The sequence below is a fragment of the Pleurodeles waltl genome, chromosome 5 (genome assembly GCF_031143425.1).
Source record: "Pleurodeles waltl isolate 20211129_DDA chromosome 5, aPleWal1.hap1.20221129, whole genome shotgun sequence".
NCBI lineage: Eukaryota > Metazoa > Chordata > Amphibia > Caudata > Salamandridae > Pleurodeles > Pleurodeles waltl.
Genome location: NC_090444.1, coordinates 399,443,145 through 399,515,233, shown reverse-complemented (window position 1 = coordinate 399,515,233; position 72,089 = coordinate 399,443,145).

Below are 72,089 nucleotides of genomic sequence, written 5' to 3'. Positions count from 1 at the left end.
GTCCTATGAGAATTAGCATGGGAAATGCAACTTTTTTGACCCCCTCCCTTTTTCTCAGGCTCCATTTGACAGATCACCTCGAACGTTCTGTGTGCAACCACAATCACCGGGGCACCTTTTTTGGAAAATTTCTTGAAGATTTGTCAAACGGTGTCAAAGATATAGGTAAGTAAAAAGATGCTTTTTCTATGGAAACATGTATATATATATATATACATATATATATATATATATATATATATATATATATATATATATATATATATATATATATATACTGGATCTTACCCCTTTCTCTCAGTTATACATGTCTCATACATGCAAAGACAAACAGAAGCAGGATTTGGTTCAATATATTTTATTGAAGCAATTGCATTCTATATAAAGAGGCACACATTACAAATATCAGGACAAGGAAACACAATACTATTATAGCAGTGACTAGATAGGTGAAACACAGGAAAAGTCCCACCATCCTGTCACAACAGTGATTCTAAAATCTCTACCTGTACCACTAATATTCTACATGAGAACAATGTTAGCCCCAATCTGCTCATCTAGTCTCTGGAAGGAAACCCATACTTGTTCTATAGATTGAGAAGAGGTCTGTTGGTCTGCTGGGAATCCCCACACTTGGACGAAGAGAAGAAGTCGAACTTCAGCAGGAACTGCAATGACAACATGCAGCATGAGATGGCTGACTGTCTGAAATGTTCCCTCTAAGATGGTGTGGGCAGTGTGGTGTTTCATAATAGCACATATGCTGTTGCTCTTCCTGACGAGACAGCACACATTTTCCTTTGTAGAGTAGACAACATACTCTTCGGATCTGCAATACCCAGTAAACTATAGTGTACAGCCTTGGGTTGAGCACAGGATGAAAATGTCATGCAAATTAATGAATAGCAAATTCTGTATGGAAGAACAACTGACAAAATAATAAAAACATCTCTACTGAAGTGAAGCTGTGCTAAAATATTTAAATGTAACTCGGTGAGAAGGCACAGGACTCAGGCCCAGAGCTAAATAATGTGCCTGTGTAAATGCTAAAATAACCTCACAACACACTCCTCATTGTCAGTTCAGTGGTGCAGAGGTCTATAATAAGCCCCTATGCTAAAATCACATTTCCTACATTAATAACTGAAAGCAAGCTAAAATAAACAAAAAGAAATAAAATGTCCATGTTGACAAGAAACATAGACCAAATATGAGCAAAATTAAAAGGCCAATTTAGAAAGCCTGGACACCAACTAAGGCCAAATGTCAGAAGATCAACAATAATTATGAACCTTTAAAAAATCACCAGTGTCATCAATTGTTACTGAATCCAGAAATGACTCCACTTTGGCAGATGTTAAAATAACCAGTTAGTTGACAAGGAAAGTGAAGGAGCACTCACATTTCCGTTACCTCAGCCACAGTTCCTGCCTAGATGGCAGCATCCCATGCAGTGCCAGGTATTGTAGCACCAAGAGCCACTTGATCTACAAAGGGTGGCTCATAGGAAGCCTCTCGTAGCAACCACAATCTCACAATGTGCACATCTGGTCATGAACCCTCATCGAGAACATCAACAGACTTGCATCCAAAGAAGGTACACACTGCATAGCAAGACACACTTCTGGTGCATGTTCGAATGAGCATCACAAACATTGAAAGATGGCTGACGCAATTTGGAACTGGTCTGAATGACAAAGACCAGTTGGACTGCAGTTCTTAATGGAGTGGTGCTCAAAAATACTGCACCACACATTCACAACACAGTTGAGCTGGTGGACGCACCATCAGTCCTCCTTGTTGGTATGAGGCAGCCATTGCAAAAGAAAAACAGCAACAGCAAAATGCTGCCTATTACTGCCAAAATAACAGAGAATCCCCCAAAGACTCTCTATAAAATAGAGTGTGTGGCTGATGGTATTATGCAAATATAGAGAAGAAGATACTGAAAAAAACAGAACTGACATCCTTAAATAAGTGTACAATCACAGCAGAGTTAGACACATTAAAAACATGACTTATAAGTTCACCGAAATGTTTTGGAAAGTTTGTACTTAAAAGGGACTGTAGCTCTGAGGATGACCTTGCCACTTGAAGAGCATATGTCTTGCAGGCATATGTGAGTGCCATGTGTTTTTGAAACCAAAGAGCCTTCAGTCTGCTCAGCTTGTCAAAATTTACATATAAAGTACCAGAATGAGGTCAAATGTCTGCTACTTCTATCTCTTGCATGGGTAAAAAGCACATTTCTGCTACAAGTCACAATTTGGGGGACTAAAACTATGTAGGCAATTCTGGCTCACAACTCACAACTGCTTACTTCCTTCAGCATCACATGATGACGCCCATTCAAGAGTACCTGGAATGCCGGATGAACCAAGGAGACAGGAACACCCTTCGGATAAAAAGCTAAATTTGCTGCTGAAGTGTTACATGCTCCATGCAAGGACAGCTGTTTGCAAATCATTGAGTGAGTCATGGAAGTCGTGCATTCGCTTCCGCTAAGTAGGACCTCATTCATGCCATTGAAACATTTGTATGTAAATAGTAGCTTCCACACCTCACGGATGTAGCTCTTTCCTTGTTTCTCAAATCTGCCTACAGGAATGTGCTTCAAACACAAGGTGCATTGAAGTGTTGAAAGAGGCAGATTATTAAACCTGTGGATTAACTAAACTGGAGATGGTTTTTTTGCCACAGTAAAAGGCAACTTTTTTAACTTTTCGATGATAAGCATAATATGAGTTGCTTCCTTCTAAGCCATTATCTGTTGTTTTCGGATCACTTTAAACGGGGAAAATAGGCCCCTGGAGCTTACATATTGCCAAGGCACACGGCCACTCTTCAGACCTTGTAGAGTCCAACCTAACTGCATAATGGACCTATGTTGATTCTGTCCATGTTGTAAAAATGCCATGTTGTTTTGTATGATGTCAGTTGCAGTTGAAACAATGTTGTTAAATGTTTATATGTGGTTAGACAAGGTGTTCATTCCATTATCTACAATGGCTAGAGCTTTCTGCAAGTTTTCCTCATTTATCTGCCTCAACCATGTGGCGGCTTCCATTTGGGACAATTTCCAAATTTCATTATGTATTGCATATAAGAACTGCCTTGTGCGTGGTTTCTGGGGCATAACAGAAAGTCTTGTAAGTCTGTATTTTCTGACAGGAGACAAAGGTGTTCTCTAATGGCTGTTAATTTGGCAGAGTTCAACCATTGTTGACACAGTTTGCCCATGCTATATGTGTTGATGATACCAGAGTGTTGTTGTGATATGTAACAAGGGTCAGGTGTGCTTGCTCTAAAAACTCCTGTGGTGTTTACAAAATGCATATGACAACCATTTGTGTCCACTGGCCAAAATAACCACCTGTTGGGACCTGAAAGTGTTGAATTAAATGTTCAATTTTCGACCCAACCATTGAGCTGTTCTTCAATGATATTTAACAAATTTTGCCATTTGTCAAATTTAGCTGGAAACGGAATACTGAGTGCAATCAATTACTTAGTATTTGCCAAGCCTAAACAACTTATTTCATTCAAAAATATAATTTGCATGCTCTAAGCAAAGCTTCCCTTCGTTGTATTTGCCAATCTCTAGTTCCCGACACACTTTTTAAGCCAATCAACTTCAACCAATATTCATTGCCTTTTATAGCCATCTGGGAAACAAAGGAATTAGAATAAATTATTTGGTATCTTTTAACAAGATATTTAGCAATTTCATCGGTGGTAGTTTAAAATAACTCAGCAGTTTTTTACATCATGCCCAGAAAAATAAAATATGCTAACTTTTCTACATACATTTTGGAACTCCCCACTGGTGGAGTCAAACAATGGCCCCATTGTGTAAATTTATTCAGTTCTTGGGTGCTGGCTCTATGTATAAAAGTATGTCCATAATGATGGTAACAGAACATTTCCCCATAATTTGCTGTTATTTGATGAAAATCTTCACTTTCAATTACAGTATAATATTCAAGCTCAGAAAGCATAGAATTAACTCTTTTCACATCCCAATCATCAGAAACAAACCCTGGTGTTACTGTATTATTCATAGAGACTTTGAATACATATGGAATTTGAATAATTTCCGTTGTTCAGAATATATTGAATGCTACTTTATCCCAAACAATTCCATCATGAATCTATATGGCTGAAATGTTCACTAGGGACAAGTCTCTTCAGACCTTATATGAGGCTTCAAAACCTCATCCACCAGTTCAACAGCTGAGGATTCAGGAAGATAATGACCATGTATCAGCAGAAAGAAATCAATGACAAAACCAATCCAGAGAAGAAAGGCAAGCAAATGTAACAGAATCCACTGATAGCTCCATGGGTGAATTAAATAGTTAATTGAATGGCTTACGTGCCCTTGACACAGGTGCAGTATAAAACGCTGTCAAATCCTAAAATGAGTCATTGATGTCGGCAAAATATCCAGAAGCAATTTGTGCAAATACTGGAGCCGGTGTCAGAGAAGGAGAACTGGCAGATGTGTCCCTTGGTAGTTCATAAAAAACAATTTCATCTGTTTGTGTTGAATTTGAGTAATATACCTCAGTACCTTGGACATTTATTGTCACAGATTTAGAGACAGTTAATAATGAAAGTTCATTTTCCACCATCCCCAAGCTTGGGAAAGTGTCATCTCCGTTGCTTAAAATTTGTAGAGGCACATCCTGATTGACAGTGAGAGGGGTTTGGGAACTAACCAGGAGTCCCTGTGGTCTACTGTGGATGACTGGCCACATGGTTTGCCTTGGCATTGCCAATTGAAACAAGGTGGGTTTCTTTAGAGCCAGGCAGCATTGGTAGAATGACAGTTCTGGTACAGTGTATTCTGAGGGCTAAAAACGGTCCTTTGTATGAAAGGCCACATTCCTTTTTTACAGCAGTCTTTTCTCAAAGTAAAACTTTTGGAAAACAGCAAGCTGGTGTTGTTGGTGCATCCCTCATTCCCAAGGTAGCAGATGAGTTTTCATCACAGAGCTGTTGTAATTCCTACGAGACAGTGTACATTCATGTATGTCAAAAGGTGTGTCTGCTGTCACCGTGCCAGAGCCCTCAAGATCCAGGACATACATAAGTATGCCAAGCAATACCTCATATGGGGTATGCCCTCCCAAAGACCTTTCTGGAAGATTGTGAAATGCTCTCTGGACTCCAAATAGGTGGTTTTTAGAAACGGGGTCTTTGGTTGGCAGTCAGGTTACCCCCTGTCCAAGCAAGGGCCCTCACTCTAGTCAGGGTAAAGGAGAATCACCCTTAGTTAACCCCTGTTCACCTCCTTTGTAGCTTGTTACAAGCAGGCAGGCTTAACCTCAGAAGCAAGGTAGGTTTAGAAAAATAGGTAATATTTATCTAATTAAAACAAGACCAAAATGACAAAATCCAACACACACAATCAAGTTATGAATTTTAAAAAGACAAAGGTGGTCATTCTAACCCTGGCGGTAAAAACCGCCAGGGCGACTGACCGCGGATGCACCGCCAACAGGCTGGCGGTGCACCGCTGGGCATTCTGACCGCGGCGGTTCAGCCGCGGTCAGAAGCGGAAAGTCGGCGGTGTACCGCCGACTTTCCGCTGCCCGTCAGAGTCCTCCATGAGGGCGGAGCGCGCTCCGCCGCCATGGGGATTCTGACACCCCCTACCGCCATCCTGTTCATGGCGGTTCGCCCGCCATGAACAGGATGGTGGTAGGGGGTGCCGGGCATGGGCACGGCAGGGGCCCCCGTAAGAGGGCCCCAAAAAGTATTTCAGTGTCTGCCTAGCAGACACTGAAATACGCGACGGGTGCAACTGCACCCGTCGCACCTTCCCACTCCGCTGGCTCAATTCTGAGCCGGCATCCTAGTGGGAAGGTTGATTTGCCCTGGGCTGGCGGGCGGTCTTTTGGCGGCCGCCCGCCAGCCCAGGGCAAATGTCAGAATCACCGCCGCGGTCTTTCGACCGCGGTGCGGTGTTCTGACGGCGGTACCACCGCCAAAGAGTCTTAATTCTTAGAAAACAATGAGAACGCTCTTATGTCACAAACGTACCTGGATAGCGTCAAAATAAAATAAAGGTGCATGGGCATGTGTGTGCTGAAAAAGGCCAGCGATACGTTGATTTCTCACCAGCAATCGAAAACGTGCGTCATTCCTCCTGCGGTCGGGTCAGCGTGCGTAGTCTCTTCTCTCCCACAAGAGAGCAATGCGTCAATCCCGGATGGGCCCATAGGGTCCGGCCAGACTTTGAGACAAATGTTTCAGCACCCATCGATGTTGTGTTGAAATCAAGTCGCACAGTGGCAAGAAACCACGCTGCGTGTGGGCTTGCATCATTAACAGCAGCTGCTACGGGTGTTGCGCGCCATTTCTCCAGCCGAGTTGTGTCAATCTCCCAGCCGCGATGCAGGTGGAGCATCGATTTTAGCCGCAAGACTGGCAGCGTGTCGTTTTTATCAGCCGCAAGACGGGTAGCGCGTCGAATGTTTCCCTGCACGGTGGTCTTTGTGTAGATTTCTGTCCTTTTCCACCAGCTTCACCTTTCAAGGACCCAGAGACAGGTTAGGGCACCACTTGGCAGGCAGGACTCTCAGTAGAAAGCCCAAATGCTGTCAGAGAGAAGTCTTTGATGTCCCTGAGACTTCAACAACAGCAGCAAGCTCCATTCAAGCCCTTGGAGATTCTTCACCAGGGGAAGTCACACAAAGGTCAATCTTTGTCCTCTCTGAGGCAGAAGCAGGTACTGCAGGCCAACACAGCAAAGCACAGTCACAGGCAAACCGGCAGTACTCCTCCTCTAGCTTCTGTAGCTCTTCTCCCGGGCAGGGGTTCCTCTTGGTTCCAGATGTAATCTGATTTTCAGGGGTTTTGGGTGCTCTTCTTATACTCCTTTCTGCCTTTGAAGTAGGCCTGCTTCAAAGAGAAGTCTCTGTTGTTTTCAAAATCCTGCTTTTCCCAGGCCAGGCCCCAGACACACACCAGGAGGTTGGAGACTGCATTGTGTGAGGGCAGGCAGGCCCTTCAGGTGTAAATGCCCACTCCTCCCCTCCTCTCAGCCCAGATGGCCCATCAGGATATGCAGGCTACACCTCAGCTCCCTTTGTGTCACTGTCTAGAGGAGGGTGCAAACAGCCCAACTGTCAAACTGATCCAGGCAGGGAATCCACAAACAACCAGAGGCACAGAATGGTTTAAGAAAGATAATGCCTACTTTCTAAAAGTGGCATTTTCAAGCACACAATCTAAAAACCTACTTCACCAAAAGATGTATTTTTAAACTGTGAGTTCAGAGACCCCAAACTCCACTTGTCTATCTGCTCCCAAAAGGAATCTGCACTTTAATAATGTTTAAAGGCAGCCCCCATGTTAACCTATGAGAGAGATAGGCCTTGCAACAGTAAAAACCTAATTTGGTAGCATTTCACTGTCAGGACATGTAAAACACATAAGGACATGTCCCACCTTTAACATAAACTGCACCCTGCCCATGGGGCTACCTAGGGCATACCTTAGGGGTGCCTTACAGGTATGAAAAGAGAAGATTTAGGCCTGGCAAGTGGGTACACGAGTTGGCAGTTTAAAACTGCACACACAAAGACTGAAGTGGCAGGTCTGTGTCAACACCAGGACAGTGCGCGCTCTACGGGCATCTAGAATGCAAAAACCCAACACTCGCAAGATAAAGTAATTTATGCATTGTGATGATATGTTATTGTTTAACCTTTTGCATTGCAGAATTCCATCCAAAAAATTCATTTTTAAGGTGCTTATAAATACTGTACATTTACAATGTGTTGCTGCAGACATTCAGAGTGTGTTAGGGTGTGGTCCCTTTCCAGGGCCTTCTGGAGACTTTCCCTGCAACATGCCTGGGCGTGGTTCTAGGCTGGGCCAAGACTCTATAAAAGAGAGTCAGCCCAACTTCCAGTGCTCACTATTCAGAGGTCCCGGTGCAGAGCAGCAGCTTCTTCCTGAGCTCCTGTCCCGGCGGCCTATTTGGATTTTCCAGTCTTCTGCACTCATCTCTCATTGGTGATCACTGTTTCCAGGCGGTAAGACAGTGTGTGGACATTTCCCAACACCGTAATTGAGAATCTTCATATTCTTGATTTTAATTCTTAAATGAATAACAGATTACTTGTGCGCTGCCATTTTTTGACATTTGTATGGTGGTTTGCAAATAGGGAGGACGCGCAATTTATTTCATAAAGATTTGACTTCGTTATTACATTATTGTTCATTGCGCGCTGATATTTCTTGACATTTACATGATGTTTTACGAGTTGGCAAGACGTGCAACTCGTTTCATGAGCATTTAACTTTGTTGTTCATTGCGCGCTACCTTTTCTTGACATTTACATGGTGGCATTCGACTCGGCGAAACGCGCGATTCACTTCTCGTGTGTAAATTATGCTGTTCATTGTGCGCTACCATTTTCTGACATTTACATGGTGGCATTTGAATCGGCAACACGCGCGATTCTTTCCTTGAGTGTTTTTTCATGTTATTCATTGTGCGCTACCATTTCTTGGCTTTTGTATGGTGGCATTTGAATCGGCAAGACGCGCAATTCTTTCCTCATGTATAAATGATGTAAGTTACTGTGCGCTACCATTCTAAGACATTTTCTTGGTAGCATTTCAAGTTGACACGTCGCGTGATTTATTCCTTGAATCTACGTTGTGTGATTTCATGGTGCACAAACCTTTATGGTGTTTAATACTCATATCAAAATCTGCAGTGTGCGCAATTTACTTCCCAATGTTTTTTCTGAGATGAACACAACACAATACCAGAGTTCTAGATGTAATTCTGTGTGTTCCTGATATGTATTCCTAAAAGGAGATTCATATGGTTGTTTAGAAATTGCTCAGAGTGTTTCCTGATTCTCATGCTAAAGAAAGTACTTGAATCTGAAAGTCCTATTTAACTTTTCCTGTTTCCTCCTCAGGTATTCGGTCATCTAAAGCCTAGTCAGTTTTAGGATTATTCTAGGGTTGTTCATGTTTTTCGGAAAAGACGAAGCTTAGAGTTGTAGCATGGTACTGATTTCATGAGATGTAATTTTGATGTTGTGATTTAACCTTTTGCTTCCTACAGGTCTCTTTCCCAGCTGTTCCCGTCCTAATCCCCTTTTCCCCACTTGGACTTTCTTAGACTCTGTGGTAAATCTAATCAGAGTATTGGAGCTGTCTTGTGGTGGAAGTGTTGGGAACGTGCACGGACCCTGAGGATCTGGTGACTCTGACAGAATAGTGAGCCCACGAATTATTATCCTCCTGGTTTGTGTATGTTCTCAGCATGGCCACACTGGACGAGCTAGTCAAGGCTATCACCCAGCTCCAGTCAGAAGTGGTATCATCAAAGGATTTGACAAATAGTCTAGCTGAGAGGGTGAGTCAGTTACAGAATAAGGTTGAGAAGAAAGAACAAAGTCCCACAGGTGTGTCTTGGCCAGGTACTTCTTCTCAGACTTCTGGAGGTAGTCCGACTAACATTTCCCTCAATGTTCCTTCAACCATTCCTTTAGCTCCCCCAGAACGCTTCTCAGGTGATCCCTTGAAAGCACAATCTTTTCTGGTTCAAGTGGAACTTCACTTCACCTGCAGACCACATACTTTCCCCGATGCCCAGTCTAAAGTAGCTTTCTTGTTGTCATATCTGTCTGGAGATGCAGCTACCTGGGCTATTCCTCTTGTGCGTAAAAATAGTCCCCTGTTGTACAACTGGAAAAAATTTGTTCGGGAATTTGAGAGAGTTTTCGATCGTAGAACTGTAACACAGTCAGCAGATTGTGAATTATTAGACTTACGCCAAGGGAATCAGGACTTAGTGTCATATTTAGCCAACTTTAATCGGCTGATCGCTGAGACATCCTGGCCTGAAGAAAAACAAGCGGCCTTGTTTTACAGGGGACTCAAAGAGGAGCTAAAAGACATCTTAGCGCAAATCGACCCACAACCTGCAAACTGTCAAGATTTAATAAACCTTGTCTTGAGGCTTGATCATCGTTTAAATGAACGAAAAGGAACGCGTAAAAAGACTGAAAAACCTTCTTGGCATGCTCATGATAACAAAGACTCAAGAACTCAGAGAGAAAGAACGGCGGAACCGATGGAAATTGGAACCATCAGGGGACCTTTGACCAAAGACGAAAAGGATCTACGCAGAAAAAATGGGCAATGTCTCTATTGTGGGCGGAAAGGTCATTTCGCCAAAGATTGTCCAATCAAAACAAAGAGCAAGCGAGGCCCAGTTCAGAAAGTTGCAACCAATGCATCAGTCGAGTCGGAAAATCTAAAGCACCCAAGTTGCAGAGAAGGGTTGCTCTTGGGTGTCACCGTGGATCCTTCACAATCCAAACATCTAAAATTGGGAATAAGAGTTCAGGTCAAGAAAAATACCTATTTCAAGAAGGCTCTAGTCGACTCTGGGGCTACCGGAAGCTTTGTTGACGTCCAATTGGTTCGTGCATGGGGGATCTCATGTATTGAAAAGAAGACTCCAGAAACCATCCAGGCAGTTGATGGAAAACTCTTGACTGGAGGTCCGATAACTCTTCAGACTGTTCCCTTGACAATAATTTGTGAAGGTAAAAATCAAAGAAAGAAACATAAAGAGGAACTCATCCTTGACGTGATCCATGCTCCCCAGTATGGGATCATCCTTGGCTTGCCATGGTTAACTCATCACAATCCAGAGATTAATTGGGCTGAACGAAAGATCGTGTTCTCATCAGTGCTATGTAAAGAACATTGTCTCCAAAGGACTCAAGAATCGGAAGTTCGCCATTCTTACATAGCTACCGCAGCAGAGAAAGAAGTTCAGTTGCCCAAACAGTATTCGTCTTATGAAGATGTATTTGATGAGAAGGAAGCAGAGAACTTACCTCCTCATAGATCTTATGACTGTCAAATTGATCTAGTCCCAGGGGGAATACTTCCCAACTGTCATGTGTATGCCCTGTCAGAACATGAAAATCAACATTTATGAAAATACTTGGATAAATTCTTAGAGAATGGTTTCATCCGCCCCTCTAAATCTCCCACAGCTTCTCCTTTGTTTTTTGTTCCAAAAGCGAACGGAGAGCTTCGAACTTGTATCGACTATAGGGGCTTGAATAAAATCACCATCAAGAACAAATATCCTTTGCCTCTAATTCCGGTCTTACTGGAACAAGTAAAGAAAGCAAAAATCTACACGAAGCTTGATCTTCGAGGTGCTTACCATTTGGTCAGAATGAGAGAGGGTGACGAATGGAAAACGGCATTCAAAACAAGATATGGCCTTTTTGAATACACCGTCATGCCTTTTGGTCTGTGCAATGCTCCAGCAGCATTTCAATTTTTCTTAAATGACGTTCTTAGAGAGTACCTTGATATCTTTGCCATAGTTTACATTGATGACATTTTGATCTACTCAGGCAATGAGAATGAACATGTTCAACATGTCAAGAAAATTTTGGCAGCCCTTCGTAAACACCATTTATATTGCAAGCTAACCAAGTGTGAGTTTCATGTTACCACAGTTGAGTTTTTAGGGGTTATCCTTACCCCTCAAGGTATGGTGATGGCAGAAAGGAAAGTAAAAGCTGTATCTGAATGGCCCATCCCAAAGTCTGTTCGTGATGTACAATGTTTCCTGGGCTTTGCAAATTTTTACCGGAGGTTCATCAATCATTTCTCCCAGACAGTGGCTCCAATTACTAAGTTATTAAGAAAGAAAGAAAAATTTGTATGGTCCCCAGAAGCAGACCAAGCCTTTTCAACTTTGAAAGAAGCTTTCTCCACTGCCCCAGTCTTGACTCATCCAGATGCGGCTCGACCTTTCATAGTGGAAGCTGATGCTTCAGATGTGGCGATAGGAGCAGTCTTGTCACAACGAAACAAAGACACTGGTCAGCTTCATCCTGTAGCTTACATGTCTCGGAAGTTGAACGAAGCCGAACAGAACTATGTCATTGCTGAAGAAGAGCTTCTGGCGATTCGTGACGCCTTTAAAGAATGGAGACATCATTTGTTGGGAGCTAAATATACTGTCACAGTATATACTGATCACCGCAATCTTCAATTCATGAGTTCTGCCAGACTTTTGACTCCTCAACAATTACGCTGGATGCTGTTTTTTGCTGAGTTTGAATTTGTGGTAACCTTTCGGCCTGGTAAAGATAATCGCAAAGCTGACGCCTTGTCCCGCCAAGAGTCTACCACATTGCCTGCAGTTCAAACCTCCAGAGCTATCATTGCTCCTGACAAGGTCCTATGTATCATAAAAACAGAAGATTTCTTTGAAGACATCCGCAATTCATTCACTGTTGAAAAATGGCAGGCGTAGGCCCAAGCAGATCCGAAAAGATCAATCAAGCAAGGATTACCCTTTTACGATGCTCGTTTGTATGTGCCCACTACCAAACTTCGCAAGATAGTGTTTCATTGGTTGCATGTTATACCTACAGCAGGTCACCCTGGTACTCCTAAAACTCTTGAATTAATCCAACGCTATTTTTGGTGGCCTACCTTAACAAAGGATGTAAAAACAATGGTAAACAACTGCGAAGTCTGTGCTCACACTAAAACAAGTCATTCAAAACCGAAAGGGTTGTTACACCCACTCCCAATCCCAAGTCGTCCGTGGGAACACATCTCTTTAGACTTTATTACAGGTCTGCCAGTGGTACAACAGCATTCAGTAATTCTGGTGGTAGTAGATAGTCTCACGAAATATGGACATTTCATTGCCTGTAAGAAATTACCCACCTCTAGTGAACTGGCAACTATCTTACTGAATAGAGTGGTTCGTTATCATGGACTGCCAAAAGTGATCCTCTCCGATCGGGGATCGCAATTTGCCTCCAACTTCTGGAAGACATGGTGTAAAACACTCCAAGTGACATCTACCCTATCTACTAGCCACCATCCTCAAACAGATGGTCAAACGGAGAGACTAAATCAGACTTTGAAGCAATACCTACGTGCTTACGCTGAAAAAGCACTTAATTCATGGACATCAATGCTCTGGTTAGCTGAGTTAGCCTACAACAACTCCTTCCACACTTCTACTGGCGTTACACCCTTCTTTGGTTTGTTTGGCTATCATCCTGACACCTTGCCCATCACAATTCCTCAAGAAAGCTCTCTCACTCCAGCTGTGTCAGAAATCATTCAACATTTGCATCAAACTCAGAAATCGATTCAACAACATTTAGAAAAAGCCAAACAAAAATACAAAAAGCATTATGACAAGAAACATTGTGAGGGACCGCAGTATCAACCTGGTGACAAAGTGTGGCTTTCCACAAAACATATAGACTTCAAGACGAAGCACATGTTCAACCCCAAATTTATAGGTCCTTACACTCTTCTTCAGCAAATCAATCCTGTGACCTATAAACTACAATTGCCAAAATCATTACGGATTCATCCAGTGTTCCATACTTCCCTCTTAAAAAAGGCAGTCCAAAAGGTCCGCCCTCATCCAGCTCCTGTTCTAGTACGGGGGAAGAAGAATATGAAGTCAAGAAAGTGTTGGACTCTAAACTGAGAGGGCGTAACCTATGGTACTTAATCTTATGGAAAGGTTATGGCCCTGAAAGTAATTCATGGGTTTCCGCATCTGATGTTCATGCTCCAGTACTTGTGAGACGCTTTCATCGTCTCAATCCAGATAAACCAGGCCCTAGAGCGCATCTGGGACAGGGGAGTACTGTCAACACCAGGACAGTGCGCGCTCTACGGGCATCTAGAATGCAAAAACCCAACACTCGCAAGATAAAGTAATTTATGCATTGTGATGATATGTTATTGTTTAACCTTTTGCATTGCAGAATTCCATCCAAAAGATTCATTTTTAAGGTGCTTATAAATACTGTACATTTACAATGTGTTGCTGCAGACATTCAGAGTGTGTTAGGGTGTGGTCCCTTTCCAGGGCCTCCTGGAGACTTTCCCTGCAACATGCCTGGGCGTGGTTCTAGGCTGGGCCAAGACTCTATGAAAGAGAGTCAGCCCAACTTCCAGTGCTCACTATTCAGAGGTCCCGGTGCAGAGCAACAGCTTCTTCCTGAGCTCCTGTCCCGGCGGCCTATTTGGATTTTCCAGTCTTCTGCACTCATCTCTCATTGGTGATCACTGTTTCCAGGCAGTAAGACGGTGTTTGGACATTTCCCAACACCGTAATTGAGAATCTTCATATTCTTGATTTTAATTCTTAAATGAATAACAGATTACTTGTGCGCTGCCATTTTTTGACATTTGTATGGTGGTTTGCAAATAGGGAGGACGCGCAATTTATTCCATAAAGATTTGACTTCGTTATTACATTATTGTTCATTGCGCGCTGATATTTCTTGACATTTACATGATGTTTTACGAGTTGGCAAGACGTGCAACTCGTTTCATGAGCATTTAACTTTGTTGTTCATTGCGCGCTACCTTTTCTTGACATTTACATGGTGGCATTCGACTCGGCGAAGCGCGCGATTCACTTCTCGTGTGTAAATTATGCTGTTCATTGTGCGCTACCATTTTCTGACATTTACATGGTGGCATTTGAATCGGCAACACGCGCGATTCTTTCCTTGAGTGTTTTTTCATGTTATTCATTGTGCGCTACCATTTCTTGGCTTTTGTATGGTGGCATTTGAATCGGCAAGACGCGCAATTCTTTCCTCATGTATAAATGGTGTAAGTTACTGTGCGCTACCATTCTAAGACAATTTCTTGGTAGCATTTCAAGTTGACACGTCGCGTGATTTATTCCTTGAATCTACGTTGTGTGATTTCATGGTGCACAAACCTTTATGGTGTTTAATACTCATATCAAAATCTGCAGTGTGCGCAATTTACTTCCCAATGTTTTTTCTGAGATGAACACAACACAATACCAGAGTTCTAGATGTAATTCTGTGTGTTCCTGATATGTATTCCTAAAAGGAGATTCATATGGTTGTTTAGAAATTGCTCAGAGTGTTTCCTGATTCTCATGCTAAAGAAAGTACTTGAATCTGAAAGTCCTATTTAACTTTTCCTGTTTCCTCCTCAGGTATTCGGTCATCTAAAGCCTAGTCAGTTTTAGGATTATTCTAGGGTTGTTCATGTTTTTCAGAAAAGACGAAGCTTAGAGTTGTAGCATGGTACTGATTTCATGAGATGTAATTTTGATGTTGTGATTTAACCTTTTGCTTCCTACAGGTCTCCTTCCCAGCTGTTCCCGTCCTAATCCCCTTTTCCCCACTTGGACTTTCTTAGACTCTGTGGTAAATCTAATCAGAGTATTGGAGCTGTCTTGTGGTGGAAGTGTTGGGAACGTGCACGGACCCTGAGGATCTGGTGACTCTGACAGAATAGTGAGCCCACAAATTATTATCCTCCTGGTTTGTGTATGTTCTCAGCATGGCCACACTGGACGAGCTAGTCAAGGCTATCACCCAGCTCCAGTCAGAAGTGGTATCATCAAAGGATTTGACAAATAGTCTAGCTGAGAGGGTGAGTCAGTTACAGAATAAGGTTGAGAAGAAAGAACAAAGTCCCACAGGTGTGTCTTGGCCAGGTACTTCTTCTCAGACTTCTGGAGGTAGTCCGACTAACATTTCCCTCAATGTTCCTTCAACCATTCCTTTAGCTCCCCCAGAACGCTTCTCAGGTGATCCCTTGAAAGCACAATCTTTTCTGGTTCAAGTGGAACTTCACTTCACCTGCAGACCACATACTTTCCCCGATGCCCAGTCTAAAGTAGCTTTCTTGTTGTCATATCTGTCTGGAGATGCAGCTACCTGGGCTATTCCTCTTGTGCGTAAAAATAGTCCCCTGTTGTACAACTGGAAAAATTTTGTTCGGGAATTTGAGAGAGTTTTCGATCGTAGAACTGTAACACAGTCAGCAGATTGTGAATTATTAGACTTACGCCAAGGGAATCAGGACTTAGTGTCATATTTAGCCAACTTTAATCGGCTGATCGCTGAGACATCCTGGCCTGAAGAAAAACAAGCGGCCTTGTTTTACAGGGGACTCAAAGAGGAGCTAAAAGACATCTTAGCGCGAATCGACCCACAACCTGCAAACTGTCAAGATTTAATAAACCTTGTCTTGAGGCTTGATCATCGTTTAAATGAACGAAAAGGAACGCGTAAAAAGACTGAAAAACCTTCTTGGCATGCTCATGATAACAAAGACTCAAGAACTCAGAGAGAAAGAACGTCGGAACCGATGGAAATTGGAACCATCAGGGGACCTTTGACCAAAGACGAAAAGGATCTACGCAGAAAAAATGGGCAATGTCTCTATTGTGGGCGGAAAGGTCATTTCGCCAAAGATTGTCCAATCAAAACAAAGAGCAAGCGAGGCCCAGTTCAGAAAGTTGCAACCAATGCATCAGTCGAGTCGGAAAATCTAAAGCACCCAAGTTGCAGAGAAGGGTTGCTCTTGGGTGTCACCGTGGATCCTTCACAATCCAAACATCTAAAATTGGAAATAAGAGTTCAGGTCAAGAAAAAGACCTATTTCAAGAAGGCTCTAGTCGACTCTGGGGCTACCGGAAGCTTTGTTGACGCCCAATTGGTTCGTGCATGGGGGATCTCATGTATTGAAAAGAAGACTCCAGAAACCATCCAGGCAGTTGATGGAAAACTCTTGACTGGAGGTCCGATAACTCTTCAGACTGTTCCCTTGACAATAATTTGTGAAGGTAAAAATCAAAGAAAGAAACATAAAGAGGAACTCATCCTTGACATGATCCATGCTCCCCAGTATGGGATCATCCTTGGCTTGCCATGGTTAACTCATCACAATCCAGAGATTAATTGGGCTGAACGAAAGATCGTGTTCTCATCAGTGCTATGTAAAGAACATTGTCTCCAAAGGACTCAAGAATCGGAAGTTCGCCATTCTTACATAGCTACCGCAGCAGAGAAAGAAGTTCAGTTGCCCAAACAGTATTCATCTTATGAAGATGTATTTGATGAGAAGGAAGCAGAGAACTTACCTCCTCATAGATCTTATGACTGTCAAATTGATCTAGTCCCAGGGGGAATACTTCCCAACTGTCATGTGTATGCCCTGTCAGAACATGAAAATCAACATTTATGAAAATACTTGGATAAATTCTCAGAGAATGGTTTCATCCACCCCTCTAAGTCTCCCACAGCTTCTCCTTTGTTTTTTGTTCCAAAAGCGAACGGAGAGCTTCGAGCTTGTATCGACTATAGGGGCTTGAATAAAATCACCATCAAGAACAAATATCCTTTGCCTCTAATTCCGGTCTTACTGGAACAAGTAAAGAAAGCAAAAATCTACACGAAGCTTGATCTTCGAGGTGCTTACCATTTGGTCAGAATGAGAGAGGGTGACGAATGGAAAACGGCATTCAAAACAAGATATGGCCTTTTTGAATACACCGTCATGCCTTTTGGTCTGTGCAATGCTCCAGCAGCATTTCAATTTTTCTTAAATGACGTTCTTAGAGAGTACCTTGATATCTTTGCCATAGTTTACATTGATGACATTTTGATCTACTCAGGCAATGAGAATGAACATGTTCAACATGTCAAGAAAATGTTGGCAGCCCTTCGTAAACACCATTTATATTGCAAGCTAACCAAGTGTGAGTTTCATGTTACCACAGTTGAGTTTTTAGGGGTTATCCTTACCCCTCAAGGTGTGGTGATGGCAGAAAGGAAAGTAAAAGCCGTATCTGAATGGCCCATCCCAAAGTCTGTTCGTGATGTACAATGTTTCCTGGGCTTTGCAAATTTTTACCGGAGGTTCATCAATCATTTCTCCCAAACAGTGGCTCCAATTACTAAGTTATTAAGAAAGAAAGAAAAATTTGTATGGTCCCCAGAAGCAGACCAAGCCTTTTCAACTTTGAAAGAAGCTTTCTCCACTGCCCCAGTCTTGACTCATCCAGATGCGGCTCGACCTTTCATAGTGGAAGCTGATGCTTCAGATGTGGCGATAGGAGCAGTCTTGTCACAACGAAACAAAGACACTGGTCAGCTTCATCCTGTAGCTTACATGTCTCGGAAGTTGAACGAAGCCGAACAGAACTATGTCATTGCTGAAGAAGAGCTTCTGGCGATTCGTGACGCCTTTAAAGAATGGAGACATCATTTGTTGGGAGCTAAATATACTGTCACAGTATATACTGATCACCGCAATCTTCAATTCATGAGTTCTGCCAGACTTTTGACTCCTCAGCAATTACGCTGGATGCTGTTTTTTGCTGAGTTTGATTTTGTGGTAACCTTTCGGCCTGGTAAAGATAATCGCAAAGCTGACGCCTTGTCCCGCCAAGAGTCTACCACATTGCCTGCAGTTCAAACCTCCAGAGCTATCATTGCTCCTGACAAGGTCCAAAGTATCATAAAAACAGAAGATTTCTTTGAAGACATCCGCAATTCATTCACTGTTGAAAAATGGCAGGCGTAGGCCCAAGCAGATCCGAAAAGATCAATCAAGCAAGGATTACCCTTTTACGATGCTCGTTTGTATGTGCCCACTACCAAACTTCGCAAGATAGTGTTTCATTGGTTGCATGTTATACCTACAGCAGGTCACCCTGGTACTCCTAAAACTCTTGAATTAATCCAACGCTATTTTTGGTGGCCTACCTTAACAAAGGATGTAAAAACAATGGTAAACAACTGCGAAGTCTGTGCTCACACTAAAACAAGTCATTCAAAACCGAAAGGGTTGTTACACCCACTCCCAATCCCAAGTCGTCCGTGGGAACACATCTCTTTAGACTTTATTACAGGTCTGCCAGTGGTACAACAGCATTCAGTAATTCTGGTGGTAGTAGATAGTCTCACGAAATATGGACATTTCATTGCCTGTAAGAAATTACCCACCTCTAGTGAACTGGCAACTATCTTACTGAATAGAGTGGTTCGTTACCATGGACTGCCAAAAGTGATCCTCTCCGATCGGGGATCGCAATTTGCCTCCAACTTCTGGAAGACATGGTGTAAAACACTCCAAGTGACATCTCCCCTATCTACTAGCCACCATCCTCAAACAGATGGTCAAACGGAGAGACTAAGGCCCTCATTCTGACCCTGGCGGTCGGTGATAAAGCGGCGGCCAACCCGCCAACAGGCCGGCGGTCCAAAATATGCAATTCTGACCCTGGCGGGAACCGCCAACACAGCCCGCCGCATTAACACTCCGCCCGCCACGGCGGAACAAACAAACAGCGCGGCGGTCCCCGCCAACAGCCAGGCGGCAGACAATGTACCACCCACCCTATCACGACCCACCAATCCGCCACCTTTTCCGGGGCGGGAGCACCGCCGATAAAAACACGGCGGAAACAGACTACGAACGGGAAAACGCTCACCTCCACATACTCCACGCGAGATTCCGGCAGTATGGAACCCGAGTTGCAGGTCATCCCCGCACTCCTATACCTGCTCCTGTACCAGGAGCACGCCCGGCGGCGCGGAAGACATCGGTGAGTACTGCACCTACGACACAGGGGAGGGAAAAGATTACCGGCACACACCCACCCACCCACACCCACTACAACACACACATCAATGCATTCCCACAGATCACTGTCACAACCCACAAACCCCCCCCTCCGAAATAATGCAAAGACCAAAAGAAGAGAACTTAAACGGGCAGATATATTGAAATATGGACAGCAGTAATCCCAATAAATAAATAAACTATGTACAAAATATATACAGCTACTAAATGTAGTCCAACCACTGTCCGTGGACCACAGGGGTCCTGAGCAAAGGGGCAAGGCCCAGTCCCACGACAAGAACTCCACGGAGAGAACACTGCAGGGGCATCAGAAAGAAAAAAGGACAGGCACCTCAGGGGGAAGGGAAGGGGGGCGGGCACCTCAGCCACTTGAGTACACGACGCCAGATCCACGAGGGGACTCCATGACCACTGGGCCATCCTGGGGAGAGCAAAGCCACAGTCCATACAGTCCATACAGTGGGTGGCCTGCCCACTGGGCCATCCTGGGGAGAGCAAAGCCACAGTCCATACAGTCCATACAGTGGGTGGCGTGCCCACTGGGCCATCCTGGGGAGAGCAAAGCCACAGTCCATACAGTCCATACAGTGGGTGGCCTGCCCACTGGGCCATCCTGGGGAGAGCAAAGCCACAGTCCATACAGTCCATACAGTGGGTGGCCTGCCCACTGGGCCTTCCTGGGGAGAGCAAAGCCACAGTCCATACAGTCCATAACAGACTCCACTGCCACTGGAGGAGGCATGTTGGCCAGAGGACATCCTGCAGCCCTGCCCGAGACAGATCCTGCCCTGCCACGTCTGCCAAAGGGCCAGCGGTTCTTGCCTTGAAGGGCCCAGTTCAGCGGTTCTTGCCTTGAAGGGCCCAGTTCAGCGGTTCTTGAGACGGCGGTCCCCAGCGGAGCGGTGCTGGAGACGGCGGGGCCCAGTTCAGCGGTTCTTGCCTTGAAGGGCCCAGTTCAGCGGTTCTTGAGACGGCGGTCCCCAGTGGAGCGGTGCTGGAGACGGCGGGGCCCAGTTCAGCGGTTCTTGCCTTGAAGGGCCCAGTTCAGCGGTTCTTGCCTTGAAGGGCCCAGTTCAGCGGTTCTTGAGACGGCGGTCCCCAGCGGAGCGGTGCTGGAGACGGCGGGGCCCAGTTCAGCGGTTCTTGCCTTGAAGGGCCCAGTTCAGCGGTTCTTGCCTTGAAGGGCCCAGTTCAGCGGTTCTTGAGACGGCGGTCCCCAGCGGAGCGGTGCTGGAGACGGCGGGGCCCAGTTCAGCGGTTCTTGCCTTGAAGGGCCCAGTTCAGCGGTTCTTGCCTTGAAGGGCCCAGTTCAGCGGTTCTTGAGACGGCGGTCCCCAGCGGAGCGGTGCTGGAGACGGCGGGGCCCAGTTCAGCGGTTCTTGCCTTGAAGGGCCCAGTTCAGCGGTTCTTGCCTTGAAGGGCCCAGTTCAGCGGTTCTTGAGACGGCGGTCCCCAGCGGAGCGGTGCTGGAGACGGCGGGGCCCAGTTCAGCGGTTCTTGCCTTGAAGGGCCCAGTTCAGCGGTTCTTGAGACGGCGGTCCCCAGCGGAGCGGTGCTGGAGACGGCGGGGCCCAGTTCAGCGGTTCTTGCCTTGAAGGGCCCAGTTCAGCGGTTCTTGCCTTGAAGGGCCCAGTTCAGCGGTTCTTGAGACGGCGGTACCCAGCGGAGCGGTGCTGGAGACGGCGGGGCCCAGTTCAGCGGTTCTTGCCTTGAAGGGCCCAGTTCAGCGCTTCTTGAGACGGCGGTCCCCAGCGGAGCGGTGCTGGAGACGGCGGGGCCCAGTTCAGCGGTTCTTGCCTTGAAGGGCCCAGTTCAGCGGTTCTTGCCTTGAAGGGCCCAGTTCAGCGGTTCTTGAGACGGCGGTCCCCAGCGGAGCGGTGCTGGAGACGGCGTGCCCAGTTCAGCGGTTCTTGCCTTGAAGGGCCCAGTTCAGCGGTTCTTGAGACGGCGGTCCCCAGCGGAGCGGTGCTGGAAACGGCGGACATTCTATGGCCAACTGCTCATTGCCTGGTGGTGCCCTCCTGGGCAGCGGGGATGGTGCTCCTTCAATGCCCACCTGGGCTGTGGGTGGTGGGGCCCTCCTGGCCAGCTGGGCTGGGTCCTCCCTGGGCAGCGGCTATGGGGGTGGTGGGCTCTCCCGGGGCAGCTGTGCCGGTTCCTCTCGGGGCAGCGGCTATGGGGGTTGCGGGCTCCTCCTGGGCAGCTGTGACGGGTCCTCCATGGGCAGCAGGCCTGCTGCCTGACTTCTCCGCCTTGCTGCCCTTGCCCTCCTTAGTCGGGAGTCTGTGGCCCTTTCCTCCCTTTGGAGCTGTGGCTGTTGACGGTGGCTGGCTAGTGTCCTGGGGGGAGATCGAATCCGGGCTCCGGCGGCGGCCCTTCCGCCTTCTGCTCCTCTTCCCAGGGGGTGGGCTGGCTGTCCCCTTGCTGCTGGGCGAAGATCCAGACCTGCGGGCTGGTGGGCTCCAATACCCCTGCACCCTTGTCAAGGGGGCTGCAGGGCTGGTGGTCGCTGAGGTGCTCTTTTTACCCCGACGAGAAGGAGGGGGGGGCTCAGGGTCAGGAAAGAAGGTAGCAGTAGAGAGATAGATTTTCTTGGGACAATGGAGAGTGGTAGGTACAGTGGGTATGGGAGTGGAGGGAGAGGATGTGGTTGTAGGCGAGACAAGTTTGCTGTATTTGGGTGCAGGTGCAGGAGCGGGAGGCTGTCGTGAGGTGGATGGCTGTTGGGTGGGTGGGTGGCTGCGTTTGTGTGGTGTGGAAGAGGGGGTGACAGACACAGTGGGAGAGGACACAGGGGACGTGTAAATGGCAGTGGGGGTGGTGACTGCACGTGTGCGGCTGTACTGGAGGGTGTGCTGGTGATGGAAACACTGGCTGATGGTGAGGTGAATGAAGGTGTGAGTGTAGACGTCACAGGGAGGGAGGAGGGAGACGAGGAGGTGGGAGTCACAGAGGTGGAAGTGACTGTTGGCATGTCTGCATCGGAATGTTGCTTGTGTGAATGTCTGCGTGATCTGTGGTGCTTGTGTTTGGATGAGCTGCTCTTGGGTGTTGAGGTGTGTGCAGGCTGGTCTGATGGTGTGGGTGGGACAGGCAGAGGAACAGGAGACTGGGAGGAGGGAGTTAGTAGAGGGAGGCAGGAGACAGGGACAATGGCTGCCGTCAGTGCTGAGGCCAGAGCCTGGAACGATCGCTGATGGGCAGCCTGACCCAAATGAATGCCCTCCAGGTACGCATTGCTGCGATGAACCTCCCTCTCCACCCCCTGGATGGCATTCAAAAGGGTAGTCTGCCCAACAATAAGCGTTCGGAGGAGGTCAATGACCTCCTCACTGAGGGCAGCGGGGGTAACAGGGGCAGGGCCTGAGGTGTCTGGGGCGAAGGAGATGCCCGGCTTCCTGGCAGAGCGGGCACGGGGCGAACGCTGAGGGGCTGCTGGGAGGGCGGAGATGGTGCGCTGGGTGGTGGCTGTACCTGTAATGGCGGGGGGCACGGATGGTGCCACCCCCGCAAGGGAGCTCCCTTCCGAGGACGTGTCCGTGTCGCTGCAGGGTCCAGTCGTCCCCGTAGTGGAGCTCCCCTCGCCCTCCGTCTCACTGGTCCAGTCAGACTCTGTGGCATGGCCCTCCTTGGCCATGTGAGATGCAGCTCCCTCCTGCCCCGATGCCACTTCTCCTCCGCCTGATGATGCTGATGCACACAAGCACAGAAAGACAAACAAAAAGGGGGGGGGAGAGAGAAATAAAGAGATTTTGAGTACATGGATCACCGGTACAGTTAGCGGACATGACAGACACAGATGCCCCCTGCACTAAGTTGCGCACTTGGGGTCCGCTACGCATTCCGTGGAACATGCCCTACACGCCTAGAGTTGACAACTGCACCCATGGATGACACGGCCCAGGGATGGCTGTACTGACACACTACTGAGGGTGGTGGCTGGGGACACAGGGGCTTACGGGGGTGCCCAGCCTACAGATATCGCCCTGGCCTAGTGGGACCCACAGCCCTCCTCCCCCACGCAGACACCTCCACTGCGCGACAACAGAGTAGATAATGCTTGTACTCACCCCCTTGTGTCTGCTGTGCTGCCCTCACGAGCCCATCCAAATCAGGGTAGGCCACCGCCAGGATCCGGAACATCAGGGGGGTCAGTTGATGGCAGGCACCCCGCCTACGTTGGGAGGCCATCCCCAGCAGAGACTCGGCGGTCTTCTTGGTCCCGCGGCGGATGTCCTCCCACCTCTTGCGGCAGTGGGTGCCCCGTCGATGGTGGACCCCCAGGGTCCGGACTTCCTTGGCGATGGCACGCCAAATCCCGATCTTCTCATGGGCGCGGACCTATGTGACACGTACAGGGAGGGAGAAATACCACGTTCAAGTTTGTCTGCATTTTCGTTGCCAGTGGCCCAACGCCCCCCATCCCCGCCAGGCCCCCCGCCATGCCCCCCGCCAGGCCCAACATGCCCCCCATCCCCGCCAGGCCCCCCGCCAGGCCCAACATGCCCCCCATCCCCGCCAGGCCCCCCGCCATGCCCCCGCCAGGCCCAACATGCCCCCCATCCCCGCCAGGCCCCCCGCCATGCCCCCCGCCAGGCCCAACATGCCAGCCAGTGGCCCCAAATCCATATTGAATTAAACTCACTTGTTGGTCTGGAGGACCGTAGAGTAGCGCATACTGGGGGAGGACCCCATCCACAAGTTTCTCCAACTCTTCTCCAGTGAAGGCAGGGGCCCTTTCCCCAGTCGCAGCAGCCATTGTCCCTTCCAGACCGAGGTCACAGCAACACTTGCAGTATAGGTCCTCTCCTGTGAAAGTTCAAGTCGCAAGTGGATAAGAAGATAGAAAATGGCGGTCACGCCCGCGGCGGTGCGTACCGCGGCGGTGCGTACCGCCACCGCCGGCGCCCTTCGCCATTGGCTCCTGAAACCCATAGGCTTCAATGTTAACCAATGCGGCTTCGCGCCGCGGTCTTCGACCGCCGACCGCCGCGGTGTGCCACGCCAGCGCATTGACCTCACATCCCATTGTCACACTTCACAGGTCAGGCAGCCGCCATTTCGAGGGTCCACATGGCTCAATTTCAACTGCGTCACACAGGCCTAGGCCTTGCATAGCCACGCCATTCACTGCATAGAGAATCGTTTACTGTGCAAGCTGTGAGTACGTACCTGTGGGTTGCTTGACTCTGTGCTCCATGTTGTCCTTCCTAGGCACCGTCCGCTGGGTTTGGCGAGGAGACGGATGAATCCTCGCGTGTACCGACCGCTGGTGGACCTGTCGACAATGGAAGAACGCCACATTATCCTGACCTACCGGCTTGACCGTGCCACTATACATGAACTGTGTGCCCAGCTGGAGCCCGACCTGATGTCCCCCATCCGCCAACCCACAGGGATTCCCCCTCTGGTGCAGGTCCTGTCAGTACTCCATTTCTTGGCAAGTGGGTCATTTCAGACAACAGTGGGAATTGCTTCTGGGATGTCTCAGCCCATGTTTTCGAAGGTGTTATCCAGAGTGTTTTCTGCCCTGATGAAATACATGAGGAGCTACATCATTTTCCCTGAGGTGGGCGAATTGGCTACAGTGAAGGGTGATTTCTACGCCCTTGGACATATTCCCAACGTCATTGGTGCCATTGATGGGACCCATGTGGCTTTGGTTCCCCCAAGAGACAGGGAGCAGGTGTACAGGAACAGAAAAAGTTACCATTCCATGAACATCCAGGTGGTGTGTTTGGCTGACCAGTACATCTCGCATGTAAATGCCAAGTTCCCTGGGTCAGTGCATGACGCCTACATCCTGAGGAATAGCAGCATCCCTTACGTGATGGAACAGCTAGAGAGACACCGTGTATGGCTATTGGGGGACTCTGGGTACCGCAACCTGTCGTGGCTACTGACCCCAGTAAGGAATCCCCGGACCAGGGCAGAGGAATGGTACAATGAGGCCCATGGGCGTACTAGGAGGGTGATCGAACGCACCTTTGGCCTCCTAAAGGCCAGGTTTAGGTGCCTGCATATGACAGGTGGATCCCTAATGTACTCACCTAAGAAGGTGTGTCACATCATCGTGGCCTGCTGCATGCTTCACAACCTGGCTTTGCGCCGCCAGGTGCCTTTCCTGCAGGAGGATGGTCGAGACGGTGGTGTAGTGGCAGCTGTGGAACCTGTGGAGAGTGACGAGGAGGAAGACGACGGGGCTGAAACAGACAACAGGGACAGAATCATTGAACAGTACTTCCAATAGGACACAGGTAACAATTCAAACATAATTTAGTAAATGTGAACTACTCTCCTGCATCTCTGCTGCCTGTCTATTTGCCCCAGTGTATGATGACTGAGTTGTGGCTTTTCCCTCCCTATTTCAGATCTGGGGTCCCCACTACGAGTCCTGTGCTTCGTTTCCCCATGGACTACAGCTTTGTGGCAGCTGTTTGTTGACTTCACTATGTACAAGGACATATTTGCACTGTCATGTCAATTACAATATTTTGATAATCACAGCCAGACTCCAGATAGTTTTGTGCTAAATGGGTGTTTATTTCAGTGCTCAAAATGGGATGGGTGGTTTCAAGTGGGTGGGGGCTATGGTGAAGGAATGTCCATGGCAGAGTCCAGAGTAACAGTCACACAGGTGCATTGTCCAGAGGCCTGTGGAGAGATGGAGCATGGGCAGTTCAAGGATGGACAGGGTGACAATGTGGGACAGTGGGATGACATCAGGTGGTATCCTTTGCTGGCGGGGGTCTTGACATCCTACTCTGTCTTCTTGCGAGATCTCAGGGCCCTCTTGCGGGGTGGTTCTTCTCCTGCAGGAGGTGGGGGTCTGGTGGGCTGCTGTTGTGCGGGGGCCTCCTGTCCACTAGCGCCGGCGGAGGTGGTTGGCTGTTCTTGGTCCAGGCTAGTGGCAGGGGCCCTTTGTTGTTGTTGAGTGTCCGTCCTGGTGTTGATGAGGTCCTGCAGCAGCCCTACCATGGTAACCAGGGTGGAGGTGAGGGCTCTGATGTCCTCCCTGTACCCCCGATAGTGTTCCTCCTGCAGTACCTGGATCTCCTGGAACCGGGCCAGTACCGTCGCCATCGTCTCCTGGGAGCGGTTGTATGCTCCCATGATGGTGGTGAGGGCCTCATGGAGAGTGGGTTCCCTGGGCCCGTCCCCCCCCTGTCGCACAGCTGCCCTCCGAGTTGCCCTGTTTCCCTGGGCCTCTGCCCCCTGGCCGGTGTGCCCACTACCACTGCCCCCAGGTCCCTGTTGTTGTTGGGGTGGTGGGTTATCCTGGGTGCCCTGTAGTGGTAGACACACCGCAGATTGACGCGCCCTGGAGACAGAGGCATGGGCCCGCTGGGTGGGAGCTGTGCTGGTGTTCCCAGAGGGGTTTGGGTCTGTAGTGGCCTGTGCCTGTGTGAGGGGAACCGACTGTCCAGAGGTCCCCGATGGTCCGGGCTGGTCATCGGTGTCCAGGTCGACAGAGCTGCTGTCATCGCATCGCGGGTGGGGGGTGTGGAGAATTCTGGGCCCTCCGTGGCGGTGTGTTGACGGTCGGGTCCTGCAGGGGTATAGAGGTATGGTTATAGTTTCAATGTGTGGCATATGGGTGTATCTGTGGGTTCCCGTGTCCCCAAGTGCTGGCATTCGTGTGTGGGGGCTTTGGTGAGGGTGGCTTGTGGGGGGGATGTGTATATGCATTGGGCATGCTTTGGTGATGGGTGTCCATGCTTAGTGGACGCATGCAGGCCTAGGTTTTGGGATGTGTGGGTTGTGATGGTGAGACATTGGCAGGGAATAGGTGTGCTGGGGGTGGGGGTGAGGATGGTGGTGGGGGTGAGGATGGTGGTGGGGGTGAGGGTGGGGGTGAGGATGGGGGTGGGGGTGAGGGTGGGGTTCGAGGATGGGGGTGAGGGTTGGGGTATGATTTGGCATGCAGGTGGGGGGGAAGCAGTAGTGAAGCTTCAACTTACCAGTATCCATTCCTCCGCCGACTCCTGCGAGGCCGTCAGGATGCAGGATGTTCAAGACTTCCTCCTCCCATGTTGTAAATTGTGGGGGTTGAGGTGGGGGTCCTCCGCCAGTCTTCTGCACGGTGATGTTGTGCCTGGATACCATGGAACGCACCTTCCCCCGTAGGTCGTTCCATCGCTTCCTGATGTCTTCCCGATTTCTGGGGTGCTGTCCCACAGCGTTGACCCTGTCGACAATCCTCTGCCATAGCTCCGTCCTCCGGGCAATGCTGGTGTATTGGACCTGTGTGCCGAAGAGCTGGGGCTCTACCCAAACGATTTCCTCCACCATGACCCTGAGTTCTTCGTCTGAGAAGCGGGGGTGTCTTTGGGGTGCCATGGAGTGGTGTGTATGATGTGTGGGGTGGAGTATGTGTAGTTAAGTGTGTTGAGTGTGGTGGTGTGTGTTGTTTTGTGTGTGGATATTGTGTGGGTGATGGTGTAGTGTGCCTCTGTGTGATGGTATTCTGTGATCGCTGCTGTGTCTCTCAGTGCTTCTTTCTGAATTTTTGGTCGTAGGGGTTTGTGGGTGATGTGGGTGTGTGTTTTATATTGTATTGTGTGTGTGGGAGTGGTGTGTGTATGTGTATCAGGTGTGTGGAATTCAAATCGGCCAATGTGGCTAAGTTTTGTTCGTTTGTGTGTATTCTGACCGCGGCGGTGTGTACCGCCAATGGAAAACCGCGTTTGAAAGACCGCCGCGTGGATTCGTGGGTCGTAATGGCATGGGCGTATTTCTGTTGGCGTGACAGTGGAGGTTTGGTCACCTCCACTTTTCCGCCGACCGCTGGTCTGGCGGTCTGTTGTGGCTGTCGGATTTTCAGAGGTTTGGCTGCTGCGGGTCAGAATGACCGTGGCGGGTTACCGCGACCGCGGCGGAATTATGGAGGATTTCTGACCGGCGGTAGGCGCCTTTTACCGCCGAGGTCAGAATGACCACCTAAATCAGACTTTGAAGCAATACCTACGTGCTTACGCTGAAAAAGCACTTAATTCATGGACATCAATGCTCTGGTTAGCTGAGTTAGCCTACAACAACTCCTTCCACACTTCTACTGGCGTTACACCCTTCTTTGGTTTGTTTGGCTATCATTCTGACACCTTGCCCATCACAATTCCTCAAGAAAGCTCTCTCACTCCAGCTGTGTCAGAAATCATTCAACATTTGCATCAAACTCAGAAATCGATTCAACAACATTTAGAAAAAGCCAAACAAAAATACAAAAAGCATTATGACAAGAAACATTGTGAGGGACCGCAGTATCAACCTGGTGACAAAGTGTGGCTTTCCACAAAACATATAGACTTCAAGACGAAGCACATGTTCAACCCCAAATTTATAGGTCCTTACACTCTTCTTCAGCAAATCAATCCTGTGACCTATAAACTACAATTGCCAAAATCATTACGGATTCATCCAGTGTTCCATACTTCCCTCTTAAAAAAGGCAGTCCAAAAGGTCCGCCCTCATCCAGCTCCTGTTCTAGTACGGGGGAAGAAGAATATGAAGTCAAGAAAGTGTTGGACTCTAAACTGAGAGGGCGTAACCTATGGTACTTAATCTCATGGAAAGGTTATGGCCCTGAAAGTAATTCATGGGTTTCCGCATCTGATGTTCATGCTCCAGTACTTGTGAGACGCTTTCATCGTCTCAATCCAGATAAACCAGGCCCTAGAGCGCGTCTGGGACAGGGGAGTACTGTCAACACCAGGACAGTGCGCGCTCTACGGGCATCTAGAATGCAAAAACCCAACACTCGCAAGATAAAGTAATTTATGCATTGTGATGATATGTTATTGTTTAACCTTTTGCATTGCAGAATTCCATCCAAAAGATTCATTTTTAAGGTGCTTATAAATACTGTACATTTACAATGTGTTGCTGCAGACATTCAGAGTGTGTTAGGGTGTGGTCCCTTTCCAGGGCCTTCTGGAGACTTTCCCTGCAACATGCCTGGGCGTGGTTCTAGGCTGGGCCAAGACTCTATAAAAGAGAGTCAGCCCAACTTCCAGTGCTCACTATTCAGAGGTCCCGGTGCAGAGCAACAGCTTCTTCCTGAGCTCCTGTCCCGGCGGCCTATTTGGATTTTCCAGTCTTCTGCACTCATCTCTCATTGGTGATCACTGTTTCCAGGCAGTAAGACGGTGATTGGACATTTCCCAACACCGTAATTGAGAATCTTCATATTCTTGATTTTAATTCTTAAATGAATTACAGATTACTTGTGCGCTGCCATTTTTTGACATTTGTATGGTGGTTTGCAAATAGGGAGGACGCGCAATTTATTCCATAAAGATTTGACTTCGTTATTACATTATTGTTCATTGCGCGCTGATATTTCTTGACATTTACATGATGTTTTACAAGTTGGCAAGACGTGCAACTCGTTTCATGAGCATTTAACTTTGTTGTTTATTGCGCGCTACCTTTTCTTGACATTTACATGGTGGCATTCGAATCGGCGAAACGCGCGATTCACTTCTCGTGTGTAATTCATGCTGTTCATTGTGCACTACCATTTTCTGGCATTTACATGGTGGCATTCGAATCGGCAACACGCGTGATTCTTTCCTTGAGTGTTTTTTCATGTTATTCATTGTGCACTACCATTTCTTGGCTTTTGTATGGTGGCATTTGAATCGGCAAGACGCGCAATTCTTTCCTCGTTTATAAATAATGTAAGTTACTGTGCGCTACCATTCTAAGACATTTTCTTGGTAGCATTTCAAGTTGACACGTCGCGTGATTTATTCCTTGAATCTACGTTGTGTGATTTCATGGTGCACAAACCTTTATGGTGTTTAATACTCATATACAAATCTGCAGTGTGCGCAGTTTACTTCCCATTGTTTTTTCTCAGATGAACACAACACAATACCAGAGTTCTAGATGTAATTCTGTGTGTTCCTGATATGTATTCCTAAAAGGAGATTCATATGTTTGTTTAGAAATTGCTCAGAGTGTTTCCTGATTCTCATGCTAAAGAAAGTACTTGAATCTGAAAGTAATATTTAGCTTTTCCTGTTTCCTCCTCAGGTATTCGGTCATCTAAAGCCTAGTCAGTTTTAGGATTATTCTAGGGTTGTTCATGTTTTTCGGAAAAGACGAAGCTTAGAGTTGTAGCATGATACTGATTTCATGAGATGTAATTTTGATGTTGTGATTTAACCTTTTGCTTCCTACAGGTCTCCTTCCCAGCTGTTCCCGTCCTAATCCCCTTTTCCCCACTTGGACTCTCTTAGACTCTGTGATAAATCTAATCAGAGTATTGGAGTTGTCTTGTGGTGGAAGTGTTGGGAACGTGCACGGACCCCGAGTATCTGGTGACTCTGACAGTCTGAGCCATGTTACAGGGCTACTAAAGTGGATGGCACAACCAGTGCTGAAGGTCCACTAGTAGCATTTGATTTACAGGCCCCAGGCACCTCTAGTACACTTTACTAGAGACTTACTAGTAAATCAAATATGCCAATCATGGATAAGCAAATGTATACACATAATTAATACAGGGAACACTTACACTTTAGGTCTGGTCAGCAGTGGTAAAATGTCCAGAGAAAACAAAAACAGCAACAACAGAGTCCAGCACACAGAAGGAACCTGGGAAGTAGAGGCAAAAAGTGAGGGGAGGCCATGCCAATGATGCCAAGTCTAACAGTGGTTAAGCCAACTACGACCCGTACCCAGTACTCTTACTGTTCAGGATTGCTTTAAGTGTCAGTTTTTCTGCTCCACAGCTGCGTTTAGCCTCAGGATAGTAGGAAGACAAGAAATGGAGATGGACCCCCATTGTTACAATGGTGTCCCTGAATGCCCTGGAAAAAGGCAGGGCTTTGGTCCAAATTGAATGCTGCAGCTACCTATGTCCGGCTGAAGACATGCAAATCCTTAAAACCATTTTGAGCATCAGGTGATCATTGTGGCCATACTATAGAAATCTGGAGCAAGAATCAGCAACAACTATGCTGTATTTGTATGCACCATCAGGTGTTAAGGGACCCCAGTGATCCAGGTACACTCATTGTAATTGTTTGCTGGAAATTGAAAGGGGTGTCTGCAGTGGACTCTCTTATTTGTTGACAGATGTCACAACATAGGACATACTGTTTGGTCTACTTGTACAGGCCAGGCCATCAGTAGCATTTTCGAAGTAAGGAAATAGTAGCCACAACATCTGCATGGGCAGATGCAACCGCCTCCTTATGTGCTGCTTTTATGAAATCTAATCTTTGTACTTGGTTGGGGATCACATGATTACCTATCGCTGGTGTGGTTTCAAGTGCAACATTTTGGGTACTTAGATGGTAGGAATATTTGGTGGGATACGCCTTTGGAAAGGGCTTGCCATCAGCCAAAGCTTTCACAGCGGCCGCTACTTCATCTTCCAAAGTCATCTCTGAACAAGTAATTGCAGCAATATAAGCTGTAGCTACTGCTGATTTGACTGCTTCATCACTTAGAGTGTTTCCTACAAAGGGTATTCCTACATGTTGATGGCCCAGTATATGTACTACATAGGCATTTTGTAGCACTACCTTCAGGTATGCTACTTTCCACCACAGGGATCTGTGTTTGTTGATGTTCTCTTTTGAATCTCTGAACCCATTTTGGTGCCAGTAATGCAGACTTGAAGCAATAGTATAAATCACACACAATCAGTGTCAGGTGTTCCAGATTTGTATGTTCCAGTTCCAGTATTAGAGCCTTAAGCTCTCCCATTTGTGCAGTGCAATTCCCTAGGGTCTGTGTGTATGAGTTCTGAGGGTGAAATTCGACATCCCTCATGAAGCCGCTCACTGCTGTGCATGCGGCGGAGCATTGTTGTTCAGTGCTCACTGCTGGTTGTGCTGAACCATCATTGAAGACAACCATTTGGTGTTGATCAGGAGGCTAAATATTTGTGCGTATTGGACATTCAAGTTCATATTGAAGGAATTCTTGGGTCTGAAGTTTTGGATCAAAAACATAAGCAATATCAGTGGCCGTCAGAGATATCGCCCATTGGATCCAATGTGGATGTACAGCTTTTGCATTTGGAACGCTGGTTTTTGTAACAGCCCCTAGGGCTGATATTGGAGTCACAACAATAATGCATTTTCCCTGGGCCAAACGTCTCTCGTTTATGACAGCCATGTGGGCAGCAATCAGAATCTTTTCAGTGGGAGCAAAGTGTAGAATACAAATGTGATGTGTATACTGTTGGGACCCTATCACCTTCATTGAATGTTACATAGGTGAATCTGATGGAATAAGCAATTACTCTGATGACCAAGTTTGTTTTGCTATCACATGTGTGTAAGTGTTTTGCTTCAAGCATGTCCTGCTGCAATGCTCTAAGGATGCGTGTATGTTCAACTGTCCAATATTTACTTGAAAAGTCTGGACGTATTAAATCATAGAGGGGTTTTATGCGTTGTACATAATCTGGAATGCATGGTCTGCCAAGACTGAAAAAGCCCAAAAATGATTGTAGCTTTTTGATAGTATTTGGTGGTTGTAACTGTGCGTACATTTCTAGAAATTCGGGTGCTAGTCTCTTTCCTTCATCTGATAACTCATCTCCCAAAAACAGAACACTGACTTAAACTTGTAGCCTAATTCGGCAAATCCTGCAACAATGTGGTTCACCCGTCATAGGTGTCTGAACAGGTTGTCATCTCTTAGATATCATTTACATAGGACAATGCCTTTGGGTCAATATTGTGTAATATTGATGTTACATATGCTGAGAATAGTCCTGGACTGTTCTTATACCCCTGTGGGAGTCTGCAAAATGTATTTATAAACCGAGCGCGCTGAAGGTGCTAAAATCCCTGCTTTAAGGTGCTATATTTTGACAGAAAAAAAACTGAAATATCCAAGGATGTTTCGTATGTTTTTTTAACTGCATTGTTAATAAGTGCTGCGCTGTGTGCATTTTCTACAGGAAATGTGTGTGTGCGACTGTTTAAATGTCTGTAATCTAAGACTATTCTATATGAATGGTCCGGCTTAGGGGACCAAAGTGTTGTTCATTGGTGATACACAGGGTTTTATGACATCCTGGTACTCAAGTTGTGTGAGTATTTCTCTCACTGGGGCTTTAGCCTCATGTTTAATGGGGCATTGTAATTGAGGCTGTGATGAAGATCTAAAGATATCATATGGTAGGGGGAATCTTTATCCCATCCTACAAGATTGTGATACAGCGCCAGAGCTTGCACCAATGCACATTCTACGGCGAAAGCTTTTCTTAAGTCTTCAGGAACAAGGACCAAGAAAGATGGCATAATGACATCTTCTCCTCATGGGAGTTTATGGACAAATTCAGGTGGCCAATAGTTTTTTGCCAAGAGGATGTCATAACCCAGTGTTCATCTTTCCCAAAATATGATGTTAATGGTGCTTTCTATGTCTCCCTCTATTTGAATTTCGCTTTGTAAACCGTCTCTGGAGGGGAGACGCGCCTGTACAAAGTTTCGACTGCTAAATAGTCATTAGTTGCTGTCACATCCAGAAGCTCTTGAAGAACCTGGCAAACTATTGTGACCTCTACCATGCTGTCTAGCAGAGTCACTGCCCACATCCTGTTCTTCAAAAAAGTGCTCATTATGCGTGGTATTTTTTGCTGAAATTGCTGGCACTTTCTGAACTGTGATTTCTGTTGGGGAAGTTTCTCTTCCTTTTTTATGGAAACTTCAGTTGAGTGTTGTGAATCTTTTCTCAGTTTCACATACTTATTTCTGTGTGCTATGTTTATCTTAGGGTCCCGTATGGGAAAACACTGCCTTCAAAGTGCTTTTTTTTTGTGCTAACTAAAATGGAATCTCTTCACGTTTGGTGGGTACTTTATCTGTAATTCAATGCACAGTAGCAGGATTAATGCCTGGTGTAGCCACAGGTGGTTGCACTGGAGCAGCTCTTGCTGGAGCGGTGTTTAAAGCCCACATTACCAATTATATTAATTGTCTATACATTTCTATTAAATTAGTGTAGAGGTGGTGCACTTCTGTGAGTGCCGTTGTACCTGCATTAGGATGAGGCATATAGGTACACAATTCTGGACATGTAGGACCTACATCACTTAAAGGACCTACTCTAACATTTTGTGGGATATGTGGTAGGGCACCATTAAGCCAATGTTGGTGTTCATGATACGATAGTGGTATTTCTAAATATGCATAATGCCTATATTGTGTGTATGCTTTTGCTGCAGGTTAATAGTGAAATGTGTGTGTTTTCCCATCTGCTGCTGGAAAGGTGACCCATGAGTAGAATAGTTCAGTTCTGTATGCTGTATGTGCTTCCACAACAAATGTAACTTCTCCTCCCTCATCTGTGAGGCCATTATTTCTTAAATGTATTACGAGGGGGAGCCTCTTGTTTGCTGCAACTGTAAACCGTTGCTGGTCCTCCATGTTTAGGATAATATTGTTCAGAGATAGAAACACCAATTGGTGAGATCCTTTTGAAAGTTCAAGCTTGAACAACCTCCAGCATCAAATAAGTGCTACCTATTTAGCTGAGGAGGATATTCTCTAATACCACTGACATCTCCTTATAAGGTAATTAGGGTGTATTTTGCATGAAATGAGACAGAGGTACTTGGGAGATCAATAAAGTTGGTGCCAAGCAAAATTTGGGTGCCATGTTGTGGGACTCTAATTGTAAGAAGAAGACTGCTGGATTTTGGATGGCAGCACCACCAAGTGTAGGGGACTGAGTCTGCTCTAACACTATGTGACAGCTGTCGGCCTAACCATTTCAGCAAGCTAGCAGTACCTCACCAGAACCCAAGAGTGAAGGTGATTTGTGGCAGCCTATTGTATGATATGCTAAGACTCCTCAGGGAAGTTGCGGTGGAACGGATCTTACGCCTTTCTCTCAGTTATACATGTCTCATACATGCAAAGACAAACAGATGCAGGATTTGGTTCAATATATTTTATTGAAATAACTGTTTTCTATATAAAAAGGCGTGAATTGCAATTATCAGGATAATAAAACACAATAATGTTATAGCGTTGACTAGAAAAGTGAAACACAGGAAAAGTCTCATCATACTGTCACAATAGTGATTCTAAAATCCCTACCTCCACCAATAAGATTCTACATGAGAGCAATAGCAATGTTAGCCCAAATCTGCTCATCTAGTCTCCAGAAGGAAACCCAATCCCCATTCCTGTGGCATAGGTGGAAAAGAGGTCTGTTGGTCTGATGGGAATCCTCATGCTGGGATGAAGAGAAGAAGCAGCAGAAACTGCTGTGACAACATGCAGCATGAGAGGGCTGACTATCTGGAATGTCCCCTCAAAGACGGTGATGGGCAGTGATGAAGTTGGTTATTGATATCAGTCAGTGTTTCATTCCAGTCTTATTTTATTCTATTTGTTAGCTAATTCACATTTAAGCTGGTTAATTTCACTGTTTCTTTTTTGTAATAACCTAGATAATTCTTCTATAATCAACAAAAAAAAGATCCAAAGAACATTTTAAGTGAAGAGAACATGGAGGCCGAGGTAAACATGCCAGATGCCATAAAAAGCAAGCATGGGTGAATGCACACCGAGGTGAGCACAGACAGATAGATTTCATAGTGTGTAGGTATGTTAAATATTGAGGGTGGGAAGAAAGGGCGCTGCATGATTCATGTCACATAGAATAGAAAGATATGAATGTTCACTTTGAGCTTTTACTAACACACTAGTTTCACTTCTTCAGTTACAAGCATAATTATGTCCCATGTTATAAAATTTGCTGCTATATGATTTACACCCTTTATGCATTGAAACGTGGGCAAATGTACTATGTAGCGGAGTTTACTGATACACTGGTTTTTAAGAGCTGGCACACTTATTTCACAATACCTGACCCACAAGAGCACTTATTTAATGAGTCATCGCTATCTGGCTGAATAAGTTTAAAGCATGCATTGAAATGTGGGTAAATTTACTATGTAGCAGAGTTCACTAATACACTGGTTGTTAAGAGTTGGCACACTTATTTCACAATACCTCAGCCACAAGCTCACTTATTCAATGAGTCATCACTATCAGGCAGAATAAGTTTAATAATTCTCTAACGTCAACCTCATGACAAGTTGTCATGGCTTTTTGGCATGATTGGTGATTACGGGTTAGATAATCTGCATGACTGTGGTTTTATGCAGAATTTGCAATAGTATTAGATATTGGAGATGGAATGTTGATCACCGATGGACATCAGAGTTAACTCATGGATCAGATTATTTACAGGTACTCCAACCCTATTGAATATTTGTATTATTTGTGTTGTAGGAATATACATCCTCTGAAAAAGGGCAGGGGCTCAAAATCGATCAGTATTATTAAATATGTGCACATAACCAGTATCCACAACCTCGCAATTATGTTACAAGGAGAATTTATCTTTGTGAATGTATATGGAACGCAACATAAAGTACAAAAAGATATGAAGAACTGAGTCACAAATATTGTGTGAATAATGGATTATGTTTCTTTAAAAGAAGAATTAACATATTAAACCTCAGTGGAGGTTTCGGGTAGTGCATTGAAGGGATGCTGCTTCCATCCAGGATTCAGTGCTTTTGTTGTTCAAACTGATTTACACCCAAGGTCAGAGGGTGATACCTTTGTGCACCTAAAATATAATTTGAGAAGTTTGTGAACATTAACATCACATCAAAGGAGTGCTCTATCTATATCAAGTTGTGTGTTTTATAATAGCACATCTGTTGTTCTAAGAACTGCCCTGTGGTGACAACATATATTTTCCAGTGTAGGGTAGACAATGTACTCTTTGGACTGGCAATACCCAGTAAACCATTGTGTACAGCCTTGAGCACCAGATGAAAATGTCCTGCAAATAAATGAACAAATTCTGCATTGAGGAACAACTGACAAAACAATAAAAACATCTCTATTAAAATGATGCTTTGTTAAAATAATAAAAGGAATTAAAGTGAAAGGTAACTAGGTGAGAAGGCACAGGCCTCAGGCCCAGAGCTAAATAATGTGCCAGTGTTAATGCTAAAGTAACCTCACAACAATAGTATACTATAGTATGGTTGTCTAAATTATTACAACATTCAATGTTGACATATGATTGATCGAAAAATGGACTGTAACAGGAACCAATCTTGTGTCCTAATTACATTTAACGAGATTGAAGCACCTGATCTTTCTGCTATACTTTTTTTTAAATTGAATTATATGTATTAGCCCCATATATGACCTCACGCTCTTCTCAAGTCCTCCAACAAATAGTGTTTCTCATTTCCTAGGCAGTGTGCACGTCTCCTTCCCCATTTCACCTGTGCAGACATAGAGTACTGCTTGGCTTTAGTGAAGATAATAGGCTAACTAAGTCTGTCATGTGCACCAATCTGAATTTTGGATACAAGAATACAAAAATAAAAGGAAAACCGAGAGGTGAAACGTAAGAAGAACTCATATTATGAGGGAAAACTAATTGATACAATGCTATCTAAATCAAACTGTGATAATTAATAGAATTATTTATTAACTGGAGAATTCTTTAGTTTTCTTTAAGAAATACTGCACTGCTAGCACTGAAGACTTATGTTTCCTCCTACAGATAACTTGACAACTAGACAGATGCATGATCTGGCTTTGTACACCCAAGGCCTTACATTCAGATACATCAATCTTTTTTCAGATTGGGCCGGTTTCCAGTGTCCTTAGAGTCAACATCAAGATTATTTAGGCATACTAAGGACAGTTCATTCATTACATTGGTATTAATCCTGTTTTTCTTCATTTATATTGTTTTTATCTTTTCTCTCTCCTTAACATATACCATAGATTTTGTAATTTCATTATCCTCTGGGCCTCGTGTTTGAATTGTTGATAATTGTTTTATTTTCGCCTTCTGATGCATCCTGCTCCTTGATTCTGATGCTAGGATTTCACTCCATAGTTCCTCTGTGATAACCGATGTCTTTGTTATGGCACACCTGGTGCTTGGATAGTAACAGTAGCCTTAGGTACTGTGAAAGTAAGGTTACCTCTACCAAGGTCTCCTACTGCTAAAATTACTTTTTTCCTTCACGCTTAGATCAAACAATGTATGTATGATATAAGGGCCCACATTATCCAGGACTGGAGGGTCCTGCATAATAGTGACTATTTAACATTCAGCTGTCTTGATACACCCCACTGCCCATTCAAGAACCTTCCTAACACCATGTCAATAAAGCTCCCAAAAGAGACTGCAAATGAATCTGTTCATGCACCTTTCCATTTATTCGGGGAAGTGTGCCAACCAAAATTCCTTTTCCCTGTGTTTTGGGTCGAGTACGCAAGCGCTCAGTCCCTGTTGTAATCTCTCTGTGGGCTTTTAACCACGCCAATCACTTTAGTTCGTTTGTGGGATTGCCTTTTAAAATTCACTTGATTTCATTAGTGAAAGACATGCATTCGTCATGCCTTTTCCAGTGTTTAGCCCTCCTAGAGCGCACTGGCTAACTACTGAAAACATAAAAGGGTCCACGTTTTCCGTATGGTTTCTGGACTACCTTTTCTCTTTATTTCCTTGGAAGCATTATCTCGCTGGGCAGTAATTGAGTGGTTTTCATGACTACCAATTTAATTCTATTGTTTATCCTAGCGCTTCTTCGTAAATTCAAGGTTTTGCACAGCACGATCGCTCTTGTTTTTTTTAAATTACTATTTAAGGCAAAACCGGACCAGTCTTTTTGCTCTGATTAACCACCTTCACAATCATGGCGTGGTGCTTTAAATTGGCTCCCTTATGTGAAATTGTATTACTTTTCAATTTCAGTTTATGTATCAAAAAAAGTCTGGTTAGGAGTTTACAATGCTAAAAGCTCTAACAAGCAAAATCGAGACCCATTGCATTGCAAATGCTTGCTTAAGGTCTTTTTTACTTATCTGGTTTGTATACTCTCTGCTCACTGTACCAGCATACCATCCACCTCTAGTGTGTATGTATGTATCTATACATGCAGTATTTATATAGTGCAAACATAGCGAAAAGGCAGCAGAGCGTTTTCAAATGTCAAAGGCAAAGACACTCACTGTGTAACTGGAGAGGCCGCTGACTTCTAAGAGTGAAAGTGGGCCCTTACTTTATCATGATCAGTGCCACTGGAATTATGCAGCAAGGAAAGACCAAATGTTGTTGCAGGATCGACTAAATTATGCTTCAAGAAAAGGCAAATTATGAGGCCTAATGTGTCACATTTTGTGTTGATATTATCTCATTATTTTGGCTTTTTCAAGCATGGTAACGCCATCTGGGCAAAGAAATAAGGAACAGAAAGTGCGAAGTGCGTTTGTAAGACCCATATTGCCAAGTATAGCAGACAAATGATGATTGTTTACACAGACACTTGTGAAGAGGTCTTATTTTGCTAGTGCTGTGTGCCTTTTTGATATCCACAATATCAAGACTATTGCTCTAAACCAGAGATGCTGCAGCAACACCTTAAGATCAGGATACTGGTTCTTAATCTTTTGACTTCTGTGAACCTCCATTGAATCACTAATGAAAGCCATGGAGAAATGTTTAACAAATTTCTATGATTCGAACTTTGAAACAATACACAATAATACAGAAATAAGTATTTATGAAACAGATAAACACATGATGAAATATTCAAATGATTTAATCATAAAGAAAGAAATGTTGACATTGTAATTTCAGTTGGAAGGTTGGAGCTGGTTTTTACTTAAAGATGAAGTGATATGCTAACCCGAGTATTTCACTTTGGGTGTTTTTGTTCCAAGTAAATGCTCTCTTTTCATCAGCACATACCAGTGTGTAATATGTTAAGTGTTGACACTCGAGTCTTCGAAGACTCGGGTGCTCGAGGACTCGCGTTGCTGGGCGAACAGGTGACGCGAGGGAGAAACGGTCACTGAGCGCCGTGAATGGACGTGTTTTTCTCCAGGGGTCTGTACATCAGTACAAGGAAAAATACATACTTAAAAACATGATTTTGTGAAGGTTATTACATACCTTCGGTTGGCGACGAGGAGACCCTCGGAGACTAACCCATTCCAGACACTGCAGGCAGCCGGTTGTCCCTAACGATTGAGTTGGAGTTAATTAAGCAGCGACGTGCGGAGCAAACTCGGAGCTACTGGTTCACGCCTCCACAAGTGTGAGGTGTTTTCTTCAATTTCATCAGGAGGCATGATTAAGGAGGTTTTACAGGAAGTAGCATAATTGGAGTGTTGTGCTAGACAAGCTGACTTGCGTTTACAAACGAGCATCTACAGCAGCCATCTTGGATGAGTATTTTAAAGACTGTGTTGTATTGAAAAATGTTTACAAAGTTACAAAGGACAAGGAAGTAGGTTAATATCATTGAGAAGCTACTACCTGTAATAAACATACAAGATATAGTGGGTCATTACAACATTGGCGGTAAAAGCCGCTTACCGCCGTGCAGAAGAACGCCAACACACCGCCGCGGCCACGGAATTCCCCCACAGCTATTACGACCCACATCTCGAAATCCGACAAAATCCAGACACCCACACAAGTCCGCCACACCAAAGGTCAGTGATAAACTGGCGATAACAAAACCTCCACCGTCACGCCAACAGAAATATGCCCACACTATCACGACCCAAGAATCCACGCGGCGGTCTTTCAACTGCGGTATTCCATTGGCGGTACACACCGCCGCGCTCAAAATACACACACTTCTACAAAACAATGCCACATTGGCCAATTCGAAATACACACACCTGATACACATACACACACCACTCCGTGGTCTCCAGACAGCACATCGCGGTACAGCGGACTGGCGGCGGACCCCCACCTCCACCCCCACAACTAACAACATGGGAGGAGCAGGTCTTGGAGATTCTGCATCTTGAGGGCCTTGCAGGAGTCGGTGGAGGAATGGACTCTGGTAAGTCAAATCTTAACTATCATATCCCCCACCCTACCTGCATGCTATCACAGACCCCCACTCTCGCCCCCTCCCCTATCACTCCAACTCCTCACAAATGTACTAATAACACAAACCACCCATCCCAATACCAAGCCCTGCATGACACAACAAAGCATGGACTCCCATCACTAAAGCATGCCCACTGCACATACCCATAACACCCCCTTCAACCATCATCACACATGCCCCCACACAGGAATGCTAGCACTGGGGTACACGGTCACCCACCCATTGCACACCATGACACACACAGATGCAATAATCATGCTTTTACACCCCTGCGGGACTACTACCCAATGTCACCAGACAGGGGGGTCCAGACATCTCCACCCCACCCACAGAAGAGGCTCACAGTGATGGCAGCAGCTCTGTCCAACTGGATCCAGATGACCAGCCCGGACCATCGTGGGCCTCGGGACAGTCGGTTCCCCACACCCAGTCACAGGCCACCACAGACCTTCCACCATCTGGTAACACCAGCACAGCACCCACCCAGCGGGCCCATACCTCCGTACCCAGGACACGTCAATCAGCTGTGTGTCCACCACTACAGGGAACCCAGGATAACACCACCCCAACAAGAACAGGGACCTGGGGGCAGTGGCAGTGGGCACACGGTCCAGGGGACGGAGGCCCAGGAACACAGGGGAACTGGGAGGGCTGCTGTGCGACAGGGGGCGGACAGGCCTAGGGAACCCACTCTCCACGAGGCCCTCTCCTCCATCATGGGAGCCTACCACCACTCCCAGGAGACAATGGCAACGGTACTGGCCAAGTTTCAGGAGACCCAGCGCATGCAGGAGGAACAGTATTTGGGGTTCAGGGAGGAACTCAGAACCATCAGCTCTGCCCTGTGCACCATCGTAGGGGTGCTGAAGGAAATACTCAACACCAGGAGGGACACTGTGGCACTACAAGGGACCCCTGACACTAGCCTGGACGATGAACTGCCCACCACCTCCGCTAGTGGACAGGAGGCACCACCACAGGACCACCACACCAGCACCCCACCCCCTGCAGACGGAGAACCATCCCGCAAGCGGTCGCTGAGATCCAGGAACAAGACAGAGCACGATGCCAAGACCCCCACCAAGAAATGAGACCACCCTGATTGTCATCCCACTGTCCCACTTTGTCACCCTGTCCATATTGAAACTGCCCCAGCTCCACTTCCTATGCCCATATGGGCAATGCACCTGTGAGACTAATGGACTGGACTCTGCCATGGACATTCCTCCACCATCACCCCTCACCATGTTACAACCCCCCTCCAATATTTAGCACTTCAATAAACACCCTTGAAGCACAAAACAATCTGGAGTTTGTCTGTGCTTTCGAAAATGTGTATTAGCAATGACAGTGACAAAATGCGTTTTCAAATGTAATGTCAACATACCTATGTCACACATCTCAAGTCCTTGAGAAATCTAAGCAGATGACACACATTGGAAACCACACCTGTGAAACTATAAGGGAAATGTACAACTCAGTTACCATATAGTGGTTGAAATCGACAAACAGGATAGAGGTAGAAGTGTGAAAGTACTTGTAGTAGGCAGGAATGTGTTCTCACCTGTGTGTCACTGGGAATATTGCTGGATAACTGAGTCCCTGTTGTCAATGTCTTCTCCCTCTGCTTCCTCCTCATCACTGTCCACAGGCTCCACAGCTGCCACAACACCGTCATCTGGGCCATCCTCCTGCAGAAAAGGCACCTGACGTCGCAAAGCCAAGTTGTGAAGCATACAGCAGGGATGATCTGGCACACCTTCTTTGGTGAGTAGAATAGGGATCCACCTGTCATATGCAGGCACCTGAACCTGGCCTTCAGGAGGCCGAAGGTGCGTTCGATCACCCTCCTAGTCTGCCCATGGGCCTCATTGTAGCGTTCCTCTGCCCTGGTCCTGGGATTCCTCACTGGGGTCAGTAGCCATGACAGGTTGGGGTAACCAGAGTCCCCTAATAGCCACACCCAGTGACTCTGAAGTTGACCCATCACATAAGGGATGCTGCTATTCCGCATGATGTAGGCGTCATGCACTGAGCCAGGGAACATAGCATTTACCTAGGAGATGTACTGGTCTGCCAAACATACCATCTGTACATTCATCGAATGATAACTCTTCCGGTTCCTGTACACCTGTTCACTCCTGTGGGGGGGTACCAGAGCTACATGGGTCCCATCAATGGCACCAATTATGTTGGGGATATGTCCAAGGGCATAGAAGTCACCATTAACTGTAGGCAAATCCTCCACCTGAGGGAAGATGATGTAGCTCCGCATGTGTTTCAGCAGGGCAGACAACACTCTGGACAACACGTTGGAAAACATAGGCTGGGACATCCCTGATGCCATGGCCACTGTTGTTTGAAATGACCCACTTGCAAGGAAATGGAACACTGACAGCACCTGCACTTGAGGGGGGATCCCTGTGGGATGGCGGATTGCTGACATCAGGTCTGGCTCCAACTGGGCACACAGTTCCTGGATTGTGGCACGTTCAAACCTGTAGGTGATGATCAAATGTCTTTCCTCCATTGTCGACAGGTCCACCAGCCATCGGTACACCGGAGGATTCCGCCATCTCCTCACATGTCCCAGCAGACGGTGCCTAGGAATGACAACAGCGACCACAGAGTCAAACAACTCAGAGGTATGTACCCACAGTCTACACAGAACACCATTCATACACAAAATGTGGCCTATATTTGTGTTGTGCGACAAGGCCTAGGTCGGTGTGACGCAGTTGATAATTAGGGCAAGTGGGCCCCTGAAATGGCGGCTGCCTGACCTCTAAAGTGGGACAATGGGATGTGAGGTAACTGCGCTGGCGTTGTACACCGTCGCGGTAGGCGGTCAAAGACCGCGACGCAATGCTGCATTGGTTAACATTGGACCCTGTGGGTCCCAGGAGCCAATGACGAAGTACGCCGGCTGTGATGGTACGCACCATCGCGGACGTGACCGCCGCGGACGTGACCGCAATTTTCTATCTGTTCAATCACTCGATACCTGATCTTCGACAGGAGAGGACCTACACTGCAAGTGCTGCTGTGACCTCGGTCTGGAAGAGACAATGGTTCGTGCGTCTGGGGAAAGGGCCCCAGCCTTCACTGCAGAGGAGTTGGAGAAGCTCATGGACCAGGTCCTCCCCCAGTACACGCTACTCTACGGTCCTCCAGACCAACAGGTAAGTACACAGCGAGCTTGTTGTATGGGCTATGCCTGAGTGGAGAGGCTGGTTGTATGAATGAAGGGGGCACAGTTCTGCATGCATGATGGACTGTGAATGCATGTGCCACATGGCAAGGGTAGGGATGGGGGCCACTCACTTAGACGGTGCAGTTGTTAATGACTTCTTTTCTTCCCCTGTACATGTCATGTAGGTCAGCGCCCACCAGAAGAAGGATATTTGGCGTGCCATCGCCAAGGACGTCCTGACCCTGAGGTCCACCACAGACGGAGCACCCACTGCTCTAAAAGATGGGAGGACATTCGCCGCTGGAGCAAGAAGACGGCGGAGGCTCAGCTGGGGATGGCCTCCCAACGTGGGAGGGGTGCTCGTCGCACCATGACCCCCCTGATGTTCCGGATCCTGGCGGTGGCCTACCCTGAGTTGGATGGGCGCTTGAGGGCATCACAGCAGACACAAGGGGGTGAGTACAACATCATTCAGCGGACTTTGCGCGCAGTGAAGGTGTCTGGGTGGGGGAGGAGGGCTGTGGGTTTCCCTAGGCCAGGGCGAGTTCCGTAGGCTAGGCCCCTCCGTAATGCAGGCCATGTGGCACCCCACCCCACCTCTGTAGAGTGCCAAGTACAGGTATTCATGCCCCTGTGTCATCTGTGTGTGCAGATGTCGACCATAGCCATGTAGGCCATATCCCAGGAATTGCATCTGTAATGTCCAACAGCGCGACGTAGTGCAGGGGGCTGCTGTGTTTGTATTGTCTGCCAACGGTAGTGGTAAGCCATGCTCTCACCCTGTCTTTCTTCTGTCGTCCCCCCCCTTTCTCTGGTCTCCCTGTTCTTGTGTGCATCAGCATCATCAGGCGGAGGTACAGTGGCACCGGAGCACGAGGGAGCTTCATCCCACGTGGCCATGGAGGCCCACACCACGGACTCAGAATACACCAGTGTGACGGAGGGCGAGGGGAGCACCACGGCAGTCACAGGATCTGCAACCAGCGACACGGACTCGTCCTCCGGTGGGAGCTCCCTTGTGGTGGCGGCAAAATCTGTGCCCCCCACTTCTACAGGTACAGCCGCCACCACCCCTACCAGCACCGCCCTCCCAGCAGCCCCACAGCCTTCGCTCCGTGCCAGCTCACCCAGGAGGGTGGGTATCACCTTCGCCCCAGGCACCTCAGCCCCCGTCACCTCTGCTGCCCTCAGTGAGGAGGCCATTGACCTCCTCAGGTCCCTCACTGTTGGGCAGTCTACCATTTTGAATGCCATTTAGGGTGTAGAAAGGGAATTGCAACACACTAATGCATTCCTGGAGGGCATTCATTCTGGTCAGGCTGCCCTTCATCGAACCCTGAAAACTCTGGCCTCAGCACTGATGGCAGCCATTGTCCCTGTGTCTAGCATCCCCCCTCCAACTTTCTCCACCCCGACCCAATCCCCTGTACCTCAGCATATCCCAAGCACACCTACAGACCAGCATGCACACACGTCAACACACAAGGGAAGCTCAGGCAAACATAAGCACCACACATCCCACAGGCACTCACGCAAGCATCACACACATACAGACACACCAACATCCACTGCCTCCACTGTGTCCCCCTCCTCGTCGTCTCCCTCCTCCCTCCCAGTCTCGTCTCCACTCACACCTGCATGCACTACAACTACAGCCACTACGTCCCGCACTAGCACACCCAACACCACACCCCACTCACGTGCACTCACCTTCCCCCACTACCATTCACACGTCCCCTGTGTCCTCTCCCAGTGTGTCTGTGACGCCCCCTCCCAAGATACACAAACGCAGGCACACACCCACCCAACAGCCATCCACCTCATGACAGCCTCCAGCCCATGCAACCGCACTCAAATCCACAAAACTTACACCTCCTACAACCAAACCCCCTCCATCTACCCGTCCCAGTGTCTCCCACAAACTTTTCCTGGCCCCCCTTAACCTATTTCCCACCTCCCCCCCCTCCAACTCATAGGTCCCGTACTAGCACCTCAGCCAAAAAATCTCCGGGACCAGTGGTGCCTGTTCTTACAGGTATGTGGAGTGCACCGGCCACCAGGCCAGCCAGTGTGGCACGGAGCCACAGCACAGCCAGTCCCCCCCCCCCTGTGAAGCACCAGAAGTTGGACAGTGCCCGGCGGGAGAGGGGGAAGACTCCAGCCAGCAAAGCCGCTCACAAGAGTCCCGGGGGGAGTGTCGACTCAGCTGTGACTCCTCTCAAGGTGGGCAAGGGGCAGAAGAAATCTCCAAAGTCTGGGAGGAGCAGCACCGCGGAGAGGACCGCCATCATCCCCGCTGCCCAGGAGGCCACCGCCAGCCCCATTGTCACTGGCCAGGAGGCCACCACCAAAGTCACTGCCCAGGAGGCCAGCCCCATCGTCACTGGCCAGGAGGCCACCACCAGAGTCACTGCCCAGGAGGCCAGCCCCATCGTCACTGGCCAGGAGGCCACCGCCAGAGTCACTGCCCAGGAGGCCAGCCCCATCGTCACTGGTCAGGAGGCCACCACCAGCCCCAGAGTCACTGGCCAGGAGGCCACTGCCAGCCACAGCCCAGCTGGCCAGGAGGGCCCCGCAAGCCACAGCCCAGCTGACCCATGAAGGACTGCCAGCCACAGCCCTGCTGGGCAATGAAGGACCGCCTTGGCAAGCACTGCTGAACAGGGCAAGCACCGTTGAACAGGCCAATGACCGCTGAACAGGGCAAAGACCGCCATGGAATGCACCACTGAACAGGTCTGACACTGGCAACGCAAGCACCGCTGAACAGGGCAAGCACCGCTGAACAGGGCAAGGACCGCCAAGTCAAGAACCACTGAACAGGGCAAGCACCGCTGAACAGGGCAAGGACCGCCAACTCAAGCACCGCTGAACAGGGCAAGCACCGCTGAACAGGGCAAGGACCGCTGAACAGGGCAAGGACCGCCAAGTCAAGCGCCGCTGAACAGGGCAAAGACTGCCATGGAATGCACCGCTAAACAGGTCTGACACTGGCAACGCAAGCACCGCTGAACAGTGCAAGCACCGCTGAACAGGGCAAGGACCGTTGAAAAGGGCAAGGACCGCCAAGTCAAGCACCGCTGAACAGAGCAAGCACCGCTGAACAGGGCAAGGACCGCTGAACAGGGCAAGGACCGCCAACTCAAGCACCGCTAGCCCATGAGCGGCAGGGGCAGTGACGCAACAGGGAACGTCACAGGGTGAGTGCTGCACTCTGGGCACCAGTCCCCCTCCAGAACCAGTGGAGACTTGCATCCACTCCGTCTGTCCTGCACAGGATGAAGCACTCTGGGCACCAGTCCCCCTCCAGAACCAGTGGAGACTTGCATCCACTCCGTCTGTCCTGCACAGAATGAAGCACTCTGGGCACCAGTCCCCCTCCAGAACCAGTGGAGACAGGCATCCACTTGAGAGACTGTGACTTTGCACTCCCCAGGATGGTACAGTGGGCAAACCACCCACTGTAGAGACTTGAGAGACTGTGGCTTTGCACTCCCCAGGATGGTACTGCGGGCAACCCACCCACTGTAGAGACTTGAGAGACTGTGGCTTTGCACTCCCCAGGATGGTACAGTGGGCAACCCACCCACTGTAGAGACTTGAGAGACTGTGGCTTTGCACTCCCCAGGATGGTACAGTGGGCAACCCACCCACTGCAGAGACTTGAGAGACTGTGGCTTTGCACTCCCCAGGATGGTACAGTGGGCAACCCACCCTCTGTAGAGACTTGAGAGACTGTGGCTTTGCACTCCCCAGGATACATCAATGGGCATGGAGACCCCTCGTGGATCTGGCGTGGTGCACTCATCCGGCTGAGGTGCCCCCCCTTTCCCTTCCCCCTGAGGTGCCTGTTGTATTTCGATCTGATGCCCCTGCAGTGTTCTCTCCGTTTTGATCAGGTATCTTGTGTGGACCTCGCCCATGCATTTTGGGCCCAGTGGTCCACGGACAATGAATGGTGCATTACCTGCACTACTAATCGTGATGTATATTTTTTTTAATGTGTATATATATATATATGTATATATTTGGTTACTGTATTTTGATATATTACAATGGTTCAACTCATTTCCTTTTGTCTTTGCATTCTTCCGGGGGGGTTGTGGGGTGTTACTGTAAAGTATAGATATGCATTGGTGTGTGTGTTGTAGTGGGTGAGGGTCGGGCTGGGGGTTGGGATGTTGGTTGTGGGTGTCCCTGTGTTTTTGCCTCCCCCCTCCCCTATGTCGTGGGTGCAGTACTCACTGTGGTCTTCGCCGTCGGCGTTGATGATCCTCGTATAGGAGCAGGAGGACTATCGCTGGCAGAAGATGGAGTTCCGGCTCCATGGTGTCGTTGTTCCTCTTGGAATGTGTAGAGGTGAGCGTTTTCCCTTTGAAATGGCTGTCTCCGCCGTGTTTTTATCCGCGGTGAATCCGCCCCGGAAAAGGTGGCGGATTGGTAGGTTGTGATACTGTGGGCGGTACATTGTCCTCCGTCTGTCTGTTGGCGGTGACCGCTGCGCTGTTTGTCTGTACCGCCGTGGCGGTCTGAGTGTTAAAGTGGCTGTCTTTGTTGGCGGTTTCCGCCACGGTCATAATTCCAAAAATGTTACTACCGGCCTGTTGGCGGTTTTACCGCCGCTTTAACACCGTCCGCCAGGGTTGTAATGACCACCATAGTTTTCTTTACTGCGTAGTCTTAGGATTCACCAGTTTATGCACTATGCAGGTTGTTAATCCTCCACCCCCATTTTTGGAAAGCCCAGGTGAACCACAAATTGCCTGGAGGCATTGGTTTGATGCTTTTGAAACTTATTTGGGGGCAATAGGAGTGGTGAGATTTAGACTGAGCGCAACAAAATGCATACTGTCACATTCTATTGGGTTTGAAGGTCGAGCTATCTTTAAACATTGACCGGATATACCAAATGACGAAGAGGAGTTGGATGATTATGAATCTGCGGTGAAGAAAATGCCGAACAGTTTGATTCTCCGCCAAGTTTAGTAATGTCTAGACACAAGTTTTTCAAGAGGGTTCAGCAAAATGGTGAAGATGTGCATACGTACATTTCCGCACTGAGGTTGTTGGCAGCTGACTGCCAATTTGGTGTACTGAGTGATCAATTAATCTGGGATCAGTTCATTTGTCAAGGCTTGGACAGATCAATTAAACAGAAATTGTTATCTTTGGACAATCCGACACTAGCTGAATCTATCAAAATTGCCAAGAGCATTGAGAGGAAATAGAAAAATCTTTAGATAGTCGGAAGAAAATTGGTGTCGTCCAAACTAAAATGGACAAAGGAAAATTGGACAAAACAGTCAACTTTCAAGCTTCTAACCAAGGATACAAGAATAGTAGAGACATTCATTCAAGTGTATTTTTTAAACAAAAAAACATTTGTTTTAGGTGTGGATATGCTCTACATGTGAAAGGAGCCAGAGCGTGTCTGTCTTCAAATGTTCAATGCAGGAACTGTGGAAAAACTGGCCATTTTGCGAAAGTGTGTCAGAGTGAACATTCAAGAAACAATGCAGTAACGTCAGTGGCTGAGAATGAGGAAGGGTTGGTTGAAAATTTGATTGGAGAAGTTCAAGATATGGTGTTGGTGGTTGATGACAGTGTGATGAAGAGTGATGATGCTGGGAGCTGCATTGATCCATATGTCCTCATTAGAGTAGGGGATAAACATTTACGGCTGTTAGGGGATTCAGGTGCGAGAATTACAATGATAACACAAGAGTTGTTTAGCCAAAATTGGAAAGATTGTATCTTACTACCTCCAGATAGAGCTCTTGTTTCCTATGAATTGAGAAGAATAGATCTCCAAAGATATTTTGAGGATATTATGGAGTTCAAGGGGAGAAAGATACAAGGAAAAAATTACTTTGCAGCGAAAGGTTTAAATATTTTGGGTTGGTTGCATCAAGGTATTTTTGGCATGGTATTGCGACCTGGTACCGAAGATCGGGTAACAGTGATTAGGGATGTTAATGATGTTGAAGAGATGTTAAATGAATATCCCGAGATTGTTTCTGGAGACTTAGGAAAGATAAAAGGGTTCAAGCACAAAATCAAGGTTAAGAGTAATGCCATAACGGTCAAACATAAACTTATGAGTGTACCTTTTAGCATCAGAGAGGAACTGGAAAAAGAGCTTCTAGGTTTGCGTGACAAAGGGATTATTGAGCCAGTGGACTTCCCCTTTAGTGGTTACAAACAAAAAGAACAGAGATTTGAGAGTGTGTGTGGACTTGAGAGCATTGAACAAAGAGATTTGGGTGGACACGCATCCATTAAGTAAAAAATAAGTGAGTTGTTGTCTACAGTTAAGGATGCAAAGATATTTACTAAACTTGATCTTGCTAGTGCATATCATCAGGTTGAGTTAGATCCAGAATCAAGACATTTGACGGTATTTGTGTTGCTTAATGGGACGTTGCAGTACTGTTGCATGCCGTTTGGGTTAGCCTCGGGGTCTTCAGTCTTTCAAAGGATTATGTGTTCGATATTGAAAGATGTTCCGAATGTATTAGCGTTTCAAGACAATGTGCGGATATATGCAGGTACTCAATGTGAACATAACCAAGTGTTGAGACAGGTTTTGGATACGTTTTCATCTTATGGAATTGTTCTAAAAAGAGAGAAGTGTTTGTTCATGAAACCATCAGTAGAATATTTAGGTCATGTAATTTCGGAGGAAGGATTTTTACCAAAACCTGGATTGATAGAAGCCATCAATAAGGCTCCACCCCCAAAGGACAAGGTGGGAGTGAAGTCATTTTTAGCAATGTGTGAATTTTACTCTCGATTCGTACCAAACTTTGCTAGCAAAGTTAAGCCGATATCCAAGAGTGGTGTATGCTTTGCTTTGGACACTGAGTGTGATAGGGCATTTGAAGAAATAAAGAAAATATTAGTTAGTGCTGAGGTACTGAAACCTTTTGATCAAGAGGTTCAATGTTGTTTAACTGTTGATGCGAGTAATGTAGAGGTTGGAGCAGTATTGACGCAGTTGAAGAATGATGTAGTGAACACAATTGGGTTTGCATCCAGAGCATTAAGGGAACCGGAAACTAATTTTTCTGTTATTGAAAATGAAATTTTGGCTTGTGTGTGGGCGGTTGAGAAATTCAGAAACTATATTTGGGGCAGACATTTCATATTGAAGACGGATCATAAACCTCTTGTGTCGATCCTCAATGGCACAAATAATAAAACTGGTACACCCAGAATTGCGAGGTTTACGGCAAGACTGATGCAGTATGATTTTGAAGTCATCCATATCCAAGGAGGGAAAAATGTCAGAGCAGACTATCTATTGCGGTTTCCAGCTCATATTGTAGGAGGGGATGATGATAATTGGGCAGATGAGAGTTGCTTGATTGCTGCTGTGGAAATGGAACAAGTCTGTGTGTGTTCAGAAAATATATGGAAAGAGAAATTATATGCAGACAAAATTTTGTGTGAGGTTATCAAGAATGTCAAAGAATCGTGGCCTCATGAAAGGGAATTTACGTATGGTGTTCAACCGTTTTGGAAAGTTGCTGACGAGTTGACTATTGAGGACAGTATACTGCTGAGGAATGACAAATTAATTCCACCAGAAGATCTGAGATGCAGAATCAAGGAAAAAGCTCATGAGGGGCATTTAGGTGCAACAATGACCAAGAGCAGAGTGTGTAAACATTTTTGGTGGCCATGTATGGATAGTGAAATTGACAGTTTGGTGAAGAATTGTACCATATGCTATAATAGTGATAAGTCATTTAGAACATGTACCCCTCCCATGATTCCAAATGATTGTCCATCTGGTCCTAGGAAGAAGTTGGGCATGGATTTGGTGGGACCATTTCATGCTTTGAATTGCAGTACCAGATATGCGTATGTAGTAGTTGACTATTACTCAAAATGGCCACACATGAAGTTTGTTCAGGATCCTAATGCTAGATCGTTGGTTACGTTCTTGAGAGAGGTTTTCATGAGTGAAGGTTTTCCCGAAGAAATAATTACAGATAATGGTGTGCAATTTTTGTCTGACGAATTCAAAGTGCTTTTGAATGAAGGATCAATTAAACATTTGAAGTGTTCACTTTATCAACCACAAACCAATGGTTTGGTGGAACGTTTTAATCGTGTACTGGGTGACTGCATAAGGTGGCCATTAAGAAACAAATGTGTGGTGACTACATCCGTCCAGGCAATGCTATGGTTTTATAGAACGACACCACACTCCACCAATGGAGTGTCTCATTTTGAAGCTTTAAGGGGAAGAAAGGCTTGTATGCAAGTATGTCCGGGGAGGATGTCTAGATTTTTCAAGAGTATGCGATTGGAAGAGTGTGCGAAAATTGTCCAACAGAATGTTAAAGAAAAACAGATGGTACAAAAACTGCATTTTGACAAACAGAAAGGTGATAGGAGAATTGGTTTATCAATAGGAGATTGGGTGTCTATAAAGCTACCTACTTTTGTCAAGAAAGGGAGTCCGAAATTCTCGGACCCGGTAAGAGTGAAGTTGGTGAAAGGGAATGCAGTAAAAGTTGACGGAAACAAATGGTGGAATATGTCAAAGGTCGTTAAATTACAGAATGGGCTGGAAGAGTGCCGTGTTGATCACGGGTTAAGTACTAGTTCAAGGTCACAGGATTCTAATGCTCTGCAGCAACCGGTATTTCAGGTACCGTCAACACATAAGAGTCTACGTCTAAGGAGAGTACCTTGGAAACTCAGAGTGTGATGCTACCTTGTGTGGAACGTAGCTAAAAAAAATATAGATATTCATAATATTGCTTTAAGTGAGAAAATGTTCAATGCAAATCTTTATTGTTGTATAAATATGTTAAGTTGTTTATAGTTGTTTGTGTAAGGAATTATATTCATAATATGCTTTAAGTGAGAGAATGTTAAATGCAAATCTTTACTGTTGCATAAATATGTTGAGTTGTTTTATAGTTGTCTGTATAAGGAATTATGTAGTTAAAAAAAAAACTCAATGTAATATGTTAAGTGTCGACACTCGAGTCTTCGAAGACTCGGGTGCTCGAGGACTCGGCGAGGCTGGGCGACCGGGTGAGGCGAGGGAGAAACGGTCACGGAGCACTGTGAACGGACGCGTTTTTCTCCGGGGGTCTGTACATCAGAACAAGGAAAAATAAATACTTAAAAACATGATTTTGTGAAGGTTATTACACAGTGCTTTGTTGAGGCCATCAATTATCCATAATAGATTCTGCATGCTGTACTTGCTCTGCTCCCATGAACTGAGCTTAAGATAGCACCTTAATTTTTAGCCTCCATTTTCAAATTCCTACATATTTAGACAGATTTCTCTCGAATTTGCTGCTTAGGGTGGCACATTTTGCAACTAAGAAAAACTAAATCTGCAGTCCAAAATTTCAAAATTAGCAGTATATTTGTAGTAGGCAGAAAATATGCTGCCTGCCTCAAATATACTACACGCCTGTGCTCTGTCACTGCCTGAGACTGTGCTATGTTACAACATGTACCCTTGCAGAGTCTCAGCAGCCCACAGCCTTAAACTGAAGGGTATTTGGTGCCAGAGATGGCAGATTGCAATATGAAACCTGCTCTTTCTGGCTTCAGACAAACTGTGTTCCTTGGGGGCTGTGGGTGGAGCATAGGAGAGGGAGAGAGAGGCATAAGAGCTACATTATACAAAAATAAAAATAAAAAAGGAAGCACCATGAAGGAGGTTAGGAGTGAACAGGAGTGAGGTCCAAGCACCTGCATATCAGGGGATGGGCTACAGGCTAATTGCATGCGAAATTAGCATGGAAAATGGGAACATGTCGTTTTCAAAGGCAGGTGGCAGAGTTAACACCTCTGCTGCCTGTTAGCCTATTGCTCACCCTTCTTTTACTGGCTCTGCACCAGCGCAAAGCGAGGGTCAGTTTTTTCCCCCCAGTTTTGCGGGTTGAGACATATATCAGAGGCATTGTGTAAAGTATTTGTACATACACACAGTAACATAGTGAAAACAACACTAAAGTATTCCACACCAGTTTAGAAAAATAGCCTATATTTTTCTGAGTAAAACAAGACCAAAATGACAAAATCCTACAAACACAAGTAAAGATGCAAATGTTCAAATATTAAATCTTAGTAAAGTGCTTAGAAACATAATAGCTCCAACTGGGACTATCACGTGTATTGACGGAGTCGTTCCCAACAGTAAGGTGTCATTCGCGAGGGAGTGCTGGGCAGTCACAGAGTCACACGGACCCCAGCACTTTACCTTGGAAAATAATGAGGCAACAAAGACGTTGTGCTGAGGTGAGGCGTTTCTGAAGCCGGTGAGGCGTTGGTTCCTTACTGCCACTGGTGAGGTGAGGCATCAGTACCTTACTGTTAGGCACGAGAGGTGAGGTGTTGGTTCCTTACAATTGCACAGGAAGCGATGTGGCATTGGTTGCGAAATGTTGCTTCCTTATGACAAGGTGGTGTAGATGAATCGAGTAGGTTAAGATGCGAAGATTCAACTTTGTGGTGTTGCGATTGCACCACAAGGCCACAGGTCCTGCAGCGGAGTTGGGTGTCATGGATTTCAGTGACATGGCACTCGAGACTCACAATGTGGCAGGATTTCGAAGGTGCTGTGGCAGCTTTGGGCCTGCATCATCGGTAAGCAGGGACTAAGGCTTTGGTGCAAGCAGAGGTGCGGGGTCAGACAGGGGTGATGGTTCCAAAGTCGTTCCGGAGGTTGAAGCACTTGTTTCTTCCTTGTTACGCCAGAACTCACCCCCAGGGGCCAAGGAATTGGATTTGGCACCACTTTCCAAGTCAGGACTCTCATCAAGAGAACTCAGATGCTGGCAGGAGAAGCATTTGATGACCCTGACACTTCCTAACAAGTGGCAAGCCCCAGGAGAACCTTTGGAAGCAGGATGTAGAAGGCAAAGTCCACGCCTTTCACTTCCAGGACCGAAGCAGCAAGCAGCAGGCCAGCACAGCAAAGCAACAGGCAGAGGTGCAGACACTCTTACAGTATCCAGCTCTTCTTCCTGGCAGAATGTCCTCAGTCCAGAAGGATTCTAACATCAAATTGAACAGAGGACAGAAAAAGAGTGGAAAATGCTAAATTGTGCAAACCAGCTGGAACCCTCCCATATCTGCTGCCTTTAGCATATGTAATGCTGCATTGTAATGTACTATTTTCCTATTCAACAGTAATCCTCAGCAGGCTATTTGCCAGTGGCGGCTCCTCTGGAAGCAGTAGAAGCTGCAAACCTTTCACAACGAAGGGATAATAAACTATCATAGTTTAGACTGCTATTAGCAACTTTAGAATTATACAAAACTGTCAGACTCCGGTGTTGGCGCGGTTTCAATCACATGTTATCGGAGGATAAACTATGTACTTGTTCCATTCTGTCTAAACACAAAGGGTTCTCCTCCCGCCCCCTTTGTGGCAAGGTTCATTGGCCAGGGGGAAGCACCAGGTGGTGGCTGAATTGCACTCAAACTTCACACATTGTATCTGGGACTACATATCCCAGCAACCCTCAAGGTTAGCCATTTTTAGGGTGTGGCTCTGCTATATAAACCAACCACACCCAATCTCCAGTGCACACTATTCTGGAGCCTTCATCGAGCTGACTCCGTTTCCAGACGCTGCTAGAAGAACTACTAACGAGTGTTCCAACTCGTTTACGGTGAGCCCGTTCCATTGGGGTTTTCCCTAATGGTGTTTATGTCAGTTACTAAGCAACTGTAATAGTTGCGATCTCAGCTCCGACCTCCGGAGTTGAGAAATTGCATGTTGACTTAGCGCGCAGCTTTCTTTGACCGGCAACATTGTTTGGAATGTTGCCTTGAATACAATGTATCCAAATAGCTGTCGCTTTGCTAAAGAATAACATTTGTTCTTGTTACTTGATTTTTGGATCGCTCGTGCTATTTGTTTTACACTCGTTAAAGAGAATAAGAGAATTGACTTTGTAATAATTTTCTTTTGCAGCATCTCGTTTGTTCTTGTAAATAATAAAAAGAAAACGAGAGGACATCTATTTAGAACGATTTTCTTGTGATATTAACCCTTGATTTCCTGGTTTCTATTTTGGGACTTACTATTTCTCTTGAGTTTCTGAGCTTCTGGCATATGCCAATTATTATTAGATTGCCAAGTGAGAAAGGGAGTTTAGTTTATTTAATATGTTTGATGGAAATCATATTTACAATTTTATATAGTTTGGTTTATAAATACTGTGATTATTGTTCTATGGTATGTATAACAGTTTTTCATTTTAGGTCTCCCTCCTGGCTGTTCCCATCCTAATTCCCTTCCCCCCGCCTGGCCGATCCAATCATCAGTGCTATTACAGCATTCTGAGTTGGTGCTGCCTGGAGGTGGGCCTCTGAACCATCAACGCACAGACTCCGAGGAATTGGGCCTTGACAGAATAGTGTGCCCACGAGTTTTTACATTCCTCTTGGTCTGTGTGGTTGTTGTTTAAGATGGCCACCTTAGATACTGTGATGCAAGCTATTACCACATCGGCCTTAGTCACAAAGGTGACGCAGTTACAAGCCAAAGTAGACGGTGCCACACCCCAACCACGTGTACCTCCTAGCAACATATCTGTGAATGTTCCTACACAGATTCCTCTTGCGGCTCCCGAACTATTTTCAGGAGACCCTTCAAAAGTGCAGGTTTTTCTTACTCAGGTGGAGTTGCATTTCACATGCCGTCCTACTGCTTTTCTGGATCCACAGTCCAGAATAGCCTTTCTCATTTCGTATTTGTCTGGTGATGCTGCTTCTTGGGCAGTCCCTCTGGTACGTCAAGACAGTCGATTATTATATAACTGGCATCTTTTTGTTGAAGAATTTGAAAAAGTATTTGATCGACATGCTGTTACCATGTCGGCTGACAGAGAACTTCTTGAGTTAAAACAAGGTAATAAAGACCTTATCTCTTATCTATCTCATTTCAAACGTTTGGTAGTAGAGACTTCTTGGCCAGAGGACTTAAAGAGGAATTAAAATACATTCTGGCACAAATAGATCCACAACCCAAAACATGTACGGATCTAATCAAACTCACTTTGAGATTAGACCACAGACTTACTGAATGTAAGGGAAACAAAAAACGCCCTGAGCGTAACACTTGGTATCAAGATAGATACAGAAATCCATTATCTTCAACACCATTGGGGAATGTGGGAGAGCCTATGGAGATAGGAACTCTCCGTCAACCATTAACCAAGGAAGAAAAGGATCTTCGTCGTCGCAATGGACAATGTCTTTATTGCGGAAAGAAAGGACATTTTGTAAGAGATTGTCTAGCCAAACCAAGAAATAAAACAGATTCTTTAAACACTCCACAGAAAAAGATAACCATGTTAGATAATCCAGAGGAAAACTAGGACACCCAAGAATCAAAGAAGGGGACCTCTTGGGTAGTGTAATGATCCCTTCAGTACATTCTGACTCTAAGTGCCATATGAGACATCTACGGATCTCCATGCAAATCCTGGTTTTGGGAAAATGGCAAAAAGTTCAAGCCTTAATAGATTCTGGTGCAACAGGAAATTTTGTAGATTCACAAACAGTCAAAACCCTACAACTTCCTTGTGTACGAAAAAAGTTACCGGAAATTGTGAAAGCCGTGGATCGGAGTGAATTATCCGGAGGACCAGTAACTATGTGTACTTCTTCCATTCACACAATTTGTCAAGATATTGATGGTCATAATCATTCTGAGAAACTCCTTTTTGATATAACTCAAGCCCCTCAATATGGCTTTATACTTGGTATGCCTTGGTTAATACTGCACAATCCTTACATAGATTGGCAAAAACAAACCTTAAAGTTTTCCTCTGCATTCTGTTTAGAGAATTGTTTGCATGGTAAACAAGAAAAATTACCCCAATACATAGCCACTGCAGCAGAAAAAGCTATTGATTTGCCTGACATATATTCTGAGTATGCCGATGTTTTCTGCGAGAAAGCTGCAAGCACTTTACCTCCTCATAGGCCGTACGATTGCCAAATAGACCTTTTACCTGGTGCTGCCATACCAAATTGCAGAATATACGCCTTGTCGGAAAAAGAAAACTCATATCTGCGAGAATATCTTGATCAATGTTTAGAAAACAAATTAATCCGCCCCTCACGTTCACCTGCAGCTTCTCCTTTGTTTTTTGTACCAAAGGCAAATGGAGAGTAGAGACCATGTATAGATTACAGAGCCATAAATAAAATCACTGTCAAGAATAAATATCCTCTGCCGTTAATCCCCGTCTTGTTAGACCAAGTTAAAAGTGCAGTGATTTATACCAAATTGGATTTACGTGGAGCCTACCATTTGGTCCGTATATGCGAGGGAGATGAGTGGAAGACAGCGTTTAAAACTCGTTATGGGCTCGTTGAGTATCAAGTAATGCCTTTCGGACTGCGTAACATTCCTGCTGCTTTCCAATATTTTCTTAATGATGTACTAAGAGAATATTTTGATATTTTTGTGATTGTCTACATTAATGACATCCTGATTTATTCCGATTCAGATGATCTTCATAGAAAACATGTAATACAAGTATTACGCACTTTACGAAACCATCGTTTATTCTGTAAATTGAGTAAATGTGAATTCCATGTCAGAATGGTAGAATTTCTAGGTGTAACTCTAACTCCTGATGGGATGCAGATGAGAGAATGAAAAATTCAAGCAGTAGTTGATTGGCCTACGCCTAAATCAGTAAAAGACGTGCAATGTTTCCTAGGTTTTGCAAAATTTTATCGGCGTTTTATAGACCATTTTTCTTTAAAAGTAGCTCCTATCACTAGATTGTTACGTAAAAACATTCCTTTCCAGTGGTCTACTGAAGCCAATGAAGCTTTTATTGAACTCAAAAAGGCCTTCACTACTGCCCCAGTTCTAGCCCACCCTAGAGTGACAGAACCTTTTATTGTAGAAGCGGATGCCTCTGATGTAGCAATAGGAGCTATATTATCACAGCATTATCCCTATACTGGGCAATTACATCCTGTTGCCTATATGTCACGAAAGTTGAATGCTGCTGAACAAAACTACACTATTGCTGAAAAATAATTATTAGCAATTCGAGACGCTTTTAAAGAATGGAGGCATTGTTTATCTGGGACACAGCATAAAATCACAGTATACACTGATCACCGGAACTTACAATTCATGAGCTCAGCTAGGGTGTTAACTCCTCGACAACTACGATGGATGTTATTCTTCTCAGAATATGATTTTATTGTAACCTTCAGACCTGGCACGGAGAATAGAAAAGCAGATGCCTTAACAAGACAAGACTCCTCTCTCGCACGAAAGAACAAAACCACAACCGATCATAGATCCTACAAAGGTTTTATGTTTGATAGCTGCAGAAGACTTTCTTGACCTCATTCGCTCACATTTTCATATTACAAAATGGAAAAAAATGGTTACAACAAGGTACCATGTATACCATCCAACAAGGCTTACCATTATATGCATCTCGAGTTTTTCTACCAACTTTAGATTTAAGACAAACTGCCTTTCAGTGGTTACATACCCATCAATAGCAGGACATCCAGGTCCTCAAAAGACTATAGATCTTATGAAACAATACTTCTGTTGGCCCTCTTTTTCTAAAGATATCAAATCTTTCATACAATCATGTGAAGTTTGTGCTCGTTGTAAAAACACTCACAATAAACCAAAAGGATTGTTAATCCCCTTGCCAACTCCAAGTCATCCTTGGGAACACATTAGCATGGACTTCATCACTGGACTTCCAGAAGCATGTCATCAGAATACCATTTTAGTGGTCATAGACAGTTTAACAAAATATGCAAATTTTATCGCGTGTAATGGTCTACCAACATCTAGTTATTTAGCCACCCTTATCCTCCAAAATGTCGTCCGTCTTCACGGACTCCCCAAGACCATTCTCTCTGATAGAGGAACACAATTCTCTGCCCGTTTCTGGCAAGCATGGTGCAAAGGATTACAGATAAATTCTGCTCTATCCACCAGTTACCATCCACAGACTGATGGTCAAACAGAAAGGTTAAACCAAACCTTAAAACAGTACTTGCGCTGTTACGCTTCTAACGCCCCTACAACGTGGCCTGATCTTCTTTGGCTCGCTGAATTGGCATATAATAATTCGTACCATTCTTCCATTAAAGAAACCCCTTTCTATGGAGTATGTGGTAGACATCCTAAAATATTGCCAATTGATTTGTCAATCACAGTTCAAACTCTACCAGCGGCCCAAGATGCATTAGCTCACATGGTGAAAATACATTCAAGATTAAAAACCAATTTGCAACAAGCAAAAGCAGATTACAAATTGCAATATGATAAGAAACATCAAATTGGTCCAATATATATAGAAAAGGACAAGGTCTGGTTGTCTACAAAAAATGTTATGTTTAAAGATCATAACATGTTCAGTCCTAAATTCATCGGTCCGTATGAGGTGATTCGTCAAATCAACCCAGTGACATGCAAATTGAAACTACCACCCTCTTTAAAAATACATCCGGTCTTTCATACATCCTTATTGAAACCCGCCAATTCCTCTAGCATATCTCGTCCACCTCCAATATTTGTGCAAGGGCAATGGGAATGTGAAGTGCGGGCCATTCTAGATTCTCGATTTCGAGGGTCCTCATTATGGTATCTAGTGGCATGGAAGGATATGGACCTGAAGAAAATTCCTGGGAGCCCGCCACTGAAGTACATGCTCCGCAACTGATACGGCGGTTTCATCGTCTTCACCCCACTAAGCCTGGCTTTCAACCGCGCTCGGGAAGGGGGTGTACTGTCAGACTCCGGTGTTGGTGCGGTTTCAATCACATGTTATTGGAGGATAAACTATGTACTTGTTCCATTCTGTCTAAACACAAAGGGTTCTCCTCCCGCCCCCTTTGGAATGTTGCCTTGAATACAATGTATCCAAATAGCTGACGCTTTGCTAAAGAATAACATTTGTTCTTGTTACTTGATTTTTGGATCGCTCGTGCTATTTGTTTTACACTTGTTAAAGAGAATAAGAGAATTGACTTTGTAATAGTTTTCTTTTGCAGCATCTCGTTCGTTCTTGTAAACACTAAAAAGAAAACGAGTGGACATCTATTTAGAACGATTTTCTTGTGATATTAACCATTGATTTCCTGGTTTCTATTTGGGGACTTACTATTTCTCTTGAGTTTCTGAGCTTCTGGCATATGCTCTCTGGTACATTATGGTGTTGGCTTGGACTGCCAATTATTAATGGATTGCCAAGTGAGAATAGGGAGTTTAGTTTATTTAATATGTTTGATGGAAAACATATTTACAATTTTATATTGCTTGGTTTATAAATACTGTGATTGTTGTTCTATGGTATGTCTAACAGTTTTACCTTTTAGGTCTCCCTCCTGGCTGTTCCCATCCTAATTCCCTTCCGCCCGCCTGGCCGCTCCAATCATCAGTGCTTTTAGAGCATTCTGAGTTGGTGCTGCCTGGAGGTGGGCCTCTGAATCATCAACACACAGACTCCGAGGAATTGGGCCTATAAATCTCACGGGGGTTAGCATACCAATTGTTGGAAAATGGGTTATTGGTAAAGGCAGGTACATACCTACACTCACAAATAGGCCACCAACCTCCACTTAGGTCCAGTTAGGTCTCAATAAATTAAACCCAGCTCAACCTTTGGTAGCTTGAAACTAGCGACAAGGCTTAACTTAGGAGACATAGGGGTCATTCCGACCCTGGCGGTCCATGACCGCCAGGGCGGAGGGCAGCGGAAGCACCGCCAACAGGCTGGCGGTGCTTCCTGGGCTATTCTGACCGCGGCGGTAAAGCCGCGGTCAGAAAAGGGGAACCGGCGGTGCAGCACCGCCACGGGGATTCCGACCCCCTTCCCGCCAGCCTGTTTCTGGCGGTTGTCACCGCCAGAACCAGGATGGCGGGAACGGGTGTCATGGGGCCCCTGGGGGCAACTGCACTGCCCATGCCACTGGCATGGGCAGTGCAGGGGCCCCCTCACAGGGCCCCATACAGATTTTCACTGTCTGCTTAGCAGACAGTGAAAATCGCGACGGGTGCCACTGCACCCGTCGCACCCCTGCAACTCCGCCGGCTCCATTCGGAGCCGGCTTCCTCGTTGCAGGGGCTTTCCCGCTGGGCCGGCGGGCGGCCTTTTGGCGGTCGCCCGCCGGCCCAGCGGGAAAGTTGGAATGGCCGCCACGGTCTTTTGACCGCGGGGTGGTCGTTCGGCGGTAACTGCATGGCGGGCGGCGACCGCCGCCCGCCGCGGTCAGAATGACCGCCATAGTGTAAAGCGTTCAAATATCACAAAACAGTAATTAAATAAAACACAGGAAAAGGTTAAAAAATCCAAAAGCAATTTATAACAATAGACAATATTTTTAGTTTTAAAATGACACCACAATGAACAAAATCAGATAAAGGGAACCGGACATATGAATTTTAAAAGAATTAATGCTTTTTAGTGTTTAGAAATGAATAGCGCCAATCTGGTCATCTGGTCGCACTTCGATCGGAGCAAATTAAGGGGCATATTTATACTCCGTTTGCGCCGAATTTGCGTCGTTTTTTTCAACGCAAATTCGACGCAAAACTAACTCCATATTTATACTTTGGCGTTAGACGCGTCTAGCGCCAAAGTTCATGGAGTTAGCGCCATTTTTTTGCGTGAACACCTTCCTTGCGTTAATGAGATGCAAGGTAGGCATTCCCGTCTTAAAAAATGACTCCCAGGCATGTGCATGGTATTTATACTCCCGGGCAAAAATGACGCCCGGGAGTGGGCGGGGCAAAAAACCCCGCATTTGCACCTCTTTTTAACGCCTGGGTCAGGGCAGGCGTTAAGGGACCTGTGGGCTCAGAATGAGCCCAGAGGTGCCCTCCCCTGCCCCCAGGGACACCCCCTGCCACCCTTGCTCACCCCAGGAGGACACCCAAGGATGGAGTGACCCATCCCAGGGAAGAAAAGGTAAGTTGTGGTAAGTATTTTTTTTTATTTTTTTTTGTGGCATAGGGGGGCCTGATTTGTGCCCCCCTACATGCCACTATGCCCAATGACCATGCCCAGGGGACATAAGTCCCCTGGGCATGGCCATTGGGCAAGGGGGCATGACTCCTGTCTTTGCTAAGACAGGAGTCATGTTAATGGCGTCTGGGCGGCCAAAAAAAATGGCGCAAATCGGGTTAAGACGATTATTTTGCCTCAGCCTGACTTGCCCCATTTTGGGACGCCCAAACGCCATTTTTACCTACGCTGGCGCTGCCTGGTGTACGTGGTTTTTTTTCACGCACACCAGGCAGCGCCGGTCGGCTAACGCCGGCTAACGCCATTCAATAAATACGGCGCCCGCATGGCGCTTCAGAATGGCGTTAGCCGGCGCTAATTTTTTGGGAGCAAAACTGCGTTGGCGCAGTTTTGCGTCAAAAAGTATAAATATGGCCCTAAAAGTTTAAGGCCGACCTCGATGGAGCCCTGCTCGGCTAGAGCCCTCGGGAGGCCCTGGCCAAAAGTTTACCTTAGGACTTAGTCGTTTTTCTGGAGATTTTTTTCGCAGGACCAAGTCTCTGGTCCAATCCGACCTACTGGAACTCTTCCTCAGATACGTATCATGGGAGCCCTCAGTGGAGATTTTTACCTTCGACCAGGGCAAACCTGAATCTTGATCCAACGTTCTTGGAGCCCTCTTCGGATATACTGCCTGGGAGGTCCCTGGTCAACTTTCTACGTTCGGACTTAGTCACTTTTTTGGAGATTTTCTTCACCGGGAGGAACCTGCAAGTCAGGCTGGGTCACAGTTGAGGCAAGCCGGCTAGGGTTGCCGCATGGGTCGGTCCCTTCATAGACCTTTTCTCAAAAAGTTCTCCAAATGTCTGGATCTTCTCCCAGATGTTCTTTTAAGGTTCTTTTGAGGTCAACAGCTCACTCCAAGGTTCCAGAAGCTCTGAGATGCTCCTTAAGGGTGCAGACTACAACTCCCAGAATGCACCTGGTGCAACTCCAATTTGACCATTGGACAGTGGTCAGCTCGTCAGTTTCTTCAGGAGTTGGTGCAGGGTGCTCTGGTTATGAATTTTTCTCCTGTAGCAAACAGGGAGTCCCTCCTTGAACCAGTTGAAGCCAGGCAAAGTCCTTCCTGTGGTGAAGCTCAAGTGTGCAGCTGGTGCAGTCCTCTAGAGTGCAGTGTCCAGGTGCAGGCCATGGGTCAAGCAGGGCAGTCCTTCTTCTCCTGTAGTTTATCCTTGTAGGGATCTGGTAGGGATCTGAGGTGTGGGTGCAGGTCTGCCATATTTATCCTTGCTCCTTGGTGAAAAACAGGGGGGTCTTGGTTCTTCAATCAGGTGCAGGGTCCTTTCCCCTGTGATGACCACTTCCTGGGAAGTATGGCAAAAAACAATCCCAGGGAGCAGCATTCCTCAAAAATCCATCATGGCTGAAAATGATTTTTGGAGGTTACATCTGGCTGAGCCCACCCACTGGTGTGGCTAAAACGCCTAAACACACCCCTTTCCTGCCCTCTTCTAATCTAATCAAAGGGGGCACCTAATTGTCTGGGTTTGCAGGATGTGAGGGAGGTGCTGGGTTGCTCCAAATGTCCATCCCTGTCCTTGAAGACCAGTTTGGCAGCCCTCACCCTTCCTGCTTCTCAATCTGCTGAGGGAAGATCTCCTCCCCCAGGCACATCTCATTTTGTTGAGCCCAGGCTACTTCATACCTCATCAAGGCAGCCTGGCCAGACTGCCAGAGGATGGCCAATCAGGGCAAAGCACTACAGGGCTGAAGTTGGCAACCTTTTAGGTAAAGTTTAAAACTCTTTACCTGAACAAGTTATATTAAATACAACAATTGTAAGTTTGATACCAAACTTGTGGTATCTGTCACTTAAGGGGACTTTATACATTAAAATAAAGTCTCCCCATTCTAGCCTATGGAGGCCATTCACTTCAATAAGAAACACAAATTTGGCTGTTTTACCTCACCAGGGCTTATAAAACTATTTTATAAGGTCCCTGCTTATAGTTACATGGCACCCAAGCCTAGGGGCCCACAGGGCACACCTTAGGGGTGACATATATGTAAAAATAAGGCAGTTTAAGACTTGTGAAGTACTTTTAATTCCAAAGTCGAATTTGCATGTATCTTTAATTTAAAAGCAGCCGGCAAGGCAGACCTGCCTTTAAAATGACAATGGGCACCTCAGCAGTGCACCTATTGGTGCACTACCTATGCTGGGGTCCCTAAACCTACATGCCCTACCATATACTAGGGACTTATAGTTAGGTTAATATTGGCAATTATAATTAGCCTAATTTGCATATCCACTTTACACAGAGCACTGGCCCTAGGACTGGTAAGCAGTACCCAGGGCACAGCCAAGAGTCAGTAACCACCAGAATCTGGCAAAAAATGTGGGGGTGACCAGGACAAAAAAGAGGACTTTCCTACACCAATCAAAATATGGAAGGTTGACATATAAACCATTGAGTTTTAAGAGCCTATTGCATAAACAAAAATCAGCTTTGGACCTCCAACGAGGCACCTAATTAATGTAACAAAGTGCTACGTACACGTTCGATTTGGTACTTCCTCATTTGCCTCATGCGAAAATGTTATGTGTGTCACAAGTGTAGTGCCACTTGGACAGGATAAGCACAATCCAGAGTCACTGTATCCATTAATGCAGAGGGCATGACAGGGTATGGACGGCAACTTTTGCTTTCCGAAACTCGATGTAGCTAGATCCAGAAATTTCAATAATCAGCTCATGGGCTGTATGTACATCTGACCCTTGCAGCCTTAATTCACCTTACACCAAGGTGAGTGATCCTTCTAAGAGGCAATAGATGCATGCATGAGCAGATTATGTATGCGATTAATTCCAAATGGTATGCACACCTGCTGCAGCAAGCACACACCACACTACTCTTCCATGGTTCTAATATTTTGAGTTTAGAGTTTGAATCTCTACATCGTGCTCCCTCTTCAACTGCTTAATGTCTCAGGGCTATGTAACAACCTGGCCTGTCATGTCTTGGAACTGATGAAGGGATCCCAAGACTTGGCCAATGGTGGCCTGGGTGACAGTGAACCCAGTGATGGTGGCCTGGGTGACAGTGAACCCAGTGACCTCACTTTGCTAGCTCACAACTTCCCTCCTACGAACCTACCCCCACTATCCTGTGCCCTTGAGCCAGTGTGTCCCATTCCATTGGGTCCTGGCTGAACTGGGAGTTGTGGTGTTGGCTCAACAGCATCTAGGACAGAGGACACAATAGTGGGGTGATGTTCCTTTGGACACAGGAAGTGGAGGTGTCCATAGGCTGAGGTGTGAGAACAGCTATAGTAGGAGTTGTAGGAGTGGGCCAAGTGAGACTCACTGGTACTGTCTGCCCAGGTAGACCAGATGGGCCAGCAAGCTCATCATCATCCAGACTTCCAAGTGTGGAGTCCTCTGTCATGGCTTGAACCTGTTCTGGATTGGAGGTATCCTCAGAGGCGGATGGTTGACCACGTACTCTGGGTGTTGGACTTAACATGGATTACATGAAAACGGAAATGTAAAAGTCTGGATTAGGCATTACAATTTTTTTGAGCTACAAATGAGGCATCCTAAAAATGAATCAACAGTATATTTATACCTTTCACGGGTGTTTTTCCAATTACCCACACATTATGAATTGCACACATGCAAACCTTAAAAAAATGGCATGTGAAGATATGTCCTAAAAAGAAAATAGGAATGACCACAAAATATACCACACATTCAACCCAACTCAGTATGCAGGAAAAATTAGAAGTAAACCATTTCAAGACTTAGCAGGTTAGAATGCAGACTATTATACAACTAAGTAGGATTCATGGAATTGGCCATCATATGTACTTTGCTAAGTACATTTATTATCATTACAACCTATGTTCAGCATACAAAATAACCTGAAATAAATTCCTTAAGTCAGCATACTTTGATCTGTAAAACAAATTACATCACTCCAATGAAATGAAAAGAAATTAACAATACAAAATGATATTCAATAATCCAATTTGTATTTATTGCATAGAATAAGGTTTGAGTAATGTCTGATATTTTGACATGTGTGCATCCATGGAAGAATAGAAAGAATGGCCAACATTACATTAAAAATATATTTTCCATAAACACAACAAGGCATCATGGTAGTTGTAGTCCTTTTAATTTGGCATTGCAAGAACTTGGAAAGTTCTAAGTTAAACATTCCTAGTAAAATATATGCAGTGAAGATGTACACATATTTCCTACATTATGACATATGTGAAATATGTTAAAAGATGAGAAATCACTTACAAGTGCCATACCTTTTAGGTATAATAGATGGGGGTTTGAAACTTTTATCTTAACTACAACAAAAAGCATTCAAACAAACAAGCAAAAACATGAAATGATCAGTGAAGAGCAACACACATATTAACCACACATATTGCCCAGTAGGAAAACAAGTGATGGCACCATAATGTTACTAATTTGATGACTGGAAAACAAACAAGTGATGGACGGAATGCTGAACAATAGCAAACATTTACCCCAGTACAGAGATCTGGGCCTAAATTTCCTTTTTTTTTTTTGCAACCCATGCCATTTCAGTTTCAACCCAGCCATAATCAAATCTTAACTCTTCTCACCGTGGGAACAGTCAAGCCCTAACTGCAAGGCCAGATCATCCCTGGATCAGAAACAAGCATCCTGGAACCAGTTTCGGGGTATCACCCCTGAATAACCAGGCTAGCTTGAATCCAGTGGCACAGTGAGCATGGGGCATACCTTCCCACTTAGGGCGACAAAAGCAAAGAGAACAGATGATGGATGGAATTCTTAATAATTCAAACATTCACCTCCAATCACAGATCTGGATTTAATCCATCATTTCTTTGATTACAGAGAGCGCATCACCAATTTAAAGCAGACCTATTGGCTTTGTCATAATATCACTATAATAATTTATCAATAGCCATATTCCAAAGTAAACCATATAAATAAACACATGGCACTACATAGAAATATTTTTTAAAGAATAGTTAAAAGAAAGCATTTTTATCCCAATAAACAGTAAATGTATGTAAGAGTCTTTCTATAACACTCTTCAGCCCACACAATCCAGCCATAGAACCATCAATAAGAGGTCACCACACTGCAGCTGAAAGGTATACTGCTCCAGTTTGGAATGCTTTAAAAATAATGGCAAGCAGCCCTAGGGTGATGCATTTAATGACCCAGGAGCCTTACACTTTAAAGAAAAGTGTTTGGGTGCTGCTGGCCGACAGAGGCACCACAAAAAGGGGCAAAATATGTAAATGAGCCATTGAGGGCTTTTTATGACACACAAGGGCCAGAGGGACCCCATTCACAGGGGCAAAAGGTTTTTGAGGGTCAGGGGGGCCCATCTCACTGGGCGCAGAAGGGCCCTAATTACGCCGTACCCCATACCCCATACCCCAGTGCCAAAAGATTTTTTGGTAAAGGGGATGAGTGGCTCCTCCTCCTTATGCCATCCTTTGGCTGTGGAGACTCCATCCCCAGGGCCAGACAACGAGCAGTATCCCAGGGACCCTATCCCCTGGACACTGCTGTTCTTTTCTCACCAGATTAGTGACAGAGAAAACTTCAACTCCTTGTCCACACTATTGCGGGCAAGGTTTGTTCCCACCTGGCAGGAGCAAAAGGAAAAGCTACCTCCAGCTGGGCAGGAGCAAAGCTGGTGCCTGCTGACACCCAAAAAGGGTGCTGACAGGGTAGCAGATGGGACTGCGGACCGTGGAGCTGCCCTGTTGCCCCCAACACTGCAGTAATTATCAGTGCCCAGGTGAGACTGGGACAACCACAAAAAAAAAAGCAGGGGAAAAATGATTTTGCTGTGAGGGAGGCCTTAGGGAGCACAGCTGCCCCACTGCAACATTTTTTTTTTAAACAGCACTTCTCCCCTCTCCTAGGCCATTGAATCAATAAACCAGTGGTGTATCAAAGACCCTTGAAACTCCTGCGATGAGCTCCAGGCACAGAACACTGTGCATGGGTGTCAGGCCCTTGACTGGGTCCAGGGTACAAGGGGCCCCCTCCAGGTACTTTGCAGGGGAGGCCCTCAAGTTTTGTTACACTATTGCAATAAACCCTCAGGAGCTTACCATAATTTTCAAAGCACTCTGAGCTGCATGCTTTTTCAAATGGAATGTGGGGATCCTTGTGATTGGTTCTACGGCTGCAATTTGTGGCCTACAAGTGTTAAAAAATACTCAAAGACAAGTTTCTTTTTTTTTGTTTTAATGTTTCTTGAAAATATTGTGATAAACAATATTATAAAACTATTTATAGTTGTTGGTGACTTTTTTGACAAAGTCCATAGGTCTGCTGTATACATATTGATGTGCTCCCACTTTGCTTAAGCATATCTATTTTATATTTATATATTTTAAAAAAGGGAGGTTGGACACCCACAGGAGTTTTGTGCAGGTATTGTCTTCATGCACTGCAAATTTTTGCCTAACTATAAAGTCCATTTAACATTTTAAGTGAACTTCTATGTTTTATTTGTAATGTAAGGTAAGATGTTATTCCAATTCTTAACTTTTTCAGTTAATCAAGCTATAGATATATAAACACATATGTGCGGATTAAGTTAGATTAAAAAAATGTAAGCAAACAACACTGCTTTGCAATGAAAGGTGGTTGGACAAATTACTGTGAGACAAAATGCAGTGAGTGCAATGTCTGTTTTTCCTGTGTCACCTCCTTGTACATTCAGCTTCTGTGGTGGTGGGGGGTTGGGGGTTGGGTGAGGGGGTGGACAAAAAGTGGCACAGACCAATATGGCCCCCTTTTTGAGGTGCCACTACTTTGCAAAAATGATGCTGAAGAGGTGGAACAGCTCCAACTTGCTTTTCAAGGCTGTAAACTATGTTAAAAATAAGCCTGCTGCTTCTGTAGTCTTGGTCAGTGATCTTGACGATTAACGATAAATGTAGAGTCCTGGAAACTGTTATAAAAAAGGCCTAATTTTTCAGACTATATCAAAACACGTTTTGTAATCTCATGTTACAGAAGTAACCAGTTTTCGAACAGTTAAGATTGTACAGAGAAGACAAATACTAACAGTCTACACCAATACTTCAAGAAAACGGAAATCAGTCAAGATGGTGTACAGTGTCACACACAAAAAAATCATTATTTCTTCATGCCACTTGCTTTGCAAGTTCATAAGAAAACTGTTACATACTGAAAACATGAGGATAGATTAGAACTATTCACAACAAAGAATTGGGGGAAGATATTCCCATGCGTGACACTAAGCAGACATATTTTAGCAACAGACGGATAAAAACCAATTAACATTTCAGGTCTAGGGGGCCATTCATCCGCGCACTGGAAATGGACTGTGATGTTTCCTGTCCATGACAGGCCCTCACAACAGATCACTCAACCCTAAACACTGATTGTTGTGCATAGCTCTGGACACAATAAAGTATGTTCGGTGAACTTTACACGTTTTAATGAATTTGTGTTGTTTTATAACACCTCTTATGTGAAGAGTTTATGGCATGTGTTTCCGCAATTTACACTATCAGGGCCATCTTTCGGTGAACTTTCCGGGAAATTTGCTGCACCTGCCACTACAGTGATAGCTGTTTGTGAGAATATCCAGAATCTCATTATTTTATCCAGTAGAAAGATTTTTAACGGCATTTTTTAAATGAAAACGGCTTCTATAAAGCATGTACTTATGTAGGTAAACCGCGACATAAGAACTAGACCAGTGTGCACAGTTATAGTTTGGAAATATTTGGGTGATTTCTTGGTATGTCTGTTACACATTGCATACCCTATGTGAAGCATAAAGTGTTTAGTTGATTATTGACTAAGGGCCTGATTTGGAGGTTGGTGGACGGGTTACTCTGTCACAAGCGTGACAGATTTCCAGACAACCGCCATGTTACGATCTGAATAGGCTATAATGGGATTGTAATACACAAACGGTATTTCCGTCACGTTTATGACAGAGTAACCCCTTCCACCAAACTCTATATCAGGTACAAGTGTCTAATCTGTGTATTTATTTAATATGGTGCTTCTTGATCTTCACCAGGTCAGAGAAGTGCTCCAATATTCATTGCTTCCCAGGCGCCCTTTGAAGGTATGATTGAAAGTGTGTTGGTTATAGAATTCTCTATGGGAGAAAAGGTTGCTGAAGACGTACAGAAGGAGGATAAAAGTACTGCTAAGGACTTCAACAGCAGCCAAGCGTATTTGATGCATTGTGGGTGTTGGGGTTTGTCCATGGATTGTGCCTTAGTAGTACTCTGTCTCTCTTTCTCTATCTCTCTCTCTCTCTCTCTCTCTCTATATATATATATATATATATATATATATATATATATATATATATATATATATATATATATCCTCAAACAAGAATGGTCTAAAAGTTGCTGGGCGGCGCACTCCACTGCCGGTGCCAGT